Raw genomic sequence first — 72,089 nt, 5'->3', positions numbered from 1 at the left:
GCTTGGCTGGTTTTTCATGACAGGAATCTCACTTGGGAGAATCTCTAGAAGCGCAAATGGTGTGGGCCTGCCATATGCCCCCTTTGTAGGTCAAATTCTAAGAATAATTTGCATATTTTCCTACAGTGTCCTCAATCCCAGTTGATTTGGCAGAACTTAACTGCTCACTTTGGTTTCGCCATCGTCAATGCTCCTTCTATATATGAGGCTTTCAAAGCATGGAGCAACATGTACTGCAAGTGGAGGCCCATTTCTTTGTTAACAATCTGGGCCATATGGAAATGGCGAAATCGAATTATTTTAGATTCCAAAAGGGAACCATTTTATAAAGTTTTCGAATCTATCCTTTGTTTATATGAAGCGCTAGCTCGGCCACGACATCCCAAAGTCGGACAAGGAAGGAATCAATAGCCCAACGATGCCTATGGATATCCCTGTGCTTTTTTTGACGGTGCTGCTCAGCATGACACATGCGCCTGTGGAGTTTATATAATCCCAGAAGAAGGACAAGCTTTTGACATACATTGGAATGGAGGACCTGGAACTAACAACAAAGCAGAAATTATGGCCATGGCTGGTCTCCTTTCTATCTCTGACTTCCTTGGCCTCAAAAACCTTCATATTTTTGGAGACTCGAAAGTCATCATCGACCATGTACTGTCTAAACATATCATAAAAAATATACATCTCTCTGGCTGGTTGAACAGGCTTGAGGCTTTGTGGTGCAACAGGAAAGACTACACAATCTCCCATATTTTCAGGGATAAAAACTGGAGAGCAGATGCTTTATCAAAACAGGGGCTATCATTGCCACAGGGTATATGGAGGATGCAGATTACAGTGGACAACACCTCCCACCAGATCCAAGTCTTTTCCATGCCAAGTACATATTTCTCTATTTTCTGAAGTCAAATCTGGTATGATTTTCTGTTTCCCCAACATTTGAATCATATTTTTGTCTTTTTTCCATATATAATCTTGGCTCAAGGGACTGATTTTCTGAATTCTATATGAACATATGTGCATTATGCAATATATTTCCTTAATACCTTTATGTAACAGATCTGATAGGGCTACATATATCCTTTCTCTCCGTGTGGTTTGAACCACATTACATTTTTCATATCAGATGGTTTCCATATCAACATTGTTGTACATATCTGCTGGATGAATATAATACAACCATATAGCTTGTTTTTCGTGCTAAAAAAGTTGCTAAGTTGCTGAGTAGCTTTATTGATATATCTATTTTGTAGCTTTACTTTAAAATAATGAACAAAAACATGTTCACATAAACAAAAACAACTACATGGATAATGGATAACCTCTACATGACATTACTATTATTTACAAAATGGCCATATTCGAATGGACATAACTAATTATTTCAAGTATAACTCATTATGATCCACCATAGCTTTCAACAATGTCCATTCACATGTTTCTATTTTTCTACACACTACTATTATTTACAAAATATCCATATTCAAAATACACATAACTAATACTTTCAACTGTAACTCATTATCATCCACCCTTTCTTTCAACAATGTCCATTCACATGTCGCTATTCTTCCACAAACTATTATTATTTACAAAATATCCATTTTCAGAATACACATAACTAACTATTGCAATTGTAACTCATTATCATCCACCCTTGCTTTCAACAATGTCCATTCACATGTCCCTATTCTTCCCCACTCTATGCCTTACGGCGTTTCCTTTGCAACATAAGATGCAAATGCTAGTATTAAAATATCTCCACCCAAAATCGAAATCAGCGTCTTCGTATTCTCATGTGTTATTATTTTCAACACGTTCACTTTGGTATTTGTTGTTTATTTTTTAAAACATACACTTTATGCATGATGATTCTTAAAATCTTGACTTTAGACTCTAGAATTTGATGTTTATTTTTAAAACCCCGTTCATTATGTGTTATTATTTTCGAGACCTTGACTGTGGGATTTGATGTTTAATTCTAAAAACATACCCTTTATAGATGATAATACTTAAAACCTTGAATTTAGATTTTAGAATTTGATGTTTATTTTCATTTTGTTAAAAATAAATTTAATAATAGTGATTTTAACTATAGTTATAGTTAATAAGTAATTTATTAAAGTAATTTGGGTAAGGCTTGAAATTAGACTGAGAGGTTATTATGAATTTATGAGTTCGTAAAATCAAACATTTCATGAAGATTAGGGAACCGATTCCTTGAACTTTATAATAGATGGGTAAATATATCTCCCTATTAAATTTGAAAAATAGTGTACCATTACTTAATAACAGCAGAAGAAACACATTTAAAAAAATATTAACATAAAATGTTACAAAATGTTATATATATTAAAAAAAACAATGTTATATTATTTTCATTTTATAAAGTATACTCATTGTAGATTTAAATATCGGAGGCTTGAAACAAGCTAGCATGGAGCAACTCCATGTCCATTGATAGCTCCATGTCCATTGGATGCGTAAATCTGTAATTCTTATAAGCTGAAATAATGTTGGTATCAGACGTCTTGTCAATAGGCTTAGCTCCCCTCCTAGTTCTGGATATATATTTCATATCTTCCCTTTTTATCAGTGCACTTTTTTTACTATTTCTTCACAGTTTTCTCTATTTAACAAATTTTTCAGACCTAATCAATGCCAATTCGCCAATATTTAATCTTTATATCCGTGTCAATTTTTAATTTTTATATCTGTTTATGCCACCCTCAAGGCAACTAATATTTGTGGAACTATAGCTCCATTAATGCACTGGAGGAGTGATTGGATTTAAATACAAAATCCAATGGGTGGCATACACTGCCCTAGTACATTAATGGAGACATAATCTTTTCTCAAATTTACAAATAATATCCATAATCATCCATTGTGAGTAGAATTCATTTGGGTGAAGTCACCAACACTAATTGTGTGCTGCATTCGGTCAATCCTGCATTTTTGTCCATTCAACTCTTAGGTACTCCTCTCCACAATGGTCATTCCACGCCAAATGGATCATGGATATTATGTTGGAGATTTGCGGGAAGATTGACAGTGACATGAGCGTATTTAAGCACGAAGTAATGACAGAATGCGTAGGGCATATGACATTATTGGATTCGGCGAAAGAGATGGCCGTATTTAAGGATGAACGATGGGCTGAATGCAGCAGTCAACTGGCATTGGTGGATCTAACCAAACGAACTTCAACTATAATGGATCATGGATATTATCAAGTTATTAAGATTTATTATTGATTTTAGAATTTAATATATATATATATATATATTACGATTTTATTATAATTTTTTTTAATTTAAACTAAAAAATTTCTGACACTCCAAAAAAAATCACATTTAAACACAATTCTTATTATTAATTTCATCTCTTTAAAAGAATCTAACAATACTATTTAATTTAATAATATCATTTACTTAATATTAATAATATCATTTTTATATAAATTATAATGTAAAAAATATTTTTTATATTATTTAATTTAATTTTTAAGTTATATATATAAATTCAACACCCTACAAAATAAAACAATTCAATTATATAAAATTCCACATAACTCACCGCTAAACATTGTATAACTTAACCTAATCTATATACGGGTGTCACTTTTTCATTAGCGGAGTATAGGAATAATTGAACGTGCCTACAAAAGCAATGTCAGAAAAAGAAGAAAGAAAAAACTTATTGACGTGACACCGTTGGTTGAACCACTTTACATTTGGAAGAATATGATAATATTCAGATGCGGTTTATGCGAGGAAAAAGTTGATTTTGAAATACAAATGTGGACATGAAGGCAAAAAGTAAGTAGTGTTGCAATAAGAAACCAACATATCAATGGGAGCACAAGTCACAAGAATGTAAAAGAATGAGTGATAATTCAAAAGGAGATTTTAATTGTTCTAATTGTAGATATAAATTTTTTAGGAGTTGTTTATAATATGATTTTTTGGAGATTTTGATGACGGAATTCGGCGGAAGAAATTGAGGTTAAATCTTGATTTGTTGCAGTTAAAATGGTTTTTTAATTGTATATTTGGATTCAGTACCCTGAAAAACCCTTGGGACACTTTGATTGTGTAGAAACTAGCTATCAAACTTGCGATTCCAATAAATTGTTCCCGGATTTTGACCGGAAAAACCCACCAGAAAAGCTTCTAAAAAGTCTCATTATAGACAACTGTAACTTTTTAAGATCGTTATTTTCTTTTTAACTTTTATAATTATTATTTTTTATTATTCAAATGCATTCTGATGTATAAACATAATAGTTTTAGTATGGCATAAAATAAGAAAAAATATAAAAATATTTAATTTATAAAAATTAAAAACAAAATGTATTATTTTAATAATTTATTTTTGTTAAATTTTAAATATAAAAAATGAAATATATATATATATATATATATATATTATTTTATTTTATTTTATTTAGATAAATAGATTTACAAAATTTACTATATTATTTCATTAATGTTTTTGTGAACTCTCATCATCTTACTTTTTTCACACCCTCTTGTAGGAATACAAATGCACATACAAGGATACACATTTCATGAGCATTGTCTTGACGGAGTTGCACTTTTGTGCAGGGAACTTGTGATAATCTTCTGGAGTTAAAATAAAGGGTTGAATGGCACAATGTTGTTTTTACTGTATAGTATACAATTGTTGTAAAAAAAAAACTAATTTCATTTATTTTAAAATATTTTTGAAAAAATTACTCATGATATTACGGCCAGTACTTTTCCAATTAATTATTTGAATTATTTGTGTATTTAAAACGTTTCTAGATTAATTATTTATATATATAAATAATAATAATTATTATAATTAATTCAACTTTTCCAATTAATTATTTGAATTATTTGTGTATTTAAAACGTTTCTAGATTAATTATTTATATATATAAATAATAATTATTATTATAATTAATTCAATGTAATTTGGAAATAAATTATTAATATTTCTAAACTAAAGTAAATCTTAAGCCTTTATTTTATTTTAGTAAAATTAAAAATAAAAATTAGAATATGCACAATTTCATACATGATCTCTCACGGAGATACGTTATCTAGACTAATCAATTTTGTATTAATACTATGTGGATAGTTACTACAAGAGTGTCACATGCACAAGATGAGCTAAGTGGTCCCCTTTAGTTACAACTCGTTTGAATAGCTCACCAAACCAACTTCAGTCACACATGTTCAAGGTGACCTAAATGGTCCCTTGTATATTTAACTGGTTTGAATAGGTCACCCAACCAAAAACTTGACTTCTTAGAATCATTTTATTAGGTGGTTTTTTTCATCGGGCATTCAATTTAGATATTATTATAAAGAAAATGTACTCTCATATGTTGTTATATATATATATATATATATATATTAAAATTTAAGATACTTGTGAAAGATAATGATGATTTACTAAAATTTATATAGTTTATTGAATTTTAACAAAGTAAGAAATTAATTAGAATTTTTTTAATATTTTATTCTTATACTTAAAAAGAAGTGCAAAAAGCATTCTTATTCTCATATCAACAGAGTTAAAAGGTTAAGAAGATTGGTAGTGTGACAATTATTTTGAAAATTAGATCAAATGTAAGTATTAGATGGACAATCTAGGATAAAGTGTTTTTCATCAAAATTGTATTGGATAAAGACCATGTGTTCAAACTCAGGGGTCAACAAAGGATCTATTGTAGTCTAGCATAATATCGACATTTTCACCTTACCCGGAAGAAGTACAGCACCTCACTTGAGGCGTGTCAAGACTTAAACAGGAAAGGGACTACAACCACACATCAAGGAGTTTTACGGCAAGCGATTCAGCATCCACATCTACACTAGGAAATCATATCAGCATACATGCAACAAGCGCAAAGTAGAGCTTGTGACACAACTAAAGAGACATAACATTCATAATATTCATGCAAAAGAAAAGTTAAAAGGGCCCATATAAACCAACACATTCAGAGGTATAGAAAGGTCCTCCAACTCCTTTTCATTAAAACATATTACATTATTGCGTCCTGGTACTAAGGCCCCTTAGGAATAATCAGACTTACCATTATACAATTTAGCTCAGAAAGAGACAAACCAAGAATAGATATAATCTCAATAAACACAACAACAACATTTCGACATATGATCTTCGCCTCCTCCCTTCTGTTGTCTTGTCCTTTTGCTTTTATAGACATTCTTCGCGATCTCGCTCGCCTGAACTGCTAGTCATTCCCTTGGATACCACACTCTTTCCTCTTTGATGACTTCTATGACTTAGCTGCAACTACCCCTTCTCTGCCCGACGATCTCTGTGAACTCTGTTGTGCTTACATTTTTCCGCATTTTCCTCTTCCCAAATTCAGTGTCTCACAGATCTTGACGAATTTTCTTTCTTTTCCTCGACGGTCTCCTGTGCAACTGCCTTACAGTTAGGCTCAATTAAAAAGTGTCAAATTTTGTCCCAAAACGAAGGACCCAATAGGCCTTGACCACAATTCATTGACTCATCCCTGAGTTAATCCTTGGTTGATGTCATTGATTCTCCTTACTGCTGCAGGGATCCTACTTGTGGTGCTTCTTCATGTATTATTTCTTCTCATGTTGTAGGTTCTCCTTCAAATGAAGAACCCAACTATGGGACAAATTGGATGGATTCGGTTTTGAATTGGATGTATTCATCGATCGTTGACCACCAGGAATCCAACAGAGTAACAACTTCCTCAAGAGATGGTGTGGTAAGTTCAGTTGTCGGTTGGGCTGGCTAGGTAGTCATGAGAGCATTCCATTGGTTCACCATTTCAGTGTTCAGCTGCAACAACTTCTGAAAATGGATCTATGTTAGTGGCTTGAGGTCGCGTAGTAGAGCCTTAGTGGCTTGAGAGTCATCCTCAAGCTACTGGATTTGCTTCTCTAGCAAACAAGTATGGGAAAATAAATCCTTTTACTGGTCAAGCTCAGCCATGAGCAAAGCTTAATTGAACAATTGATGAGCATGTTGATGCAAAGCATAGATTGGATGATTCTTTTTAGCGAGGAAACCAAACGAGTTATGAACTTGTTTGAAGATTTCTTGCGCTTCTCTTGTAGCGTGATGAAGGGAGGCCTTAAGAGAACCCGCGTTGGTAATTTATGCTTAATTTCGTCGTCATATTCAGTGGTTGGATCAGGGACTACTTTCTGGCTGGTTGCAATAATGTTCTTAAGCTTTGAGTTCAAAGAAACAAGGTCGATGCATGGAGTTCTAATGAGGTCACAACAATTAGAAAGGGTGCAGGCTGAGAAATTTGTTGGTGCATTTGGTACTACCTTAGCAGTAGTAGGCCAAAGCGTCTGAAATTTGGCACTAATATCATTGACTTGTTGTTGCAGCGCTTGCTTTTCTTGCAGGAGCTTATCCCGCTAGGCTTTCAAGGAAAGATTTTGTTGTTGCTACTGCTCATGATCGAATGCCAATGTATTATGCAGTGCTTCGTCTTGGCAAGCAACCAGTTGGATGAAAGTAAATAATTGAGAGGATGACCAATTTTGGAGATCATCGGTCGACATGGTACGAGGGAGAGGAAGTTGGGCTTGCTGAGGTTGTCCACCAGCGACTGACCTTTCAATTTGGCCCTGTGGTGAAGTTTCTCGTTGTAGTTCCTCTGCAGTGTGGGTGTCAGCATGGAACTTTGAATGGTTGGAGATGGTGAGGGGGGGTAGGGTTAGCGGGATGAGTGAGGATGCTTATAACTTCTTGGCATTTGTTACGTTGGGGACTAGGAGGGGTGGGCTGGACATTCGTTAATTCAGGGCTCGATGGCATCATAACTGTATCTAGAGGGTTAGTATTTGCAACGATGGCACCATAGGTGGTCTTAGTAATTGCTTGAACAACGGAGTCGACCTCCATTTAAGTCTTAGTAGTAAAGATATTCCCAATATTAGGTGGATCTGAAATGGTTGCGGAGGGGGAGGTAATGTAGGGTGAGGGGTTGTGGGGTATTAGATAAGTAGTTGAGGTGGAGGGTGGAAGTTCTTCAATTATTTGGGTAACAACGATGGAGTGAGGCTCCTCGTCTATGAGGTTGACGATTTGGGGTGAAGTAACAAGGGTGGCTACAGGCAAATTAGGGGAAACTGGCTAGCAAACTAAAGGGTGTCCCACACTGTGGGCTTGGTAATGGAAGTGGGGCCCATCGAGGGAAGGGAGAAGGCTAACGATTCAACGAGGAAGCAATGATTGAAATAACACTAGGAAATTCAGAAACGAGAGGTAGAGAACATACTAATGACCCCAATGTTGCCAGAGTGCTCCAAATCGAGAACACCACTGTTTCGAACCTCTTCAAGACAGGAGAGAGTGTTTCTTCCGCTGCCTGTTTTGGAGAGGCGGAGGGGCTCTCACCAGGAAGTGGATGTGGCATCATTCCTTCAAAATGGTATATCTGTATGTTGTCCCAAATCTCGTAAACAATACCTGGCCAAGATAGAACTTCATTATGGAATGCCTGCTTTGAGAGATTGAAAGGCAGGGCCTGCATTTGGAACGTCTTTAGGTTGAAAAATTTGGGTCGAATCGACGTGGTGCCATGGAAAACACCAAATCATATGACCTCCAAATATTCATCAAGAAGTGATTTTGGGATTAAGGGGACAACCACTGTAACAATGACCATTTTGGTAGATTAGCCAATGAAGGATGCTTCGTTGATTTCTTTGTTGCTTGGGTTCCTTGATGTTTTCCATGGGGTGTACACGAGTGTCAAGGGTTGATCATCAAAGATTGGGGCTAATTTCCTCCCTTCAAGAGGACACCACTTCATCATTGCAAGAGAGATGAATAGATACCTGTAGATGAAGTGAGTTGCTCATTTGTACACATCTTCGCAAGCTTCAAACAATTCCTTTAACAAGTAGTTGCACCAATTCAATTGTTCCCCTTTATCGCATGCTTCATCGACCAAGATGGTATCCAAAGTGCATTCTCCCTTTGTCTAATGGTGCACGATCTTCCCTACTATTATGTGACAGGCAACCTTAATGGAAGGCATGTTGATCAGATCAATGATGGCCCCTTTTCTACTGTGCTGAGTAGTATACTTGGTAAAAATTACTCTCCCTAGTCTTCTGTTAGGGTCCCACCCTAACCCCTTTATTTATGTAATGGGATCACGTCATAGTCAAGAGTCAATAAAGCCCATATTAATAATTGTAAGTGGTTAATCCGCAATTAATGACGGAACCACAGTTAGTTGCAAATGGGTCGTAGTATTAGATAGATGGTATTAATAAAACCCACTGTATTGGCCCGTGGTATTGCATGTATGAGTCATATATAAAGGATAGAGACTCCTTGCGAGGAGCATCGTGTCTTATTTTGTAATCGAGCTCTGCTCTATTGGAGGTTGCCCCCTCGAAGAGGCAAGTGAACATTACTCTCTGAATAATAAAATCATTGATGTTCTGTGTTTTGGGTATCTTTTCTTCACATATTCTGTATTTGGGTATCATTTTGCAGGTTAAGAGCATAACAAGTGGTATCAGAGCACTTTCCAGGGCCGGTGGGATCTCCATTTCTTAGCAATTTTTTTTTTGGCTAGAGACGTGTTCCGACGTCTTTAAACCACGGGATCTGTCGTTGAGCGCATAAACCTGCGGATTTGGGGAGGCATGCACGCAGGAAATACAAGAGGTGGTCACGTCTGTTGGACTCCCTTGTAACCCCTGTGGGTACCCCTTCGAGTAGTAGCGCATTAGACAGAACCGCGCACGAACTGTCTTCCACGTACCCTATGGGTATATTAGAAGCCCCCTAGGCTCCCTTGAAACCTCGCCATAGATAAACCGTCAGCCGTCTTGCGGCTATAGTACATCGAGAACAGCACTCGGAGAGATTACTCGCCCGTACGATAGGGTAGTCGGGTTGTACGGCTAAGGTTACGATCGATCCTCCTTAGTTAGAGCCCTGAAACATTGGGCCGAGTACTACTGCCAGACCCTTATGTATATTGCGATTTGTAGCACCTGACACTCCTCAAGACCATAGTTCCCTTTTCTATCGGGGGATCACACATCATCTCTTCTAGATCCGCTTGTGCAAAGGGGTGCAGCAGCAGCAGACATCAGTCCCGCAGTCTCGAGTTCGCAGATCAACCATTCCGATCTATTAGATCCATCAGATCCGCAGAAGCAGTCTGTTCCACCGCCCAGAACTATCAGATCCACCAGATCGGAGTCGTTGTGAAGGGTTCCTATACCGGGGTATAATTTTCGCAGGAATTTTGGCCGCATTGACATTTTGAGGATTTGGCCACTGCAGTATTGATAAGGAAGGAGTAAAACTCCGTTAGGAGTTTTCAGGGGCGCTTATTGGTGATCTAGCCCATCAGAATTAGGACGACGAGCTGAGCACGGTGGTACCATTCACTTCTTAGTGAAAAATTTTTTTAGGCGGTCCCAATTTTCAAAAAAATCAGGTTGGTGTATGGTAGAAACTAGAGCCCAAGCAATGGCCAATGAAAGGATGGACAAACTTGAAGAATCAGTGCAATCCCTCCACATTCAGCTTAGCGGACTATGTAGCATGGTCGAGAAAATAGTCCCGAAGGGCAAGGAGCAAGCCCACGAGGAGGTGTATAATGGCAATGAACACAATGAGGGTGAGTCTAGCCACTCTCCTCACGTCTGGCACACCCACCAACAACCCAGTCAGCGACCTCCCAAGTTGGATATGCATAAATTTGACGGTTCTCACCCGTCGGCATGGATAGCACAAATGGAGCAGTATTTCAAATTGAATCACATCTTCGATGATGAGACTCAGCTTATGTTGGGGAGCATGTACTTGGACAATGAAAGGTGGCAATGGTGGGAATGGCATCAACGTTGCACTGGACCTTTTAGGACTTGGACCAAATTCACCAAAGCTCTTCAAGACCGCTTTGACCAGGAATCATCTTTTTTGGGTCGTCTTACTAAGCTCCAACAGACTGGTACAGTGGATGAATATATTACAGCTTTTGAAGCCTTAGCCTTCCGCACTTGGGGTCTCTCAGATGTGTTCTACACGGAATGTTTTATCAGTGGTCTTAAAGAAGCTATCCAAGCCCAAGTCCTACCGCACCACCCTCCCACATGGACGGAGGCTTGCAAGGTAGCTCATAACGTGGAACGTGCATTAGCATCCCAATACAGTCGCCCAAATTTCTCCGCTAAAGGTCGCCCCCCACAGGCTCACAACACGACTCAAACACTTAAGGTCCAAAAGGTGTCACCTGCAGAAATGGCCGAAAGAAGAAAGCAAGGCCTATGTTACTACTGTGATGAAAAATACTCCCTAGGTCATAAATGCAAGGAGCCCAATTTTTTTCAAATTGATGCCACTGACTACAGCTCAACAGAGGAAGACCCACCACTGGAGGAACATGAGCCGCTAGAAGAAGACAACCAAAAGGACAATGTCTCTAACGAACTAGTTATTTCGTTGCATGCTTTGGCAGGAATTTCTTCCCCTCAAACTCTCAAAATCAGAGGTTTTATTAAACATCGCCCAGTAGTAGTCTTGATTGATAGTGGAAGTACACATAATTTCATCCATCAAAAAGTCGCAGAAGCAGTGCATTGTTTTTTACGAGCAGTTTCTAACTTCCAAGTTCAAATTGCGGATGGAGGCAAAATGAAATGTGAAGGCTGCTGTGAAAATGTCAAACTTCAAATGGGGGATTATCAGTTGAAAACCCACATGTTTGCCATACACATGGGGGGTTGCGACATTGTCCTCGGCGCTGAATGGCTCCGCACTCTTGGGCCAATCACAATGGATTTCCAGGAGTTATATATGAGTTTTAAGCAGAACAACTACACACATACCCTCCGTGGACTCCAGGCGGGAGCCCCCTCTATCATCAGCTCGCATAGGATGGAAAAATTGTTTAAAAAAGGGCAATCATGGAGTTGTAGCTCAATTTAATGCCATCCAGGCAGTCGAAACCAAGCCTCTGCCAATTCATCCTGAGATGCAACAGATTTTAAATAACCATTTGCCGGTCTTTGAAAAGCCTCATGAGCTTCCACCCTCGCGAGGGGAACATGATCATAACATCACCTTGGTTCCAGGGGCCCAACCCCCAAATGTGCGCCCATACAGATATCCGTTCACCCAAAAGAATGAAATAGAAAAAATCATCAAGGAACTTTTGTAAGCAGGTGTCATTCGTCCCAGCGTTAGTCCTTATTCATCCCCAGTGGTCATGGTGCTCAAGAAAGATGGGGAGTGGCGGATGTGTCCCGACTTCAGGGCCCTCAATAAGTTGATAGTCAAAGATAAATTTCCCATCCCGGTGGTTGATGATTTGTTGGATGAACTCAATGGGGTTCAATTCTTCACTAAGCTGGATCTTCGCTCAGGCTACCACCAAATTTGCATGAAGGAAGTCGACATTCCCAAGACTGCTTTCAGAACTCATGAAGGCCATTATGAATTCCTAGTCATGCCATTTGGTCTTTGTAATGCCCCCTCTACTTTTTAGAGCCTTATGAACCACATTCTCAAACCATATCTCAGGAAATTTGTCCTTGTCTTCTTCGATGACATCCGCATCTATAGTTGCACTTGGGCCGCACATCTTTAGCATGTAGATCTACTCTTGCAACTGCTTCGCAAGCATAAATTATTTGTCAAGATGTCCAAGTGTTCGTTTGGCATGGTAGAAGTAGAGTATTTGGGCCACATTGTGGGGCGTGAAGGTGTCAAGGTGGACCCCAAAAAGATCCAGGCAATGCAGGAATGGCCTCAACCTAAGACCTTGAAGAGCTTGAGAGGATTTTTGGGTCTCACAGGCTATTATCGTAAATTTGTCCGCAACTATGGTTGCATAGTGAAGCCCCTCACCCAACTCTTAAAGAAAAATTCATTCTTTTGGAATGAGGAAGCACAACAGGCCTTTACAGCTCTAAAAAATGCCATGTGTTCCACTCCAGTCTTAGCACTACCTGACTTCACCAAATCTTTTGTCATTGAATGTGATGCTTCGGGTACAGGTATTGGGGCGGTCTTAATGCAGGAAGGGCGATCGTTGGATTTCACAAGCCAACAACTCAGTGGGAGGAATTTGGGCCAATCTACCTACGAGAAGGAAATGATGGCCATCTTACATGTCGTCGAGACCTGGCGACCTTACTTATTGGGGCGACGTTTCCAAATCCGCACAGATCATCGCAGTCTTAAATATTTTTTGGAGCAATGCCTATCCTCCCCACAACAAAATAAATGGCTCGCCAAAATGTTGGGATATGATTATGAGATCATTTACAAGAAAGGGAAAGACAATAGTGTAGCAGATGCATTATCTCGCCAATTTGAGGAGGAAAGTACTCTGCTAGCAATTTCCCTCCCCATTCCAGAATGGATTGAAGAGGCTCGCAGGGAATGGTTTTCACACCCCGGGCTCTCCCAACTCATTTCTCAATTGCAGGTAGATCAAAATTCCACCAAGGGCTACTCGTGTCAGGATGATATTCTTCGCTACAAGGACAGAGTCGTAATATCACCAACATCCACCCTCAAAAGTCGCATTTTGGCAGAATTGCACTCATCTCCCATTGCAGGACATTCGGGCTTTCAAAAGACGTATGCTCGCACTAGAAGATCATTTTTTTGGACAGGCATGAAAAAGGACATCCTTATTTTCGTAGCAGAATGCGATGTCTGTCAACGCCACAAAGGGCAAACCGTCAACACACCAGGCACTAGGGGTGATTTTAGGGGCGAATGTTCACCCTTTCGCGAAATTAAGGGGTTTTAAATTTTTAGTGGGCGATTATTTTGTATCATAGTACATTTTTACAAATCACCTCAAATAGCCCACCTTCTTTTAAGGGAGAGGGTAAAAAAGGTAAATTTAGCCCTTGAAATTAGGAGTTACAACTTTCCATTCACCCATTTTCAAGAATAGGTTTTGTTTAAGTGAATCCATTCGCCCATTTTCAAGAATAGGTTTTATTTAAGTGAATCCTATGGGCCAAAGGCCCAAATACCATATTTATAAAAGAGGTATGGTAAATTAATAAAAATATAAATAAATGAGAAGTATGGTAAATAAATAAAACATTTTTTATATTTACTCCATAAGTCACTTTATATACATCAAAGGGTGTAAACAAATAAAAATATAAGTGGAGGTATGGTAAATAAATAAAACGTTTTTTTATATTTACTCAAAAGGTATGGTAAATAAATAAAAATATAAATAAACTAGACGCATGGTAAATAAATATAACCTCTTTTTATATTTAGTCCATAACCCTCGTTCTATTTATGAAGGCTCAAGAAAGAGGTTTTATTTAAGTGAATCCTATGGGCCAAATACCATATTTGTAAAAGAGGTATGGTAAATTAATAAAAATATAAATAAACGAGAGGCAAACAAATAAAACATTTTTTTATATTTACTCCATAAGTCACCTTATATTTACGAACACTCAAAAAATGCGTTATATTTAGGTGAAACCTATGGGCAAAATACTATGGGACAAATACCATGGACTAGATTGTTATTAATACCATGCAAAAAAACATTATTAACCCTAATATTAGTATTAATAAAAATAAAAATGGCACATGGTATTGACCCATGGTATTCACCAAAATGGCACATGGTATTGACCCATGGTATTCACATGGAATGTAGCCTATTTAAATGGGGGAATTAAACCAGCATAGATCCATCTTTACTATGGATCTACTAACCCCCGAGAGGTATCAAATATCGTTATATGCAAACTAGCATAGAGTGAAAAAATATTTGATCCGATTAAGAGTAAAAATGGATGTTGTAATTTAATGTATATTAAACATTTTAGCTTGGTTAAAATAAAAATCAACTATTAGTTTTATTAATTTTTATAAATTACTAATAGTAATTTTTAAGCTCCAGGTTTATGATAACCCATGGTAATTCCATGGTATTCATGTGAGCATAGACTATTTAAAGGGGAAATTTTATCATCTTAGATCCATCTTAATTCTGGGTCTACCAAGTGCTCAGAGGGATAAATAGATTTCATCCCCCTAAGAGTGGTAGATGTGGAGTTAAGATGGATATAGGTTGGTTTTTATGATAATGAAGATATTAAATAGACTTAGGAAATTATATTGTAAAAACATCTTAAGGTGAATGGTTAAAGCATAGACATTGGACAAGTATATTTGTATACTTCTGTTTTAAACTGAAACAAATCCAGAGCTAAAAGGAATGGATTGATTACACTAGTCATCATTCTATAACTTTCCAACATATGCTGGAGTAAACATATTGTAATTTGGGTAATTTTTCTAATTGCAAATAGGAACATACTTGTGTATTGGCAGGGTGGTTACGAGTTCCCTAGAAGTGATGAATTTGAATTTTTCTTGGTTTTATATATAGTATTAGGTTTTTTCTCATGTTTTCTGTGAATGGCACGAGTGAATTTTATCCTACACCTACTAGGTTATCAATATGTAATTTCGGTAATTTTGATTTCAAAAGATATTTTAAAGAAATGCAATGATTTCATTTGTGTATTCAATAAACACGAGATTTTATAATTGAGTAAAATATTTGCCATGCCTGGTGAGAGATTCGCCAAAAAATTATATATACATATCATATTATTGATCAAATCGCCTTCCATTTTTCCTATATACCATGGAGATTCGCCCATTTATTATACATGTAAATTTGGGGGGGTTCTTAAAATTTTCCCTGCCAGGCACATTACAACCATTGCCCATTCCGGCATCAATTTGGACGGGGGTTTCTATGGATTTCATTACAGGTCTTCCAAAGTCAGGGAATAAGTCAGTCATCATGGTGGTTGTGGACCGACTATCGAAGTATGCTCATTTCTGCACCCTACCCCACCCGTTTACACCAACTTTGGTTGCTCAATCTTTCATGGATCAGATCTTCAAATTGCATGGCATGCCCACTTCTATTGTGTCCGACCGCGACCCGATCTTCACCAGTAATTTTTGGCAGGAACTCTTCAGAATACAAGGCACTCAACTAAAACTCAGTACTTCTTATCATCCGCAAACAGATGGTCAAACCGAAGCCGTCAACAAATGTCTAGAAACCTACCTTAGGTGTTTCACTTCAGAAAAGCAACACCTTTAGGTACAGTGGTTACCTCTAGCTGAATGGTGGTATAACACCAACTATCATGCCACCACCAAAATGACTCCCTATGAAGCAGTATATGGTCAACTCCCGCCTTCACCTACTTCGTATCTCAAGGGATGCTCAAAAGTATAAGCAGTGGATCAACTCCTACAATACCGCGCAACCATGCTCGCCCATCTTCGAGAGAATCTTCATCAAGCTCAGAACCGCATGAAGCAATAGGTAGACCAGCATCGCTCAAGCGCCAATTTCAAGAAGGGGATCAGGTCTTTTTATGGCTACAACCATATAAGCAAACATCACTCAAAGACAAGGGGTGTCAGAAACTCTCTCCCAAATTCTACGGACCATATCAAGTACTTCAGCGCATTGGAGAAGTGGCCTACAAGTTGGCCTTGCCACCTACTGCAAAAATCCATCCAGTTTTCCATGTCTCATGCCTCAAGAATGTGATTGGGAACAATTGCAGAATTCAGACCAGTCTACCTAAATTGGACGAAGAAGGGTCCATCTGGCTTCAACCCGAAAAGGTCCTAGACACACGAGACAAGCAACTGCGCAGCCACATGATTAAGGAAGTCCTCGTCAAATGGAAAGACACCTCTCCGGAAGATGCAACTTGGGAACCAGCCACTATTCTTCAGCAGTTTCCGCAGCTTCAGCCTTGAGGACAAGGCTAGTCTTAAGGGGGAGGGCATGTTAGGGTCCCACCCTAACCCCCTTATTTATGTAATGGGATCATGTCATAGTCAAGAGTCAATAAAGCCCATATTAATAATTGTAAGTGGTTAATCCGCAATTAATGACGGAACCACAGTTAGTTGCAAATGGGTCGTAGTATTAGATATATGGTATTAATAAAACCCACGGTATTGGCCCGTGGTATTGCATGTATGATTCATATATAAAGGATAGAGACTCCCTGCGAGGAGCATCGTGTCTTATTTTGTAATCGAGCTCTGCTCTATTGGAGGTTGCCCCCTCGAAGAGGCAAGTGAACATTACTCTCTGAATAATAAAATCATTGTTGTTCTGTGTTCTGGGTATCTTTTCTTTGCATATTCTGTATTTGGGTATCATTTTGCAGGTTAAGAGCATAACATCTTCTTACCGTGCTTGGAGGGGGTTTGAAATGCAGAGAAAATAATGCCCCCCATAACGAATAACCCTACCAATCTTTGGATGTCGTTGGTATGTATTGGGTATTCTCGATCAAGCCATTAGGAGCCCCCATGTATTCGACTGATAAGAAAGTTTGTGCACTACATAACCATGTCTGAGGCATTGAAGATAGGAAAACTCTTTATATTCATCAATGTGGACCTCTGTAATCCTCAAAAGTCCTCCTTCAACTTGGAAGAATGGTTGTCATCCTATCTAGTTGTAAACTCTTTGAAGACTTCACACTTGAGCGTGGGGAAATGAAAGGAGTATTATAAATCGTTATCTACTAGTGAAGCCTTCTCGTACTTGCCAATAATACTTTTAATTTTTGTAATTTTGGGGTCAGACATACTTGCAGAGACAACTACTTTGAACACTCAAGTCATGGATGTAATGTATCGTTTGTACACAATAGACACAAGAAGCCGAAATTTAGACTAACAACCAAGGAAATTCAACACCAGAGCTAGACCACTTAACCTTTTACAATGGAGAGTTTAAGATTCCCATGCAAACTATATAGACATACTCGACATGCCACTTGTGATTAGACCGTTTAACTAATAAATATGGCAACTTACTATACTCGATTCAAATCATTGTATTAACAATGATTATGACCGAGACCTAAGGTGGATGACACAAAAACTCAAAATGTGAAAGATCATTAATAAAATTTGTTCTAATTTGATCCTTTAAATTGCAACTGAGCCTATTTATAAAATAGAATCTATTTAATAAATTTTTCGAATACTTGTTGTCAATGTTATACTTAATTGATTCATACCAACCCAAAGCTTCAGTTCTATAATTGTTAAAGGGAGTTCCTATCTCCAAGCAATTTTTGGAATCGATTTGGCTCAATTGTTTGTCGATTATTTGATCTAAATAATCATCCGCTTTATCAATAATATTGAGTAGGACCCATAAAGATTGATTCTTCCATTTTTCTCTGTGATTGAAGATCCGATCCGATCTCAACGATCCATTCTTGTTGAGTTCATATAATGGATTCATTTTATAATAAATAAAAAATGAAATTTTATCATGAACCTGATTATTACCAATGTAATCATAAAAAGCGAGTTTCTCGGGAATTTTGGACCAAGCTTCTGATAGGCTTAAATTTTCGGCCAGACCGGCACGAACCCGTCGATCTATTTCTTGTTGGAAGTATCCCTGATCCCACTGGTAACGAGTGGGACCGAATAATTCGACCGAAGTAGTTGCGGAGCCATACCACATGGTCCCAGCAACAATGATCATCTCCTTCGTTACCTAATTCTCTAGACAGAGATCACATCACGGTAAGCCCCTATTAGATGGTAGTTCCATGGTTCTAAAGATGCATGAGATGTTCACCAGCGTAGGAAGTTGATAGCCGGAGATCCTACGGTGAAACATTTGAAAGTAAAAAAATGATTGATCAGGAGTGAGTTTTCAGTTTTAATTACAAAATTGAATGTGGAAAGAATCTTTAGATCCAGAGGTCAATTTCTTCTGCGGGTCCAACTGCACTCTTCCATCGAAACCTGATACAGATCTATTGCGTGTATCCAGAGTTAAAATTCTATATGAACGGATGGCCATTTATATTATGGCCAATTATTATGAAACAATGCCAAAACCAAAAAGTGGATAACCATAATGTGTCGACGAAAATACCTTTATTCGCAACTGACATAACTGACTAGACTTTAAACCTATCTAATTGAATCAATCTTAAGCCTAACTACAATCCCTTTTCAGAGTTAGCCAAATGATTAAAAAATTTGTGAGCCATAGAAGGGTTTTAGGCATGTGTCATTTTTTCAACCTGGAAAATGAATCTCGTGCAGTTGCACAACCTTAACAACTCCAGTATAGAGAAACTAATAACTACAACCCAATCATAAATCATAAATATCACTGCGTAAACCGTGACATAATAAATTGATTTATGCTTTGATTTTGGGAAATTGTAATTCCTAATTTTAACCCATCATGTTTATAAGAACACATAAAACAAGCATGCGTGTGGTGACATAATAAATTGATTTATACTTTGATTTTTGAAAATTGTAATGGAGTTGTTTTTAGTGCGACTTTTTGGAAGCTTTTACGGTGTGTTTTTTTGGTCAAATTTCTCTAAAATCTGGCAGGAATTTTGAATCCATATATACAGTAAAAAAGCTAGTTTAAATAACACAAATCAAAATTTCACTTCAAATTTTTCCGGAAAATCCAAAAAATCACACTAAAAACAACTCCAATGGTAATTCCCAATTTTAACCAATCATATTTATAAAAGCACATAAAACAAGCATGTGTTACAATTTCATGTATAACTTATATGAAACAATTATTGAAATGTTATATTTTAGTACATTATGGAGTTCAATGTGTGTCTATATATAAAGTTGAGTTGACATAAACAAGCCACACGTCTTAGATGTCATGGTTTTCGAAACCTCGGCTTTGGAATTTGATGCTTATTTTATTTTGATACACACAAATTCCATGATACTAAGTATAATAGATACAAATTGCATGATAGTGAGCATAACATAATATTCTAAATTAAAAAATTATATAAATATTTGTAATAAACATTATATTAAAACATCTCCACCCAAAATCAAAATCAGCGTCTTTGTACTCATTTTTAAAAACACACTCTCATATGTTATTATATTCAACACGTTGACTTTGGGATTTGTTGTTTATTTTTTAAAACATACACTCTATACGTGATGATTCTTAAAATCTTGACTTTCGACTTTAGAATTTAGGGTTGATTTTTAAAAACCCGTTCATTATCTGTTATTGTTTTCAAGACCTTGATTTTGGGATTTGATGTTTAATTTTCAAAACATACGTGATAATTCTTACAACTTAGACTTTAGAATTTGAGTTTTATTTTTATTTTGTTAAAAATAGATTTAACAAGGGGAGCTGCGACGCAGCGAGTCCCTGCGTGAAGTTGAGCCTGTCTATTACGCACTACAAAGTAGAGGAAAACACATATCAATATATAGTCAATGGCATAAAACAATGAACTGAGTTTGAGCTTGAAATTTTGTAAGCAGAAACTGTGGACCTTCCAAGCAAACCACAGTGAAAACGAGTTGCTTCCATGCTTAAATTATGCTCATGCCTGTTATGAAAAGATGTCAATTAATAAACACGTATGTTATTAAATTTTTAATTAAATATATGAAAATGCACAAATGCATATAAGAGTACATTTTCGGCGGTGTTCAATGGTTACATCAAAGAAAAAGTTTGGTTACACGATAATAATAATTATCGAGGATAATAATTATCATTGTTGAAAAGGCATATATCGTCACAGGCTAAATAGAATTATGTTGGATATGAGAGTTGCATGGTATTCGGTATCCAAAAAATGTTCTTGAAAATCCCACTCGGTCATGATGATTTTGTAACGATCAGCATACAGAATTCCATGCGGAGATAATTATTTCCATCGTGCCTGAATTAACTGTCCTTTTAAACAAAAATACCCACATAGATTTTAATGATGTGTTTGATTTTAATGGATTTTCTTGGGTGTTATAGATCAGAGTAGAATGTTGTTATAGCTTGATGGAAAATAGGAAGTGAATCCCGTGCACCTGGACTAGTGATCCAAACAAGATAAAATTCATGATGTAGCAAAATTGCATTCTTAAATGAATTTTGTTATCAATTTATCGAACTGCATCGATCAATACTATCAATTCTCTGAGGAAACTGTACACAACAAGTTTTCTTCCCAAGAGAATGATCCATGAAAAAACACGAACAGACATTGACTTAGCAAGAGCTTCGACTTGACATGGGCGCGACATTACAAGTGGCATGAAATAACATGCATTGATTATACTTATATGTACTTTGATATCTATGCTTTGAAATTTGAATACTATATAAATATTCATAAGTTAGTAAACTCGTGAGAAATAGCGTACAATAAGCATATTCCTAACTAATACCAACATAATTAAGGCGATGGGTTGGAACTTAGTTCTTCAACTCCGGAGGGTTGCTTCTGAGATTGGTCGATGGGGGCACAACGATATACACGACAACGTCTGAAGCCAGAGGTTTTGATAATATTTGTTTCAGAGCTCTTGTTCCCATTGCTGACAGTAAAACATTGTATTTAGTTCCCAGAAATGAATGTCCATTGTTTGGGTTATATCGTGGTCATGGCACACATATGCTCATGTCTTTAGCCTGACACGTGACATTACTCCCTTTGAAGGCATAAGATACATACATATGCCCCAAGCTATATTATGGTCTCACATATATAAGTATATGGGCGCGCGAGAGAATCTATATTCCAACGCCACGAATTCTAACGCGCAGGTGAACTACATTCATCCCTTTGCATGTATTGTGAACAGTTGTCAATATAGCTTTAAGCTTCGCGAGCAAGTGACATTTGCGTTGTCTTCGTAAGTTCTATGACGGTTGTAAGCACTTTTAGCAAACACTCGATGCGCGTACAGACCTAATCTTCCAATTTCTTGGAGAAGGGGTGGGATCAAAGAAATTTACAAAAACTGATCAACAAACGTTCGATCGAGCTTCGAGTAACTACGCCTCGCACGTTGCGGAACTTTTCCTTCCCGTCAATCTTTTCCGGTCATTTCGAGGTTTTGAACGTTGCAGCGGTATACATAAAGATTTGGATCCATCCGTAACCTCGAAGCCGCGTTGCCGCAGAGACAAGGCTCGCGAGCTTCTTTGGTGCAGATTTTTATCCCAGTAGATCTGAATTTCGCTCAATTTCGTCCAGATTTGGTCTCTTTTTAAGCGCCGGAGCTTCATTGATTTTCACGGTATAGAATTTGGCCCCGAATCGCCTTCTTTCTTGCTCTGAGAAACTCCGATTATTGTATTGCTTTGCATTTGCCGATCAGGGGTTTTGTTTAAATGTTCGCAATTGAATGATATTTGAAGAGTTTCTGCATCGTAAATGGTTAAAGACTACATAGATTTGCTGTGTAACTCGCGATTTTAAGGCGCTCTGCTCTATTTTGTTCATAGATTTTTATGTTTTTGAATTTTTTCCTGCGTGTCGGGAGTCCAATTCAGCTTTCTTTTGATTCAATATTTGCAAATCAATGGCGACATTTGTTTGATTGATTGAAAATGTTGGATTCATAGAAGCGGAGGTTTGATTTACAAGGATTTAGTTTCCAGGTGTTTGCTGACGTTTAGGATGGACGCATCGTTTTAGCTAACAATCTTAGAACAGTGACTAAAAGAGATGAGACATGCGATCCAACCACATTGCGAACCGTCTCTAGAATCTATTCGCGCCCAGTTGATTGAAGGAAATGGAGCAGACACAGGCGGAACCTGGTACTGTGCTTCACTCTGTTCGCTGGTCGAACAGCTTGTGCCACAAGCTTTGAAGAAAAAAAGTGAAAACGAAAACGAGCAATGGCTCTGCCCAGTTCAGCGACTGGCGGTGGCGCACAAATGGTTCCGGCAACCCCTTCTTTTGCCGGAAAGTTTGACATTTTGAGGCGACCCGGCTTTGGTTAGATACTTCCAAAGTGGAGGGATCTTGTCTCGGCGTTGGAGGCGAGAGCTGCTAGTTGAAGAAGCAACCATCGAAGGAAACACACTCTGTTTTTGTTGCGTTTGTGCAATTCGGTGAGTCATTTATCTCCCTTTTATCTCCTTTGTTGCCATTTAGCCCCAATTTCCTGTCCTTTAGAAATTTCTGAAAATGGGTTAGAAATTTCTGGAATTTGTATTCGAGATAAAGATAATTATTATCATGTATCAGATATTTTTAGAATCTGTAATCAAGAAGATATTTCTAGATAAGGAAAACTTACAGTTTGTCATGGATTCGATCTTTCTAGAATCTGCAATCAAAAATTCTGCAATCACAGTGTGAGATTATATATTTCTAAAATCTAGCATCAAAATAAAGATATAAATTTACTGTTAATTCATAAATTTACTGCTGATTCATGTGCAGCTTGTCATCTGATACAAAAGCATTCCATAGACAGAAGGAAGCACACTGTTGGTACTAACTGACCTATGGTGGAGCTATGCCGCCTGAGAACTGTACGTCAAAGCTTCCCTGCGCAGGCGATAGGTTGTCACGAAGGAAGAACGCTTACATTAATAGCCAGCCCCAGGTTGATCGGAGGGAACGAGTCTTACCCTTTCATTTATTTATGCCTGGAGCGCAGGGCCGATGAGCTTAGGTACTATAGAAGCCACAATGAGCAAAATACCGTGGCAGGCGTACATGTAACGATGGCGCATGAGCTTGCAGGTGTACGGCGGTGCTAGATGAGGTGGCAAGCATACAGCGTGCTGTAGCAGGGTACATACAATAGCAGTGGTATTAATCTCTAACATTAAACGCTAGAGGATTAATGCTAGCATTACTTCATGCACGAGTGAACAGCAGCTTGTTGTAATTACCTGTACTCCTCCTATAACCTATGCTTTTTGCCTCACATCAGCTTTGGTTTTCAGCATGTAGCTTGGGTTTTTTGGAAAGAGGCTAAATAAGATCAAAAAGCAGGCTTGGGAATAAAACTTTGGGTAATTGCTGATGACCAGGGACAAATAGCAGGTCAACTAATGCTATATCAGCGGCGAACGATTACTATAGTCCATGCCTGAGGGCAGGGACTAATAAGAGGCCATATAAAGTGTATATATATATATATATATATATATATATAATATTCTATTATATTATATTATAAAGTACTAATTATATATATAATATAATATTATATTATATTATAAGTTGAATAGGTAATTTATAAAAATAATTTGGACAGGGTTCTCTATTAAATGGAGAGGTTATTAAAAATTTATGATTTTGTAAAAATTTATATTATATGGGATTGGGGAGGGACTCCTTAAATAGTTAAAGATATCTCTTTATTAAATTTGAAAAATAGTATACCATCAATCAATAGTCTTAGAAGAAATACATTTAAAAAATATTAACTTAAAATGTTATATATATCAAAAGACAATATTATATTATTTTCATTTTATAAGTTATACATATTGCAAATTTAAATATCCAATTGGCTTGAAACAAGCTTGCATGGAGCATGACTACTCCATGCCCACTAGATTGGATGTCTAAATCTGTAATAGTTATAAGCTCAAATAATGTGGGTTATTAGACATCTTGTCAATAGGCTTAACCCCACCCCCCCTCCCACTTTTGGATATATATTTCATATCTTCCCTCTTCGTAAGTTCACCTCTTTTTCTATTTCTTCATGGTTATCTCTATTCAACAAAATTTTCAGACCTAATCAATTTACTTCATTCATTCGTGCATTCTGCCAATCTTTATATATGTGCCAATTTTTAATCTTTATATTGGTTCATACCACGATCAAGACAACTAATATTTGTGGAGCTATAGCTCCATTAATGCACTCCGGCTAGTCATTGGATTTAAGTACAAAATCCAATGGATGGCATATACTGCCCTAGTGCATTAATGGAGATGTAGTCTTTCCTCAAATCTACAAATAATATTCATAGTCATCCATTGTGAGTGAAATTCATTTGGGTGAAGTCACCAACACTAATTGGGTGTTGCATTCGGCTAATCCTTCATTTTTGTCCGTTCAACTCTTAGGTACTCCTCTCAACAACTTACAATGCATATAATGCTCACAATATACTTTGTATCGAATCATTTTATTCCAATTAAAATTGGAATTTCAAAACAAATTCATTGGATTAAATTTAAATAGTCTTTCTAATTAAATTTAAATTTGACATTTTTTATATTCTTTAATGCAAGTTCACAATTTCAACCATTTTTTTTTGACAATTTTATAAAAAAATTAATTATATTTAATGTACATATCACTCAATGACTTCATTAAATTTAAATTTGAAAGTTTTCCTATTTCCTTAACCAATAGGGGAGGGATTCCTATTCTTGTGCAGGGACCAGTAGTTGATATAATACTGGTCCCACCAAACCACCAGTGATTAAGACTTGTGAAACCAAATTTTAAACAGAAATAAATAACATTATGTATAAATAAGTTTTAAATTATGTCCAAAAATCACCCATACATTGACTGGGCCCACAACTGTCCATAAATAGTATTTTACTACTTAATATTGCAAAACATATTGACCCAAGTAGAAAACAGCTAGAGCCATAAAGGCTTCCAAACTGGTCTATTCCAGAAGTACAAAACAGCAGTCACTTCAACCCCCACTCATGAGAACTCCAACTTTGCATCCCAAATAAATATGCCTACCTGCACATAACAAAAGGAATGTATGTTAGCCATAACTGCTGTGTTGTTCAACAACTAAGCACCCTATGTTCAATAAATGACACCCAACCCAATAACAATTAAATCCAATTTGTTCAATAAATGACACCCAACCCAATAACAATTAAATCCACTTTGTTCAATAAATGACACCCAGACCCAATAACTGCAATAAATGACACCCAACTCATTCTATTTCTCATTAAAACAAATCAAAGCACATGGATCAACAAATAAACAATTCCCAACCATTAGATCACAGCAAATTAAATCCATACCACACATTCAAAATGAAGCCATTGCAATCCATGTGCATCCATGTCCACCAATTAAAATCAAGTCCCCAAAACTATAAAACAAGTCCACCCACTGTTGAAGTTGCATCTTATGCTTTCAAACTATTCAGCAAACTTGAAGACAACATCACAAAACAGTGGCCAATATATTCAAGTTAGTTATATGAATTACAACTCATTCTTCTTACAGTTCTGTTTTCATTTATCAGATTTTTCTTACATTACAGTTCTGTTTTCATTGTTTTCATTTATCAGATTTCTTACATTACAGTTCTGTCCATTCATTTATCAGATTTCTTACATTACAGTTCTGTCCATAGGGTGGTGACAGTTAACCTATACAGTTACAATTAACCTTTTTTATACAGAGTTTATGTATGTGTTCTAGCTTATACAGTTAACCTATTGAATACAATGGGAAACTTCTAAACATCTAAACATCGTTTCTCCTAGTTTCTTCAATGGGAAACTTCTAAACATCGTTTCTCGTCCTGTTGTCGTTCCCGATAACCCTTTATACACGGTAGGGTCTCCGCAACGAAAGCCCCGCTGTGTCCATGTTGATTGGACCAACTTAACAAAAGCAATATGAAACAATACACTGTACAGTAAGCTCCATGTTGATTGGACCAACTTAACAAAAGCAATATGAAACAATACACTGTACAGTAAGCTCAACTTTCAGACTTCTAAAATAGATCTTTTTTTCTAGGATTACAAACAAATTAGTGCAGTAAGCTATCAAACATCTTGCTCAGAAAGACAGCAAATCAAATAAGAGGACAAGATGCTATTAGATTTTAAGTCTGCTTAATAAAACAGGTGTTTTTAAGTTTAAAAATACTTGGGCTACATTAGTAATCCAGCTCGCTATTAAGCCATAGCTGCAAAACTCAAAACTTTAAAGGTGCCAATTTCAGAAATACTAGTTTAAGTTCTCCTGGCGTAAGAATTATTATTTCACACTTGGTCATGCTATGAATATATATTAGAATTGCAAAGATTTTGGAACTGCAACAAAAGTGGTATACCAAAAAAAAACAAATACTGAAGAAACCCCGTGAACTTACATAATTATGAGAGAAAATTTCACAAATATATCAAAATATAATGAAAAGTGAGACCTCTCAGCCGAATTTTAAGTTCAGTTACATTTTACAATGGTCGCGCTTAAGTGGTATACCAGGAAAAACAGATACTGAAGAAACCCGTGAACTTACATGATTATGAGAGAAAATTTCACAAATATATCAAAATATAATGAAAAGTGAGACCTCTCAGCCGAATTTTAAGTTCAGTCACATTTTACAAAGGTCGCGCTTATTTTTGCTCATGCAACAAGCACATGGAACAAACTAAATAGGATTTTAGTGAACTATCGGTGAAGTAATATGAGGAGATGCAAGCCATTTGTTTCAAAAAGCCTAAGGACAAATTAATTGAAAGAAGAGACAGAGTAACTGTAAAGGAAACAATCAAAACAGGGCACTGAATCCAAATTTCCAGTAAGCATGGTAAACACCAATAAAATACTAAGCACTGAAGCAATAATTTCAACTCTTTTGAAATTATGTAAAGATAGAGAAAAAGACTCATTTAGACATTACATGAAAAACTAAAATCAAACTCACAAATTCCATATCAGTCAAGTGGGAAGCATTTCTAAGTTTTTGTAACCAGATATGCGAAGCAAAGGAAGACATGTCCCAATAATGTAAATAAAAGCACAAGTTTACCTCCATCGTAAAAATCTTGTTTTGACACCACAGATGAGAAAACATCTTATCTACCTAAATTTTTGTAGTCAGATATGCTAAGCAGAGAAAGAAAGTCCCAATAATGTAAATAAAAGCACAAGTTCACCACCATGGTAAAAACTTGTTCTGACATCACAGATGAGAAAAAATCTTAATCTCAAGATCTACCTAGTGTTGTAAGTTACAAATGGTATGAATTCTTTCAAAATGGTATTCATGTGGGTAAGTCTTTTGTTAGCCTTGAAAATTTAAGAATGCTATCTATTTATGTTTAATTTTATTTTTAAAACTGTAATAATTTGTTGACCTTATTTGTTGCTTACCTTACAGGAATTGAAGGTTAGCTTACAGGAATTATTCGATCATCAACTTCATAGGGATAATTTTTGCAGAAGTAATAAAGCATAATTTAACATATATTCTAATGTCTAAATGCATGCAATAATTTTATAGGTTGTTGCATCTATGGCAAAAGGAAGTTACTCTGCTCGTACAAGGAGAAGTGGCAGGAGAGTGACAAGGGGTGCGCAGCTCCGATGCACATCGTCTGATGATGACAGGCCAGCTGATGTCGATGCCAGCAATGCACCAGGGAACATTGTTGAAGATGACCATGTGACAGCTGCTGATGTTAACACACCATCAGCCACAGAACCACCATCAACAACAGTCCAAGGGGCAAGCTCAACTAAAAAAATCAGTGCTATAAGAGGATGGACAAAAGAACAAATGTTAGTTGCAATTGACGACATAGAGTTTAATGGATACTCAGTTTGGGCATCTGCAAAAAAACATGGTATTCCTCCCTCATCAATACATTATTGGATAAATGGACTGACTCATACAAAACGTAGAGGGCCTCTTACAGTTATGACTGAGGATGAGGAGGCCGAGGTGGTTGAGTGGTGTAAAGAGATGGCCCAACTGGGACATGGGCTAGAGTTGATACAACTCAAATCAACAGTTGCTCAAATCTGTCAAGGGAGGCCAAACCCATTCAAAGATGGGTTTCCTGGTAAATCATGGTGGTTTGGGTTTAAAAAAAGGCATCCAGAACTTGTATTGCGTACTGCTGAGGGCCTTGACAGAGACAAAGCATTAAATTTGCGCCCTGCAGTTGTGCAAAAATTCTATGACACACTTTCTAGTGCTTATGATAAACATTCTTATGGAGCAGACCATATATGGAACTGTGATGAAACAGGTTTACAGGCAGGGAGGAATTGTGGCATGCGGGTAATTGCCAAGAGAGGGAGCCGAAATGTGCCAAAGATTTTGCCCAAGAGCAGGGAGTGGATAACTATTTTATGTTGTGTTAATGCAATTGGTACTTCAATCCCAGGATTTTATCTATTCAAAGGTAAAAATCAACTGAAAAACTATATACAGAACTGCGAACCAGGTGCATGCATGGCTGCACATCCCCATGCATGGATGACTAAAGAACTGTTTCTAAGTTGGCTTTTTCACTTTGCTGCATCGGTACCAGGTGGCGTCTCGCCTAATAACAGACACCTTTTGATATTAGATGGCCATGGGAGCCACATGGCTGTACAAACAATTGAGGAAGCAAACAATTTAGGCATCGACCTATTGACATTGCCAGCTCATACCACTCATAGACTGCAACCCCTTGATGTTAGTGTGTTTGGCCCTTTCAAGAACTATTTCAGGTCGAAGCGTGCTGCATGGATGGCAAAGAATCCAGGGGTTGAGGTGAAAAGGTTTGAGCTAGCAGAGCTTGCAAGTAAAGCTTTTAAAAGGGCTTTGACACCATCAAATATCAAGGCTGGCTTTAGGAGGACAGGAATCTGGCCACTGAACTATGATGCTCTCATGCATGATACTGGTTGTAGCCAAGCGTTTCATGTGGATGGTCAGGAAGAAGGGAATGCCCAAACAGGTGTTGAAGTGCAAGAAGTAGATGACCAAGATGATGTTGTTGCAGCTGGTAATATGATTTCCTTGTCTCAAGGACACTTATATGCTGAAGATGATGAAACTGTATGTGAAACACAATATAACAATGAACAAATTCGCAGTAACATGGAGATTGTTCCACCAACTCAAGAACATGAAATTCCTGTTGTTGATATTGTTAATGTTATTGCTGAACATGCAGTTGACAATGACCAATTGACATTGCCAAGCCAAGTAACCCCACCTTCATGGCTAGCAGAAGCAATGATCAATATGAATGCACATAGTGTCTCAGCAACCAATGAAGAAAGCATGAACATGCCCTCACAACCAGCAAAATTGAACAGTGAAATTGTTCATTTTTTTGTGGACAATATATCAATGGAAGAAGATGAAGGACATAATGAGGCATCAAATGAAGATAATGATATAGTTCGATCAGTTCCAACAGAAACTGGAAGGGAAGTACCAAGCAATGACATGCAGGTGGGAGGGGTGGAGAAGACACTTGGACGATTCCTAAAGCTACCAGTACAGAGAGTATCAATGAAAAAAAAGCAAGGTGCACCAGGTAGTCTTCGTCTGGGCCGAAGCTCACAGTTACTCACCTCAGAGGACTATATAAACCTGTTAGTTGAGTCTGAAAAAAAGAAATTTGAAATGCAAGAATTAAAACAGAAAAAGAAGGATCTAGTCAAGGAGAAGAAGGTAGCAAGGATTGTTGCAGCACAACATCGAGCAGATGAAAAGATTGAAAGAGATAAAGCAAGGCAAATTAAGGACCAACAAAAGCAAATGGCAAGACAGGAAAAGGAAAAACGAAAGGCACAACAAATGCTTGAAAAGGAACAAGGGATGATCAATATGGTTGACAATGATACAAGAATAGCTAATGAAACCAGAATTATTTCAAACTCATTGGACTCCATTGCAGATAATACACCATTATTCCAAGATCTCATAAACATTCAAGTGCCTCACTATACCACTGAGGGTTTACCCACTTGCCTTATTCCTACCAAAGTTGGTGCCAATTCTATGTATGCTCATTACACACCTCCACTTAATGCAGGGACCAGTAGTGCAAATGTGAGGTATGGGTACTCAATACCTCCATGGTTGGAAGCTGCAAATTGGAGTCAATCATATGGCAGCAATCAACCATTTCCTAATCAACCCTTGACAGGTAGGCCAACCTACTTGGCTCAAGAAGGTAACTCGGGGAGTTTTGGCACTCAAGATTCTCAGGGCCATAAAGAATAGGGGTGTCATATGTTTTTGTTTGTAACCACATTATGATGTGGATTTTGGATGGATTGTGTCTTTTTCTTGTCACAAAAACATTCTGGCTTACAACCTAGGTTGTTTTATTGCTTTGAAACACTAACAACATTATGGTGCTATGCATTCACTACATTGAAAAGCCAACAACAGCTTGGTTGGTTGTAAAGCAGTTTTATTTGCGAGTTAAGCACAAATGATATCAGTCCACAAAAGACGCTACAATGATAACTTAGATACTTATTCCCCTTTTGAAATTGTTATGTCAATTCATATTATGTCTTGGGGCATCTTTTTCCACTGCAAAGATGAACTATATTTCACAAAATAAATCACTTAATACTTCACCATTAGCTTCAAAATGATGCTCCCAACACTGATAAGTGATTTCTTATGGATATTAAACCTTAGCAAATTGATTTCTTCTTACTAAAACAAGTACACCAGATCTCGAAAAGCATATTTCAGATATCAGAAAACATATACCAGACCTTAGATAAACACTTGGAAAGTCACCAACAGAAAAACATATGACTTTATTAGTCTCTTATGGTCAATGTGCAGTGGTCTTGGGCTTATTATTATTGTCTTATGGTATTTATGCAGTCACCGTAGCAATATGCTTTAGATCTAATTATTCATTGCAGTCAACAAGTATCATAGAAAGCAGGCCACTGTAAGCAGTTTTTCAACTTTGAAAGAATAACCTAGATCTAAGTAAGCTTACCTACAAGCACATACTTCTGTAAAATATCCTAACTCTCAAACACATCCATCTTCTATTGAATACAGAAAGAAGTTAATACACAACAATAGCTCAAAACCAAAACTGAACTAAACTTAAAGCCTACACAACATATGTACTCCACAAAGATCATAAAGAGTTACAATTGGAACTACTGGACTCTTTGAAGTCATTTTCTTCATTTTTGAAGTAATTATTATTTAAATTTGTTGAAGAAAACCTGAAACACTGAGATAATAAGACACAGAGCTGCAAATAAATTCTCAACCATAAATAAGTAAATAAATCCAACAAATCTGATTTTAATATAATCAAATATGTAGTCATATATAGTTCTAAAATAATTGAGCTAAGTATTGTTCCAAGGAAACGAACAAAATGCATGTGATAGAAAAAATTGAATGGCATAGGCAAACATGGGAGATAGTCTTTAGGAACCTAACCCAAACTACTGCAAGCACTATATCGGTATTCATCAGATTAGTCCCATGGAAGTGAGAAGCTAACACAATGCTTGAATAAGAGTACTCATTGTAATCAATTCAATGGGAATCGGAGCCATATGTGTGAAATAGTTATAGGTATAAATGTATTACAGCTTCTACTAATATGGAGTTTAAGCTTAGTCAATTATATATGGTACATCAATTGATACCGTGTAAGTGATTAGACTATACGCTTCATATTACATATCCTTACATTGAGCTTATATCAGTAATATGTAAGAGTTATGATATCACTGTAATCAAGATATACTAATACAGGAACAAGAGCTTATCGTAATTAAGGCATGTAGATTATGTGAACACTGTCCATAAGGTTATGCATTGTGATTACTAGTAACCAATACAGAGAAACAAGCTATCATAATATATGAATAATACGTAAGCTGCTTACACCATAGGCTCTAGTATCCTTCAAGAAGCAAACCAACATTCCGAAGAAGGACAGAGACAATCTGAAGATGGTCTGAGACATTAGCTTAGAAGGACTGAGGAAGCTAGATCTTTGGAATGAAACACTAGACCTTGAATCCTTACAATACCTGCTTAGGAAGGAATCCGCATACCTTCTTATCTGTATAACTCCCTTCCAACCCTCAGAACAAGACTAGACGCAGTAGAAACCTAGAAACAGCTTAGCCACCTTAAGACAGTCTAACAAACTTCCTACAAGCAAAAAACCTTACATCTCATAGAAGGATTTAGAACACCACCGGCTTAGGAGTCTTACAATTCATGAAGTATGCCTAAATTATATGGAATGGTACAGAAGCTCGAAAGGCAGTTGAAACATTCTCTGTTCATGCTCCAATATTGAAAGGCAGCCTATAATATGGCAGGGACCTGAAGCCTCACAATCTCCTGGTGGATAAGCAAAGAGGTGTAGTAAAAATAGCATATCTTGGCCTCGGAAGAGCATTTACAATTCCTATTAAGAAATATACACATGAGAATCCAAAACCCTAAACCCTTCAACAAAGCAGCTAATAAACATTAGCTTAGAAGGACTGAGGAAGCTAGATCTTTGGAATGAAACACTAGACCTTGAATCCTTACAATACCTGCTTAGGAAGGAATCCGCATACCTTCTTATCTGTATAACTCCCTTCAAACCCTCAGAACAAGACTAGACGCAATAGAACCCTAGAAACAGCTTAGCCACCTTAAGACAGTCTGACAAACTTCCTACAAGCAAACAACCTTACATCTCATAGAAGGATTTAGAACACCACCGGCTTAGGAGTCTTACAATTCATGAAGTATGCCTAAATTATATGGAATGGTACAGAAGCTCGAAAGGCAGTTGAAACATTCTCTATTCATGCTCCAATATTGAAAGGCAGCCTATAATATGGCAGGGACCTGAAGCCTCACAATCTCCTGGTGGATAAGCGAAGAGGTGTAGTAAAAATAGCATATCTTGGCCTCGGAAGAGCATTTACAATTCCTATTAAGAAATATACACATGAGAATCCAAAACCCTAAACCCTTCAACAAAGCAGCTAATAAATTATACCTTCAACAAAACCAGAGGGCTACCATTATATCAGAAAAAAGCACAAGACCTTAACACCGAAAAGCTACAACATCATTTCCGTATGTTCCGAGTCTCACACTAGCTGCAAGCTTTGGAGATGGCAACCAAAACCAAGCTGCCATTAGAATCCAAAACCCTAAACCCTTCAACAAAGCAGCTAATAAATTATACATTCAACAAAACCAGAGGGCTACCATTATATCAGAAAAAAGCACAAGACCTTAACACCGAAAAAAGCACAAGACCTTAACACCGAAAAGCTACAACAAAACTTCCAATAAGCGAGGTGAGGTGTTGAGAAACACACGGTGAGAGGTGTTGAAAAACACTTCAGAAAATGGCTGGTAGGATAAAAATCCTACCGGATAGAAGCCATCAGTCCAGAGCTCGCCACACATTCGGCGGACCTTCTCCAGTGCTCGCCGGACCTGCCACACCTGCAACAATTGGAAAAAATTAACAAATGAGCAAATGCAGAAGAAAAAAACCACACAAATACCACCGAAATTTGCAGTTACCTGTAAATTGGTACTGGCTCCTCCCCAAACAGCAAATAGCACGAATTAAACAACCACCCAGGAAACCCTAAACCACCGGCGGTCCAGACTAAACAGCAATTGGCACAGCAATTGGCGGGCAAATAGCGCGAATTAAACAACCACCCAGGAAACCCTAAACCACCGGCGGTCCAGGCTGAACAGCAATTGGCGGACATGAGCTCAACCATGGCGGACATCATGCACAAGTAATGGAGCCCTCCCGCGCCATCATCGGCGGAGGGCTTCGAACAAACACCGGACCCGAACAGAAAACCCACAGTCGGAGCATACATCGCGCGGTAAAGGCGGAAATGAGCGGATCCATGGTCGTTAAATAAAGTGTAAACCCTTGACACGCATGTTAACAGGTGGCGGATTGGGTTGGCGTGGTGTCGTACGAGGCCACGTGCCTGCAACGTGCTTGTCCGCCAGGTGGAGGGGAGGGCGCACAGGTAATGGCGTCCCTCCCCTATTCACAATTTCAACAACAAAAAATATTTAATAATTCGCAGAAAAATTTAATTATATTTGCTGAACAAATCACCCCGTAATGATGTCCCTGATTCCAATGTAATGTCAGTGTTTGGTGGTACAGGCATCTGCACTGCAATCCACATAATCTCAGGTGTGGCATCTCTGGATTCGACCAAAGAGATAGCCGTATTTAAGGACAGAGGATTGGCCGAACGCGGCACGCAATGCTCATTCCACGCCAATTGGATCATGGATATTATGTTGGAGATTTGAGGGAAGATTGACAGTGACATGAGCGTATTTAAGCACGAAGTAATGACAGAATGCGTAGGGCAGATGACATTATTGGATTCGGCGAAAGAGATGGCCGTATTTAAGGATGGAGGATTGGCTGAATGCAGCAGTCAATTGGCATTGGTGGATCTAACCAAACGAATTCCAACCATAATAGATCATGGAAATTATCAACTTACGTGTCTGAAGAAAGATGTGTATTTAATTTTTTTTTATGTTATTCATATATATAATAATTCAACATAATTTAAAAATAAATTATTAATATTTCTAAACTAAAGTGAATCTTAAACTTTTATTTATTTTAGTAAAATTAAAAATAAAAATTAGAGTATAATAATATATCTCCATGCATATGCACATAAATTTCAAGCTATATTAATCAATTAATATACACAAATGCATGCATCGTCTTTCACTCTGTATATGCATTATTTTTTTCTCAAAACCAAATATTAATAATTATACTATATCTAAACTAATCAATCTGGTATTAATAATTATACAATATTTAAATTAATTTAATTCAAAATTTGATTACAATCAATTTTGTATTAATAATTATACAACATTTAAATTAATCTAATTTAAAATTTGATTATATTAAATTGAAGATTTTTAAAGTAATCTAGAATAAAAAACTAATCAATTTTGTATTAATAATTATACAGTATTTAAATTAATCTAATTCAAAATTTGATTATGTTAAATCCAATTCAAATTTTGATTATATTAAGCCCAAGATGTGTAAAGTAGTTTGGAATAGAGTACCGAGCTGTAAAGTAGTTTCTCAGGGAAGATTTTCGGATATAGTATTATCATTCTCAAAACAACCACCGTCCGGCACAACTTTTCAACTAGCTTTTCTCACTACAAGAATAGTTTGTGAATAGACAAACATGAAAGCTCAACTTGTCACGGTTTTACATGGAACGCTGTGTGGATAGTTACTACAAGAGTGCCACGTGCACAAGGTGAGCTAAGTGGTTCCCTGTGTAGATACAACTCGTTTGAATAGGTCACCAAACCAACTTCAGTCACACATGTTCAAGGTGACCTAAATGGTCCCTTGTATGTTTAACTAGTTTGAATAGGTCACCAAACCAAAAACCTAGCTTTTTGGAATCATTTTATTAGGTGGTTTTTTTCATCGGGGAATTTAATTTAGATATTATTATAAAGCAATTGTACTCTTTATATATATATATATATTAAAATTTAAAATAATTGTGAGAGATAATGATGATTTACTAAAATTTATATAGTTTATTGGATTTTAAGAAAGTAAGAAATTAATTAGAATTCTTTAATATTTATCTCTATGTTTAAAAAGAAGTGTAAAAAACATTCCCATTTTAGCAGAGTTAAAAGGTTAAGAAGATTGGTAATGTGACAATTATTTTGAAAATTAGATCAAATGTGAGTATTAGATGGACAATCTAAGAGAAAGTGTTTTTCATCAAAATTGTAATGGATAAAGGCCCTGTGTTCAAACTCAGGGGTCAATAAAGGATCTGTTGTAGTCTAGCATAACGTAAACATTTTCACCTTACCCAGAAGAAGTAAGGCACCTCACTTGAGGCGTGTCAAGATTTAAACAAGAAAGGGACTACAACCACACATTAAGGAGTTTTACGGAAAGCGATTCAGCATCCACATCTACACTAGGAAATCATATCATGATACATGCAATAGGCGCAAAGTAGCGCTTGCGACACAACTAAAGAGACATAACATTCACATTCATGCAAAAGAAAAGTTAAAAGGGCCCATATAAACCAACACATTCAGAGGTATAGAAATTTCCTCCAACTCCTTTTCATTAAAACATATTACATCATTGCGTCCTGGTACTAAGGCCCCTTAGGAATAATTAGACTTATCATTATACAATTTAGCTCAAAAAGAGACAAGTCAAGAATAGAAACAATCTCAATAAACACAACGAAAATATTTCAGCATATGATCTTCGCCTCCTCCCTTCTATTGTCTTTTCCTTTTGCTTTTATAGACTTTCTCCGTGATATCGCTCACTTGAACTGCTAGTCATTCCCTTGGATACCACACTATTTCCTCTCCGACGACTTCTGTGACTTAGCTGCAACTACTCCTTCTCTGCCTGACGATCTTTGTAAACTCTGTTGTGCTTACATTTTTCCGCATTTTCCTCTTCCCCAATTCAGTGTCTCACAAATCTTGACGAATTCTCTTTCTTTTCCTCGATGGTCTCCTGTGCAACTGCCTTACGGTCAGGCTCAATCAAAATGTGTCAAATTTTTGTCCCAAAACGGAGGACCCAATAGGCCCTGACCACAATTGATTGACTCATCCCTAAGTTAATCCTTAGTTGATGTCGTTGGTTCTCCTTGCTGCTGCAGGGATCCTACTTGTGGTGCTTCTTCATGTACTGTTTCTTCTCATGTTGTAGGTTCTCCTTCAACTGAAGGACCCAACTATGGGACAAATAGGATGGATTCGGTTTTGAATTGGATGTATTCATCAATCGCCGACCACCAAGAATCCAACAGAGTAACAACTTCCTCAAGAGATGGTGTGGTAAGTTCATTTGTCGGTTGGGTTAGCTAGGTAGTCATGAGAGCATTCCATTGGTTCACCATTTCAATGTTCAGCTGCAGCAACTTCTAAAAATGGATCTGTGCTAGTGGCTTGAGGTCGCGTAGCAGAGCCTTAATGGCTCGAGAGTCATCCTCAATCTGCTGGATTTGCTTCCCTAGCAAACAAGTATGGGAAAATAAATCCTTTTACTAGTCAAGGTCTGCTATGAGCAAAGCTTAATTGAACAATTGATGATCATGCTGATGTAAAGCATAGATTGGATGATTCTTTTTAGCGAGGAAACCAAACAAGTCATGAACATGTTTGAAGATTTCTTGCGCTTCTCTTGTAGCATGATGAAGGGAGGCCTTGAGAGAACCCGCGTTGGTAATTTATGCTTAATTTCGGCGCCATATTGAGTGGTTGGATCAGGGAGTGCTTTCTGGTTGGCTGCAATAATGTTCTTAAGCTATGAGTTCAAAGAAACAAGGTCGATGCATGGAGTTCTAATGAGGTCACAACAATTAGAAAGGGTGCAGGCTGAGAAATTTGTTGGTGCATTTGGTACTACCTTAGCAGTAGTAAGCCAAAGTGTCTAAAATTTGGCACTGATATCATTGACTTGTTGTTTCAGCGCTTGATTTTCTTGTAGGAGCTAATCCTGCTAGGCCTTCAAGGAAAGATTTTGTTGTTGCTACTACTCATGATCGACTGCCAACGTATTATGTAGTGCTTCATCTTGGCGAGCAACCAATTGGATGAAAGTAAATAATTGAGAGGATGACCAATTTTGGAGATCATTGGTCGACATGGTACCAGGGAGAGGAAGTTGGGCCTGTTGAGGTTGTCCACTAGCGACTGACCTTTCAATTTGGCCCTGTGGTGACGTTTCTCGTTGTAGTTCCTCTGGGGTGTGGGTGTCATCATGGAACTTTGGATGGTTGAAGATGGTGAGGGGGGGTAGGGTTAGCGGGCTGAGTGAGGATGCTTATAACTTCTTGGCATTTATTGCATTGGGGACTAGGATGGGTGGGCTGGACATTCGCTAATTTAGGGCTTGATGGTGCATTTGGTACTACCTTAGCAGTAGTAGGCCAAAGCGTCTAAAATTTGGCACTGATATCATTGACTTGTTGTTGCAGTGCTTGCTTTTCTTGCAGGAGCTAATCCCGCTAAGCTTTCAAGGAAATATTTTGTTGTTGCTACTGCTCATGATCGACTACCAACGTATTATGCAGTGCTTCATCTTGGCGAGCAACTAGTTGGATGAAATTAAATAATTGAGAGGATGACCAATTTTGGAGATCATCGGTCGACATGGTACCAAGGAGAGGAAGTTGGGCCTGCTGAGGTTGTCCACTAGTGACTGACCTTTCAATTTGGCCCTGTGGTGAAGTTTCTCGTTGTAGTTCCTCTGCGATGTAAGTGTCAGAATGGAACTTTGAATGGTTGGAGATGGTGGGGGGGGGGGGGGGTAGGGTTAGCGGGCTGAGTGAGGATGCTTATAACTTCGTGGCATTTGTTGCATTGGGGACTAGGATGGGTGGGCTGGACATTCACTAATTCAAGGCCTAATGGTGCATTTGGTACTACCTTAGCAGTAGTAGGCCAAAGCGTCTAAAATTTGGCACTGATATCATTGACTTGTTGTTGCAGTGCTTGCTTTTCTTGTAGGAGCTGATCCCGCTAGGCTTTCAAGGAAAGATTTTGTTGTTGCTACTGCTCATGATCGACTGCCAACGTATTATGTAGTGCTTCATCTTGGCGAGCAACCAGTTGGATGAAAGTAAATAATTGAGAGGATGACCAATTTTGGAGATCATCGGTCGACATGGTACCAAGGAGAGGAAGTTGGGCCTACTAAGGTTGTCCACTAGCAACTGACCTTTCAATTTGGTCGTGTGGTGAAGTTTCTCGTTGTAGTTCCTCTGTAGTGTGGGTGTCAGCATGGAACTTTGAATGGTTGGAGATGGTGAGGGGCGGTAGGGTTAGTGGGCTAAGTGAGGATGCTTATAACTTCTTGGCATTTGTTGCATTGGGGACTAGGATGAGTGGGCTGGACATTCGCTAATTCAGGGCCCGATGGCATCGTAACTGTATCTAGAGGGTCAGTATTTTCAATAATGGCACCATAGGTGGTCTTAGTAATTGCTTAAAAAATGGAGTCGACCTCCATTTCGGTCTTGGTAGTCAAGATATTCCCAATATGAGGTGGATCTAAAATGGTTGCAAAGGGTGAGGTCATGTAGGGTGAGGGGTTGTGGGGCATCAGATAAGTAGTTGAGGTGGAGGGTGGAAGTTCTTCAATTATTTGGGTAACAACGATGGAGTGAGGCTCCTCGTTTATGAGGTCAACGATTTGGGGTGAAGTAACAAGGGTGGGTTGCTGGAAAATTAGGGGAAACTAGCTAGCAAACTAAAGGGTGTCCCACACTGTGGGCTTGGTAATGGAAGTGGGGCCTACCGAGGGAAGGGAGAAGGCCAACGATTTCAACGAGGAAGCAATGATTGAAATAACACTAGGAAATTAAAAAACGAGAGGTAGAGAACATACTAATGACCCTAATGTTTCAAGAGTGCTCCAAACCGAGAACACAACCGTTTCAAACCTCTTCAAGACGGGAGAGAGTGTTTCTTCTGCTGCCTGCTTTCGAGAGGCGGAGGGGCTTTTTCTAGGTAGTGGATGTGGCATCATTCCTTCAAAAGGGTATAGCTTTATGTTGTCCCAAATCTCGCAAACAATACCTAGCCAAGATAGAACTTCATTATGGAATACCTGCTTCGAGAGATTGAAAGGCAGGGCACACATTTGGAACGTCTCTAGTTTGAAAAATTTGGGTCGAATCGACGTGGTGCCATGGAAAACACCAAATCATTTGACCTCCAAATATTCATCAAGAAGTGATTTTGGGATTAAGGGGACAACCGCTGTAACAATGACCATTTTGGTATACTAGCCAATGAAGGGTGCTTCGTTGATTTCTTTGTTGCTTGGGTTCCTTGATGTCTTCCATGGGGTGTACACGAGTGTCAAGGGTTGATCATCAAAGATTGGGGCTAATTCCATCCCTTCAAGAGGACACCACTTCATCATTGCAAGAGAGACGAATAGATACCTGTAGATGAAGTGAGTTGCTCATTTGTCCACATCTTCGCAAGCTTCAAACAATTCCTTTAACAAGTAGTTGGACCAATTCAATTGTTCCCCTTTATCGCATGCTTCAGCGACCAAGATGGTATCCAAAGTGCATTCTCCCTTTGTGTAATGGTGCACGATATTCCCCGCTATTATGTGACAGGGAACATTAATGGAAGGCATGTTGATCAAATCAATGGTGGCCCCTTTTCCGCTGCGTTGAGTAGCATACTTGGTAAAAATTACTCTCCCTAGTCTTCCTACCTTGCTTGGAGGTGGTTTGAAATTTAGACAAAATAATGGCCCCCATAACGAATAACCCTGCCAATCTTGGGATGTCGCTGGCATGTATTGGGTATTCTCGATCAAGCCATCAAGAGCCCCCATGTATTCGACTGATAAGAAACTTTGTGCACTACATAGCCATGCCTGAGGCGTTGAAGATAGGAAAACTCTTTATATTCATCAATGTGGACCTCTGTAATCCTGAAAACTCCTCCTTCAACTTGGAAGAATGGTTGTAATCCTATCTAGTTGTAGACTCTGTGAAGGCTTCACACTTGAGTGTGGGGAAATGAAAGGAGTATTATAAATTGTTATCTACTAGTGAAGCCTTCTCGTACTTGCTAATAATACTTTTAATTTTTGTAATTATGGGGTCAGACAGACTTGCAGAGACAACTAATTTGAACACTCAAGTCATGGATGTAATGTATCGTTTGTACACAATAGACACAGGAAGCCAAAATTTGCACTGACAACCAGGGAAATTCAACACTAGAGCTAGAGCTAGAGTGAGCAGCTCGACCACTTAACCTTTTACAATGGAGAGTTCAAGATTCCCATGCAAACTATATAGACATACTCGACATGTCGCTTGTGATTAGAACGCTTAACTAATAAATATGGCAACTTAATATAGTCAATTCAAATCGTTGTATTAACAATGATTATGACCTGGACCTGAGGTGGATGACACAAAAACTCAAAAATGTGAATGATCATTATGGTTAATTATTATGAAACGATGCCAAAACCAAAAAGCGGATAACCATAATGTGTGGACGAAAATGCCTTTATTCGCAACTGAAATCACTGACTAGACTTTAAACCTATCTAATTGAATCAATCTTAATCCTAACTACAATCCCCTTTTGGAGATTAGCCTTGTGGGCCATAGAAAGATTTCAGGCATGTATCATTTTTTCAACCTGGAAATTGAATCTCGTGCAGTTGCCCAAACTTAACAACTCAGACAAACTAATAACTACAACCCAATTATAAATATGACTGCATAAACCGTGACATAATAAATTGATTTATGCTTTGATTCTAGGAAATTGGAATTCCTAATTTTAGCCCATCATGTTTATAAGAGCACATAAAACAAGCATGTGTGCAGTGACATAATAAATTCATTTATACTTTGATTTGGAAAATTGTAATTCCCAATTTTAACCCATCATGTTTATAAGTGCACATAAAACAAGCACGTGTTACAATTTCATGTATAACTTATATGAAACAATCATCGAAATGTTGCACGTGATGTGCATGATGCAGCGGTGTGGGCGACTTGGTTGCACCCCCGCGGATCGCGTTCGATTCCTGCAAGGCTGCGCGTTCTGCAGCGTATATGTTGGTGATTGTTTCGATCGAGTTTCGATATGATGTGTTGACTGTCAGCTTGCTGACATGTATGGGCTTTGGCCGTATTATGACTGGGCTTCGGCTGTATTATGACTGGCTTCGGCCATAATGTAATTATGAGGGCTGCCGCCATATATAGATTTTCACTCTGAAAAAAAAAAAAAAAAACAATCATCGAAATGTTATATTTTAGTACATTATAGAGTTCAATGTGTGTCTATATATAAAGTTAAGTGAACGTAAACAAGCCACACGGCTTAGATGGCATGAAACATTAGATGGCAATTTCTAATAGTCTATGATGAATTGCAGTCCAAAATTTTGTATTTGTATTTATGAAAAATGAATAGATGTAAATACTCTCAAAATAGATGTCATTTTCGGGAATAATGCTCGCCATATTTCTGTATATACAAACATTTTTGAATATAATACTGCTTTTTCTTCTGAAATTAAAAAAAAAAAAAAAACACACGGCTTAGATGGCATGATTTTCAAAACCTCAGCTTTGGAATTTGATGCTTATTTGATTTTGATACCTACAAAAGTTCATGATAGTGAGTATAACAGAATATTCTAAATTAAAAAGTTATATAAATATTTGTAGTAAACATTCTATTGAAACATCTCCTCCCAAAATCGAAATCAGCGTCTTTGTGTTCTCATTTTTAAAAACACACTCTCATATTTTATTATTTTCAACACGTTGACTTTGGAATTTGTTGTTTATTTTTTAAAACATGATGATTCTTAAAATCTTGACTTTCGACTTTAGAATTTGGGGTTTATTTTTAAAAACCCGTTCATTGTCTCTTATTATTTTCAAGACCTTGATTTTGGGATTTGGTGTTTAATTTTCAAAACATAATATTTATAGGCGATTAGAATTTGAGTTTTATTTTCATTTTGTTAGAAATAAATTTAATAATAGCGAATATATATATATATATGTGGGGGAATTTATTAAAATAATTTGGACAAGGTTCTAGATTAAACGAAGAGGTTATTAAAAGCTTTGCATCGAGCATGATTGTTCCATGCCTAGTGATGCTCTATGGCCACTGGATTGGATGTTATAAGCTCAAATAATGTGGGCTATAAGCTTAAATAATGTAGGTTATTGGACATCTTGTCAATAGGTTCATCACCTTTTTTTCTATTTCTTCACGGTTTTCTCTATTCAACAATTTTTTCAGACCTAATCAATTTACTTCATTCATTCGTGCATAAGGCAACTAATATTTGTGGAGCTATAACTCCATTAATGCATTCATTGGATTTAAGTACAAAATCCAATAGGTGGCATATAGTGCCCTAGTGCATTAATGGAAATATAGTCTTTCCTCAAATCTACAAATAATATTCATAATCATCCTTTGTGAGTGAAATTCATTTGGGTGTAGTCACCAACACTAATTGGGTGCTGCATTTGGCCAATCCTCCATTTTTCTCTGTTTAACTCTTAGGTACTCCTTTTCTCAACAACCTGCAATGCATATTCCTATCAAATCATTTTATTCTAATTAAAGTTGGAATTTCAAAACAGAACCATTTTATTCCAGTTAAAGTTATTAAATTGAAATAGTCTCACTAAAATTTAAATTTGACATTTTTTATATTCCTTAATCCAAGTTAACAATTTCAACAATTTTTTTTTACAATTTTACAAAAATATTAATTGTATTTATGGACATATCACTCCTTAAATTTGAAAGTTTTCCTATTTCTTCCGCCCATGTTAACTCTTTCATAATTTTGGAAAAAAATTAATTGTATTTGATGAGCAAATCCCTGGTAACAAATTCAAATTCCATCCCGGATTCCAATGTACTGTTTGGTGGTACGGGCATCTGCACTGCAATCCACATAGTCTCAACATAATCTCAGGTGTGGCATCTCTGGATTCGACCGAACGCGGACGCAATGGTCATTCCACCCAAATGGATCATGGATATTATGTTGGAGATTTGCGGGAAGATTGACAGTGACATGAGCGTATTTAAGCACGAAGTAATGACAGAATGCGTAGGGCATATGACATTATTGGATTCGGCGAAAGAGATGGCCGTATTTAAGGATGAACGATGGGCTGAATGCAGCAGTCAACTGGCATTGGTGGATCTAACCAAACGAACTTCAACTATAATGGATCATGGATATTATCAAGTTATGTGAGGAAAGATCATTAATAACAGTTGGATTTAAATTTATTATTGATCTTAGGAATATTTTAGGATTTAATATATATAAATTTTAAAATATTTTTTAAATTTATAATTTATATAAAAATGATTATCAATAATGTTAAGTAAATAAAATCTTTTGATTTGCATTTTGTCAAAGAGATGAAATTAATAACGGGAGTTGTGTTTGTGTGATTTTTTGGATTGTTTAGTGAATTTTTAGTTTGAATTTGGAGATTTGCATTTTGTCAAAGAGATGAAATTAATAATAGGAGTTGTGTTTAAGTGTGATTTTTTGGATTGTTTAATAAATTTTTAGTTTGAATTTGGAGAAAACAGTGTAGTAAAATCTTGATTTATGTGATTCAAATTGATTTTTGAATCATATATATATATATATATATATATATATATTTATTTATTTTTAAATGGGAGGGGCTAGTTCCCTACAGAAGTATTATGGGCCCTCTTTTTTACATATATTGATACAAATGCGGCTGACAGCCATCACATCATAACATATTCAAAGGCCGTCATCGGGGTTTCCATGATCAGAATACGCTGTAGCAATCTCCGCAGGACTCGATCTCCATGATCAGAATAAGCTGTAGCAATCTCCGATCGAGGCCCGGGGCATGCAAACAAACTGCCCCAACCATTACATCGTGTGAAAAATATAAAATACTTCAATTAAAAAAATATCCTGCATCATATCTTTGTACGACCATGTGACCTTGGCACTGGGCAGATCCCACTGCTGATGAACATTAGATAGCTGAACACAATCTATATACGGCCGTCAACTTTTTTATTGGCGAAGATAGCTGAACACAATCTATATACGGCCGTCAACTTTTTTATTGGCGAAGTATACGAATAATTGAACGTGCCTACAGAAGCCATGTCAGGAAAAAGTTGATTTTGAACTACAAATGTGGACATAAGGCAATAGGGGAGGGTCGCCATTACATGTGCGCCCTCCCCGCCACGTCAGATAACCACGCATAAAAGCACATGGAGCCGGTACGACACCTGTCCACCGTGGAGCTCCATGTGTTGGCTACCTTATCAACCCATAAATCTTTGTGTTCGCGCCATTTCACAGGTTCGTTTGGGGTCATTGCTGCGATGTATGAGTTTCCCTTTGTGTTTCTGCTCGGGGCCGGTTGTTGGGCGAAGCCCCCCGCCGATTATGGCACGAGACGGCCCCGGAACCTGCGCACTTCGTCGTTTATTCGTGTGCTGTTTGAGGCGTTTGTTCGGTTGACAGGGTTTGTGGACCTGCACGCTTCGCCTGGTATGCAGGTGCTGGTGCGAATGTTTGCTGGAGTTTCAGGGTTTGTGGTTGGCACAGCGCTTCTCCTTTTCTTGTGCTTTTCCGCCTGGAGTTCTTGGTCGTTCTGGAATGTCAGTTGTTTAGCATTTCTCTGTTGCTGGTCTTATTCGACGATTTTGTTGTTTGGGGAGGAGTCGGTCGCTGTTTTACTGAGCTCGAGGTCAAATGGTGTTTTGCTGTCAATTTGCTGTTTTGTGGTGGTGTTTTTGTGGTTTTCAGTTCCCTAATATATATTTTTCTTCTCGTTGCAGGTGTGCAGAACGTCGTTGCAGGTGTGGAGAAGGTCTGGCGAGCTCCAGGGAAGGTGGGGGAGGTCGGCGACCATGTACCCGGTAGGATTTTAATCCTACCAGCATTCTCTGTGTTTTTCAACACAACATCTCTATTTTTGGATATTTTGTAAACTTTTATGGCATTTTATGGCATTTTTTGGAGGATTTTTTTCCGAGGGTTTAGGGTTTATGGGATATTTTGAGCTGTTTGTTGTTGAAGGTTTAGGGTTTATGGGATATTTTGAGCTGTTTGTTGTTGAAGGTTTAGGGTTTATCTGAAATTTCGTTGTTTTCGCTGTTATCCTAGGCCGTCCCATGCTATCCTCGGCCGTCCGGTGCCCTCGCTGTTATTTTTGTTGTTTTCGGTGCTATCCTAGGCCGTCCCGTGCTATCCTCGGCCGTCCCGTGCCCTCGCTGTTATTTTTGCTGTTTTCGGTGCTATCCAAGGCCGTCCCGTGCTCCTCGGCCGTCCCGTGCCCTCGGCCCCCGAGCAGAAATACAAAGGGAAACTCCTACATCGCAGCAATGACCCCAAACGAACCCTCTAAACCCTCTGTCGCTGCTCTCAATTGACTTGCATAACTTATCTTCTCCTCGTCCGTGAAAGCTTCTGTCAGGAACTTCACTTTTTGTATTTGAAATGAAGCCTCGAAACCCTCTGTCGCTGCTCTCAATTGACTAATTTGAGTATATTTACAGTTTAAGCAAATTTGGGGTTTGTTTGGTTGCGCTGAAAATAACAAATTCTTTAATGGCCATATGTATGGGGCAGTGTAAGTCTACCATTGCAGTTATTTAACTATGGAGGAAGAGAAGTCCTGTTCGTTTTTGGAATTTGTTGGAATTTGTTACTCCTGGTTATTAATTTTGGTGCTTTTTGCTATGTTTTGCAATATGGATATCCTGTATACACAGTCCTTTTTGTTTCCATGCTGACGTTGCTCTCAATTGACTGATTTGAGTATATTTATAGTTTAAGCAAATATGGGGTTTTTTTTGTTGCGCTGAAAATAACAAATTCTTTAATGGCCATATGTATGGGCTACCATTGCAGTTATTTAACTATGGAGGAAGAGAAGTCCTGTTCGTCTCTGGAATTTGTTACTCCTGCTTATTAATTTTGGTGTTTTTGCTATTTTCCTGAACCTGATGTATATGTTTTGCAATATGGATATCCTGTATACACAGTCCTTTTTGTTTCCATGTTGACGCTGCTCACAATTGACTAATTTGAGTATATTTACAGTTTAAGCAAATTTGGGGTTTTTTTTGGTTGCGCTGAAAATAACAAATTCTTTAATGGCCATATGTATGGGGCAGTATAAGTCTACCATTGCAGTTATTTAACTATGGAGGAAGAGAAGTCTTGTTCGTTTTTGGAATTTGTTACTCCTGGTTATTAATTTTGATGCTTTTTGCTATTTTCCTGAACCTGATGTATATGTTTTCGGACCTCTGACATTTTCCTTTCCTCGAGATGTCTCGGACAGTGGCTGTCATATGCCACCCTTTTGTATCTTATGATGTTTTTTATATTGTCAATATAATCTGTGATGCTTTTTTCTCTGAAAAAAAAAGTTCACACATTTTACAGTCGATTCCAAAACCGGTTACTGATGGTTACAGAGATAAGAGAATAAATATTTTTAGTAATGAATTATGTTCTCATACATAAAATGCATTTCAATAACTAACCCTTCTCGGGCTCCAACGATAAAACCTTACTGTATCAGTGACTTTTCATTTTAATTTAATTAAGGACGTGGATCATGTAAATGAGCAAATATGACTTATTCCTAGGTCCCGCTGATTCAGTTGTTCACTTCAAAGTTCTAATGTAAATTAGTATATGATATAATAGTTTACTCATTGTGTGAATATCTGAAGTAGTCTCTGTTTCCAGCCCGTCTTAGGGTTCACTGACTAGCTATTACAGAATACAATGGGTAGAAATTGCTTTGTAAGCATTATGGTTGAAGCATGAGCTATCAAGTTGAATGATGTTCCTTTTGATAACGGTCCACTTATTGGAGCCATAAGTGAGTTTAGAGCTTTGTACAGTGCTGCAAATTTGATGCCTTCAATGTTGAGATCGAAGGCATAAAAAATACAATGTATAAAATGCTCTTAGAGAAAAGATCATCCAAAGATTAATGGGTTGAGTGTCAAACCCATCTCTCCTAACATCTGATGTCAAAATTTATTGACCACATGAAAAGCCATTGAGCCATTGAGGTGCGAACTGTCTAGCCATTGAGCCATTGAGGTGTGAACTGTCCACTAAGTAGAAGAACCGAGACATATTAATATGGAACCACATATAGAAATCGAAAGAATGTTCAATACGGGATGATCAAGAGTATCTGTCTCAGGGTTTCCATCTGATTGTGAGGGAGTTGAGTGGACAAAGCTATACTTCTCCCTCCTTCACTTCCAGCGAACAAGGTCATCCCTCCAATTGCTCCCAAGAATGGGGCTTGCACATTCAGTGGCCTTACTGTTCATTTTAATTTAATTAAGGATGTGGATCATGTAAATGAGCAAATATGACTTATTCCTAGGTCCCTCTGATTCAGATGTTCACTTCAAAGTTCTAATGTAAATTAGTATATGATATAATAGTTTACTCATTGTGTGAATATCTGAAGTAGTCTCTGTTTCCAGCCCATCTTAGGGTTCACTGACTAGCTATTACAGAATACAATGGGTAGAAATTGCTTTGTAAGCATTATGGTTGAAGCATGAGCTATCAAGTTGAATGATGTTCCTTTTGATAACGGTCCACTTATTGGAGCCATAAGTGAGTTTAGAGCTTTGTACAGTGCTGCAAATTTGATGCCTTCAATGTTGAGATCGAAGGCATAAAAAATACAATGTATAAAATGCTCTTAGAGAAAAGATCATCCAAAGATTAATGGGTTGAGTGTCAAACCCATCTCTCCTAACATCTGATGTCAAAATTTATTGACCACATGAAAAGCCATTGAGCCATTGAGGTGCGAACTGTCTAGCCATTGAGCCATTGAGGTGTGAACTGTCCACTAAGTAGAAGAACCGAGACATATTAATATGGAACCACATATAGAAATCGAAAGAATGTTCAATACGGGATGATCAAGAGTATCTGTCTCAGGGTTTCCATCTGATTGTGAGGGAGTTGAGTGGACAAAGCTATACTTCTCCCTCCTTCACTTCCAGCGAACAAGGTCATCCCTCCAATTGCTCCCAAGAATGGGGCTTGCACATTCAGTGGCCTTACTGTTCATTTTAATTTAATTAAGGATGTGGATCATGTAAATGAGCAAATATGACTTATTCCTAGGTCCCTCTGATTCAGATGTTCACTTCAAAGTTCTAATGTAAATTAGTATATGATATAATAGTTTACTCATTGTGTGAATATCTGAAGTAGTCTCTGTTTCCAACCCGTCTTGGGGTTCACTGACTAGCTATTACAGAATACAATGGGTAGAAATTGCTTTGTAAGCATTATGGTTGAAGCATGAGCTATCAAGTTGAATGATGTTCCTTTAGATAACGGTCCACTTATTTAGCCTTTTTCATGCTCAACTTGATAATGAGAGCAACTTGATAATGAGTGCTCTCAATTTCTCAAGTGTCCCCTCAATGAATAAAATTATTAGTGGCTTTTTCACATTTAATAAAACTTATTATGAGGTACATTGCCTCCTCATTGATTTCTGTATTTAGCCTTTTTCATACTCAACTTGATAATGAGTGCTCTCAATCATAATAAGATTGTCTGGTCATTTGATTTCTATATTTAGCCTTTTTCATATGCAACTTGATAATGAGTGCTCTCAATTTCTCAAGTGTCCCCTCAATCAATAAAATTATTAGTGGCTTTTTCACATTTAATAAAACTTATTATGAGGTAGATTGCCTCCTCATTGATTTATGTATTTAGCCTTTTTCATACTCAACTTGATAATGAGTGCTCTCAATCATAATAAGATTGTCTGGTCATTTGATTTCTATATTTAGCCTTTTTCATATGCAACTTGAAATGTTATTATTGAATCCCCAAACATCGCAGCAATGACCCCAAACAAACCTGTGAAATGGCGCGAACACAAAGTTTTATGCAATGATATGATGGCCAACACATGAGCTCCATGGTGGACAGGTGTTGTACCGGCTCCATGTGCTTTTACGCGTGGTTTTCTGACGTGGCGGGGAGGGTGCACAGAATAACTTATAGAAATAGTTTTATCATAATTAATATTTTACAGAAAGACATATTCCATTGAAAATTTCTTATCAACACACAGTTAGGTTGCCACAAGAAATCACTACTAGGTTGTTAGCCAAAATGTTTCTTAGGACAAGAAAAAGATACAATCTAGTGTTCTAAGCCAAAATATTTTTGTGACAAGAAAAAGATACAATCTAGTGTTGTAAGCCAAAATGTTTCTGTGCCAAGAAAAAGATACAATCTATCCAAAATCCACATCATAATGTGGTTAGAACCAAAAACATATGGCACCCCTATTCTTTATGGCCCTGAGAATCTTGAGTGCCAAAACTCCCCGAGTTACCTTCTTGAGCCAGGTAGGTTGGCCTACCAGTCAAGGGCTGATTAGGAAATGGTTGATTGATGCCATATGATTGATTCCAATTTGCAGCTTCCAACCATGGAGGTACTGAGTACCCATACCTCACATTTTCCCTACTGACCCCTGCATTAAGTGGAGGTGTGTAATGAGCATACAGAGAATTGACACCAGCTCTGGTAGGAACAAGGCAAGTGGGTAAACCCTCAGTTTGATAGTGGGGCACTTGAATGTTTATGAGATCTTGGAATAATGGTGTATTGTCTGCAATGGAGTCCAATGAGTTTGAAATAATCCTGGTTTCATCAGCTATTCTTGTATCGTTGATCATCCCTTGTTCCTTTTCAAGCATTTGTTGTGCCTTTCGTTTTTCCTTTTCCTGTCTTGCCATTTGCTTTTGTTGGTCCTTAACTTGCCTTGCTTTATCTCTTTCAATCCGTTCTTCTGCTCGACGTTGTGCTGCAACAATCCTTGCTGCCTTCTTCTCCTTGACTATATCCTTCTTTTTCTGTTTTAATTCTTGCATTTCAAATTTCTTTTTTTCTGACTCAACTAACAGGTTTATATAGTCCTCTGAGGTGAGTAACTGTGAGCTTCGGCCCAGACGAAGACTACCTGGTGCACCTTGATTTTTTTTCATTGATACTCTCTCTACTGGTAGCTTTAGGAACCGTCCAAGTGTCTTCTCCACCCCTCCCACCTGCATGTCATTGCTTGGTACTTCCCTTTCAGTATCTGTTGGAACTGATTGAACCATATCATTATCTTCATTTGATGCCTCATTATGTCCTTCATCTTCTTCCATTGATCTATTGTCCACAAAAAAATGAACAATTTCACTGTTCAATTCTACTGGTTGTGAGGGCATGTTCATGCTTTCTTCATTGGTTGCTGAGACACTATGTGCATTCATATTGATCATTGCTTCTGCTAGCCATGAAGGTGGGGTTACTTGGCTTGGCAATGTCAATTGGTCATTGTCAACTGCATGTTCAACAATATCATTAGCAATATCAGCAACAGGAATTTCATTTTCTTGAGTTGGTGGAACAATCTCCATGTTACTAGGAATTTGTTCATTGTTATATTGTGTTTCACATACAGTTTCATCATCTTCAGCATATAAGTGTCCTTGAGACAGGGAAATCATATTGCCAGCTGCAACAACATCATCTTGGTCATCTACTTCTTGCACTTCAACACTTGTTTGGACATTCCCTTCTTCCTGACCATCCACATGAAACGCTTGGCTACAACCAGTATCATGCATAAGAGCATCATAGTTCAGTGGCCAGATTCCTGTCCTCCTAAAGCCAGCCTTGATATTTGATGGTGTCAAAGCCCTTTTAAAAGCTTTACTTGCAAGCTCTGCTAGCTCAAACCTTTTCACCTCAACCCCTGGATTCTTTGCCATCCATGCAGCACGCTCCGACCTGAAATAGTTCTTGAAAGGGCCAAACACACTAACATCAAGGGGTTGCAGCCTATGAGTGGTATGAGCGGGCAATGTCAACAGGTCGATGCCTAAATTGTTTGCTTCCTCAATTGTTTGTACAGCCATGTGGCTCCCATGGCCATCTAATATCAAAAGGTGTCTGTTATTAGGCGAGACGCCACCTGGTACCGATGCAGCAAAGTGAAAAAGCCAACTTAGAAACAGTTCTTTAGTCATCCATGCATGGGGATGTGCAGCCATGCATGCACCTGGTTCACAGTTCTGTATATAGTTTTTCAGTTGATTTTTACCTTTGAATAGATAAAATCCTGGGATTGAAGTACCAATTGCATTAACACAACATAAAATAGTTATCCACTCCCTGCTCTTGGGCAAAATCTTTGGCACATTTCGGCTCCCTCTCTTGGCAATTACCCACATGCCACAATTCCTCCCTGCCTGTAAACCTGTTTCATCACAGTTCCATATATGGTCTGCTCCATAAGAATGTTTATCGTAAGCACTAGAAAGTGTGTCATAGAACTTTTGCACAACTGCAGGGCGCAAATTTAATGCTCTGTCTCTGTCAAGGCCCTCAGCAGTACGCAATACAAGTTCTGGATGCCTTTTTTTAAACCCAAACCACCATGATTTACCAGGAAACCCATCTTTGAATGGGTTTGGCCTCCCTTGACAGATTTGAGCAACTGTTGATTTGAGTTGTATCAACTCTAGCCCATGTCCCAGTTGGGCCATCTCTTTACACCACTCAACCACCTCGGCCTCCTCCTCCTCAGTCATAACTGTAAGAGGCCCTCTACGTTTTGTATGAGTCAGTCCATTTATCCAATAATGTATTGATGAGGGAGGAATACCATGTTTTTTTGCAGATGCCCGAACTGAGTATCCATTAAACTCTATGTCGTCAATTGCAACTAACATTTGTTCTTTTGTCCATCCTCTTATAGCACTGATCTTTTTAGTTGAGCTTGCCCCTTGGACTGTTGTTGATGGTGGTTCTGTGGCTGATGTTGTGTTAACATCAGCGGCTGTCACATGGTCATTTTCAACAATGTTCCCTGGTGCATTGCCGGCATTGACATCAGCTGGCCTGTCATCATCGGACGATGTGCATCGCAGCTGCGCACCCCTTGTCACTCTCCTACCATTTCTCCTTGTACGAGCAGAGTAACTTCCTTTTGCCATAGATGCAACAACCTGTAAAATTATTGCATGCATTTAGACATTAGAATATATGTCAAATTATGCTTTATTACTTCTGCAAAAATTACTTTTTCTCTATTACAGGAAATTATCAACATGTATGTTGCATTTAGACATTAGAATATATGTCAAATTATGCTTTATTACTTCTGCAAAAATACTTTTCCTCTATTACAGGAAATTATCAACATGTATGTCACTGTTTTCATATATCATTTTCCATTTACTTTCAACAGCTTTATACAGCTAAACCAATGAGGTATGTAAACATGTATGAATTACGTCATTCTCCTTATATCTGTTAAAGATTAGGGAATACAGGTAATAAGTAGGTCTATTCAATATGTACTTACCTTATAGAGTAGAGTGTAATCATTACTAATGGTTGAATCAGTGCCATAAGTAGAACCATGGAAATCAAAGTAATGAGGAAACAGAGCTTGTTACATTAGGATATGCGTATACAGTGATTACAGTCTATCCATATGTATTACATTAGGATATACATATACAGTGATTACAGTGTATCCATATGTATTGATTATGTATTAGAACACAGTAGTTATGCAATTAGAACACAGTAGTTACATATGACTCTTTCTAACCATGCTTGTTTACCTAATTGTGTTTTCTCATTATCTCAAATCTTACAGTCATCTAATCCAATAAAGAGAAATGGTCATCCGCTCAGGCTTCCATTCTAAGAAACCATTCCTCAGTTCTATGGTCCATTCATCAGTAGTAGAAATTCACTTATTTGCATTCTTTCGACTCAATATCAAAATTTTTGCTTTCTCAATAGCTTCATGCTTCTGAAAATACATGTCTTTCGATTATGTTTCAATGTCTTTCGATTATGTTTCAATGTGATGTTTCAATGATGATTGTCAAGGTCTGAAAATATGTGAAAAATTACTAAGTTTATCAGAGTCATTAAAGTTACAATTCGTTTTTGTTCTATGTTTTAACTCATTCTGCATAGAACCCAAGCCATAATAATCGCTCAATTCCTGTAAGCTAAGCTTCAATTCCTGTAAGCTAAACAAGCTATGACTACAGTACTAACTGCCTTTTTACTACCTACCTTTTTTTGCATTGCATCAATCTTGGGCTGGAAATGGTTCGAATGCTGGCTTTGATTCTGATGCTATTCAAGGTTAGACTCGGTCTCCGATTGGATATGGCTAGGGAGATGAAACTATATAAGGAACAGGAAGGGATGTGGGGATTGCTTGCTTGGAAGGATAGCGAGTCATGTTTCTTCTTCCAGTGATTAGCTATTGGCTATGACTACAGTACTAACACGACATACGTAACCTCTGTGATATGTAAGCTGTAATCACTATTACATTTGATTCTATGGTCTCCTAGGTGTCATAGACAATCGGTTTTACTTCAATTTAATCGAGTTTCATTGCAGTCATTTATTTTTATATTTTTCATATAATTTATTTAGTTATTTTGAATATTGTGAAGAACAATCTCTGCTCCAAGATTTCTCTCCATTATCTGTGACTTAATTTACAGAGCTGAGTTATGTAAATCCCCATTCCTTTGGTCCAACTTTTACAACTTCGTATGGCTCGGGCTCTCCATACCCTAAGGTCTCGAGCTCAACGAGGTGAAAAGATATGAAGGCCAATAAGACGGTCATCTGCTATGTTACTTATAATTGTGTTTTCTCATTATCTAAAATCTTACAGTTCTATGGTCCATTCACCAGTAGTAGAAATTCACTTATTTGCTCTATGTTTTAACTCATTCTGCATAGAACCCAAGCCATAATAATCGCTCGCTCAATTCCTGTAAGCTAAGGTGTAAGCTAAGGTTCAATTCCTGTAAAGTAAACAAGCTATGACTACAGTACTAACACGACATACGTAACCTCTGTGATATGTAAGCTGTAATCACTATGAAGCTGATGATATAATAAGCTAGAACACATACATAAACTCTGTATAAAAAAGGTTAACTGTAACTGTATATGTTAACTGTCACCCTATGGACAGAACTGTAATGTAAGAAATCTGATAAATGAAAACAATGAAAACAGAACTGTAAGAAGAATGAGTTGTAATTCATATAACTAACTTGAATATATTGGCCACTGTTTTGTGATGTTGTCTTCAAGTTTGCTGAATAGTTTGAAAGCATAAGATGAACTTCAACAGTGGGTGGACTTCTTTTATAGTTTTGGGGACTTGATTTTAATTGGTGGACATGGATGCACATGGATTGCAATGGCTTCATTTTGAATGTGTGGTATGGATTTAATTTGATGTGATCTAATGGTTGGGAATTGTTTATTTGTTGATCCATGTGCTTTGATCTGTTTTAATGAGAAATAGAGTGAGATGGGTGTCATTTATTGCAGTTATTGGGTCTGGGTATCATTTATTGAACAAAGTGGATTTAATTGTTATTGGGTTGGGTGTCATTTATTGAACAAAGTGGATTTAATTGTTATTGGGTTGGGTGTCATTTATTGAACATAGGGTGTTTAGCTGTTGAACAACACAGCAGTTATGCTGACATACATTCCTTTTGTTATGTGCAGGTAGGCATATTTATTTGGGATGCAAAGTTGCAGTTCTGATGAGTGGGGGTTGAAGTGACTGCTGTTTTGTACTTCTGGAATAGACCAGTTTGGAAGCCTTTATGGCTCTAGCTGTTTTCTACTTGGGTCAATATGTTTTGCAATATTAAGTAGTAAAATACTATTTATGGACAGTTGTGGGCCCAGTCAATGTATGGGTGATTTTTGGACATAATTTAATACTTATTTATACATAATGTTATTTATTTCTGTCTAAATTTTGGTTTCAAAAGTCTTAATCACTGGTGGTTTGGTGGGACCAGTATTATATCAACTACTGGTCCCTGCACAACATTAGGAATCTCTCCCCTAAGTAAGTAGTGTTGTTGCAATAAGAAACCCCAAAATATCAATCATGGGGCACAAGTCACAAGAATGTAAAAGAATGAGTGAGGGAGAATTTAATTGTTCTATTTGCAGGTTGTTATTTTTTTTTGTTACTTACATGGTTATTATTTTTTATTATTGAAATGCATTGGGATGTATAAATATAATAAGTTTTAGTATGGTTGAAAATGATAAAAAATATAAAATTATAAAAATATTTAATTTATAAAAATATATGAAAAAATTACATTATTTTAATAAATTTTTATTAAATTTTAAACCAATAAAAAAATAAGAATAAACAAATTATAATTATATATAAAAATAATAAATAGATCTATAGAATTTACTATATTATTTTATTAATTCCTTTGCCAACTCTGACTACCCTACTCTTTTCACACCCTCTTGTATGAATACAAATGCACATACAAGAGCATACATTTCAGAGTATTGTTGGGATGTAGTTGCACTTATGGGCAGGGAACTTGTGATAATATTCCAGAGTTAAAGTAAAGTGTTGAATGACACAATGTTGTTTTTACGATGCAGTATGAAATTGTTGTGAAAAGAAAACCAATTTTATTTATTTTAGAATGTTTTTGAAATAGTTAGTCATGATATTAGTGTTTCTCGTTATAGATTATTTATTTATTTAAAAAGTTTTTAGATTAATCATATATAATTATTTGTGTATCTAAAAAGTTTTTAGATTAAATATAAATATATATATATATATATATATATTAAATAATATAATGAATTTTTTTTATTAATATTTCTAAACTAAAATAAATCTTTAACTTTTATTTATTTTAGTAATATATCTCCATACATATACTTGTAAATTTAGTTATATTAATTAATATGCACAACTCCATACATCATCTCTTACTTTACATTAATTTTTTTCTCAAAATTAAATATTAATAATGATATATCTAAATTAATCAATCTTATATTAATAACTATACAATATTTAAACTAATTTAATTCAAAATTGGATTATAATCAATTTTGTATTAATAATTATACAATATTTAAATTAATCTAATTTAAAATTTAATTATTTTAAGTTGAAGATTTCTAAAGTAATCTCGAATAAAAAAACTAATCAATCTTGTATTAATAATTATACAATATTTAAATTAATCTAATTCAAAATTTGATTATATTAAGTCCAAGATGTGTAAAGTAGTTTTTCAAGTAGCTTTTCTAACTACAAGAATAGCTTGTGAATAGACAAACATGAAAGCTCAGGGTATCATCATTTTACATGGAAAGTTATGTGGATAGTTACTACAAGAGTGTCACATGCTCAAGGTGAGCTTAGTGGTCCCATGTATAGTTACAACTAGTTTGAATAGGTCACCAAACCAACTTCAGTCACACATGTTCAAAGTGAGCTAAATGGTCCCTTGTATATTTATAACTCGTTTGAATAGGTAACCAAACCAAAAACCTAATTTCTTATAAATCATTTATTAGGTAGATTTTTTTTCATGGGGCATTTAATTTAGATATTATTATGAAGCAATTATACTCTTATATATATATATTTATTAAAATTTCAAATATGTGTGAGAGATAATGATGATTTACTAAACCTTAAGAAAGTAAGAGATTAATTAAAAAAAATTTACATTTTATTTCTATGCTTAAAAAGAAGTGTAAGAAGCATTCTCATATGAGTAGAGTTAAAAGGTCAAGAAGATTGGTAGTGTGACAACTATTTTTTTTTGTAAGGTTAGGCATCTTCATTCCAAAAAACAGCAAAATACAATTAAACTAGAGTTCAGGTGGCTAGCCTGCCCGAGGGAAACCAAACCGCCACCTTTTGGCTTGAAAGCCTGACCAAAATTTTAAAATGTTTAACTCTTTCTTCCTATCATAACCACTATTCTTCTTATTCAAAGCTAGACTGACTACTGTAGCAGTGGAAGGAACCCAGACATTCAAATTCATCACAAAACTTTATGGAAATAAACACACCATTAATCTTCATCCGACATATTCACCGGGGCAGGCTTGGAGTCACTGTCGCCCGGCTTCAGGAGCTTCTGCTCAATAGCCCATTTGAGCTCCAGTGTCAATTACTCTATGTTTTTGAGCATCAGATGGTTTCTGGAAACTTGAACTTGGACCGCCGCAAGTTCTTTCAGTAGAATGTTTTTTATGGAGGCAGATTCATCCGTCAGTTGGCGTTTGAGGAGTTCTTCTGCTTGCTTGCGTTCTTCATCTTCCTCCTCGCGCACCGCTTGGTTGACCTCCATGGCCCTGCCAACCACATGCTTCATTATCCAGTAGAATTGTAACGTTCTATTGAATAGCGAGTCCCTGCCTCTGGAAGTGCCTGGGTCGGAGATTATAGTCCAGTCCTCACGGGGGATTTCCTGATCCGCACTTATTTCCCTCAGCTCGCGTTCCCATTCATGGATGAGAGCGCGGACCTTAGGAGAGATGCCAGACATGTACCCGTCGATCAGTTGAAGGAGTTTATCTAAGTCAGGCTTTCTGCCTCTTTTTTTTGGTTGGCTGCTGGTGCCGGCTTCCTTCTTCTGTTTAGGGGTGTTCCTTCTAGGGGCCATGTTTCCTCTGGTCTTACCTGCCACATCAGAAAGCCGAGAGTCAGTGCAAGAGATATAGATCCTGGATAGAGTCTGGTCTATGCTGGCAGCGTTCATAGCTTGGGAAGCCATTCTTGACTTTAGAGCAGGGCCAGAATGATCTCGACGGTAGAGGACCCGCCATCTATTGACAGGAGTTCGGAGAACATCCCAGACAACAGAGCAGAGAGACCAGTCTGCTTTGGACAGCGGGATGGAGGACCAGAATTGGAGCCGGCCGCAGAAGTAAACCAGGGAGTAGAGAAGCGTGGCGAGACTCGGCGGAGTCTCCCGAACAGCCTGACTCTTTGAGCAGGACATGACATTATCATAAATCAGGACTTTCCCAACCAGGGACTATAGAAGGAGGAGCCAGAAGGAGCTCGAGGGAGCCATAACTGCTCTGCTACAGGGGGTCTGCTTGCATGGCCATAGCATATTCAACCAAACCAAGAGACCAGAAAAACAAGCTTGCATGCTAGAGGGACAAGGACAGAAGGAAACATACCACCTTTTTTTATTGAGGCCGACGAGGAGGGTTGATCGCAGAGATGTGCAGGCGTCTTTCCGTTCTTTGTCATTATCCTTGCTGCTCGAAATGAGCCTGCCATCTGTTTGCTTGGGTTTATTAACTTGATGTCGTGTCGAGCATGCCACCACTTGGCTTATGGAAATTCCGGTCTCCGTTGGTTCATTTAATTTTCCATCACGCCAACCGGTTGAACCATCTCGAAATATGGTGTGGATTGTCCTTTCCATATCATGCATCATCATACCTTTCTCTGTCCGGTTGCTCTTGCAGTAGCCTGACTTGACTTCTGTTGCCATCTGTCATCCTTCCCCTGTTCATTCTCTCGAGTTCTGGAGCTGGTTCTAGATTTTTCTTTAATGATGCCGCAGCTCGCATGTCCTCTCCGTTTAATTGGTCATTCTGGTCCTGCCCCGTCACCTGCCTGTCATGTGCTTGCCTTACCCTTCTGCCCGTTCCCACGTAGGAGCTGTCCGAGGCTTGCTGATGTGGATGATCTCCGCCTCCGCTACGTGTCGCCTGATCTTGGCCGTTCGTTTTTCCCATGCTTTGCCTTCCTGTATCGTCGTTTAGAAGTTGCTGGAGTTGGTTTTTCTCTTCCTGTTGCAGAAGTGGCAGACCCTCGCTATCAATTTCCTTGCCGCGGTTTCGGCAGCCCCAATTCGCAAGCCAATCTGCCGGCTTGTTACCTGCACGCCTGGTGTGAGTCGGGAGGAGATAGTCAATTTTCGGAATGAGCCTTCCAATTTCGGTTACCAGCCAAGCGGTTCGCCAACTTTTGCTTATTCTCTCCGCTGGGATTTGCTTCTGGAGCTTCCTGACCATGTCGATTACCAGCTTTGAGTCCCCGTCGATTTGGAGTCGTTTAAAGTTTTCCCGGAGAGCTATTTCCAGTCCTCGTTTCAGAGCGTGCAGCTCTGCTTCGTTGTTCGAAGCTTCCCCACAGTCCATCACGAAGGTTCTGAGAGTGTTTCCTTCTGCGTCTCTGAAGACTCCGCCAATGCCGGCCTCACCTGGGTTGTGCTTGGCTGCACCGTCGAAGTTCAATTTTGTGAACCCATGTGGAGGGCATCTGTACTGGTTACTTTCAGTTACCTCTTTGGCCTTATCTGCTCGAGACTCCCTATAGTTTACCATACTCTGTCTGATTTCCAGTTTTATCAGGATGTTTTCTTCCAAATTCGAGACTTTCCAGTCGTCGTCTTTCCAACATTCCGAAAGGATTGTTTCCCAGAGGTTTTTGGTGACCTGCTCCCAGATTACTGCCATAGATCTGGTTTCTGCTTTGAAAATGGCCCCATTTCGGGCTTTCCAGATATTCCAAAGGAGGAATCCAGCGTAGAGGAGCCAGGCGCGGTTGACAACCGGGTTCAGGTAAGGTTTCTTTGGCCAATTGATGATTGTGTTCACAATATTTTGCTGATTGCGGTGTTGTCTCTCAAACAAATTGCGGTGGATGCTCCACAGGGAGGAGCTGACGGAGCAGCAGTTTAACAGGTGCTCCATGGTTTCCTCTTAGGCGAGGCAAAGGGCGCAGCGGGATGGGCCATGGCTACCTTTCTGCAGGATTTGGTCCCAGGTAAGCACTCTACCATGTAGAACTGTCCAAATGAAGAAAGAAATTTTAGGCCAATGTTTAATTTCCCAAAGATTTTTCCATTGGTTATTTGCCGATAGGCTGTTGTTGGAATGAAGGAAGTAGGCTTCAGCTGTAGTGGAATTTCCTTGTATGCGTTTTCCCCACCTGAGAATGTCAGATCCCGATTTCTTGGCTATTTTCTGCGACGCCATCTCTGTATGATAATCCTGCCAACTGTCTGTTTCGGGCGCTCCTGCCCAGTCGTCTTTATATTTCCAATTGCGCCAGGATCCTTCCTCGTCTTGCTTCCAGAAATCGCCAACCGTTGTAGCCCCTGCCTGGGTCGAGAAAGTGAGGATGGCATGGAGGTTGTCCTTTTGAATAAGACGATCTCTTTGTTGCCAGGATTCCTCCCAGAATCTGGCTTTGTCTCCTTCCCAGATTTCCCAGAAACTGTGCTCCCTTATCAGATTCTTGTTGCTTCTAGCTAGATTCCATATCGCTGAACCTCTGGTTTCTGTCATACTTCTCAATTTGTCTTCTATTTCCCCTGTTTTTTCGTATTTTCATTCCCAGAGTGTCTTCCATAGGTCTGGGCCCCCCTGAAGCCACCGCCACCAGAGCTTCGCGCCCATTACTTGATTGAGGGCAAAGGGGTCACGAAGTCCGAGCTCGCCAGCTTTAGGATGTCGACATAGCCACTCCCAAGAGATAAGGGGCCACTTTTTGATTTTTCTAGTCCCTTGCCAGAGAAATTTTTTGAACAGGGAGACTAGCTTTTGGCTCGCAGCCTTAGGAATTGCTTGGAAAGAGAGCTGGTAGTTTGGGATTGTCAGCAGAACCGATTTCAATAGGGTTACCCGACTTGGGCCATTTAGCGAATGGTGGGTCCAGTTCTCCATTCTGTTGCGGATTTTCTTGATTAGTAGGTTCCAGTTGGTCGACCGGAATTGGTGCTCATTTAACATGATTCCCAGGTATTTGGAGGGGAATGATCCTCTGTTGAAGCCTAGAGTACGTGCCAGGAACCTTTGGACTGCCAAGGATGTGTTGAAGAAGAACACTTCGGATTTTCCTTTATTTATTTCCATCCCGGAGGCTCTACTAAATAGAGAAATGGATTTGATAATTCTTTGGGCTTCCTTGAGGGTGGCCTGACCGTAGAGCATTACGTCGTCCACAAACTGTTGGTGGGAGACCGGGATATCATCCCCGCAAATGCGGAGGCATTTTATCTGATCTTTAGAAACCTAAGCCTTAACCAATCTGCCTAGGCCATCTGCAACCAGGATGAAGAGGAAAGAGGACAGGGGGTCGCCCTGCCTTAGCCTACGGGGAAGGAGTGAAGGCTTCGGTGGGGGAGCCATTTAGGAGAATTGACATGACGGGGGAGCTAACCATTGACAGGATCCATTTTATCCAACGTTGATCGAGCCCATAGGCTTTTAGGATTCCTTCCAGATAGACCCAGCTGAGCCTGTCAAACGCCTTGGCCAGATCCAATTTGATAAGCATGCCTGGGGCTAGGGAGCTTTTCAGGGAATGGATCACTTCCTGGGCAACTATAATGCCATCAGTGATCTGCCTTCCTTGGACAAAGCCAGTTTTCTCTGGGGATATGAGGTCCGACAGGATGGGCTTAAGCCGGTTGACCATGATAGTTGCAAGGATTTTATAAACCACATTACAGAGTGAGATGGGCCTAAAACCCTGCGGTTCATCTGAGCATCCAGATTTAGGAATTAACGCCAGGAAGGTGGCGTTCAAGCCTTGGTGCATGCGTTTGGAGCATCTGGATTCTTCCAGTAGATCAAGTAGATCATTTCCTATGAAGCTCCATGTTGCCTGATAGAATTCAATAGTGAATCCATCGAGGCCTGGGGCCTTATTTTTGGCCATTTTGTTAATTGCTTCCTCCAGTTCCTCCTTGGAGATTTTCCGAAGAAGGGACAGGTTTTGATCTCTAGAGACTTTCTTGGGAATATGGTGGTTGATTTTGTCTATGTCCTCAGCTCGGTTAATATTTGGTTCAGAGAGAATACCTTTGAAATGCTCCACCAAAAGATGTTCTATTTCTTCTTGCTGAGTCACTCTGTTTCCTTCCTTGTCCTTTAGGGAGAATATTCTGTTGTGTTGGCAGTGATTTATCATGGCTTTATGGAAGAATTTGGAGTTTCTGTCACCTTCCTTGAGCCATTGGATTCTAGATTTTTGCCTCCACAAGATTTCCTCATGTTTTCTCCTTTCCTCTAATTGTGTGATTACTCTCCCTTCCTCCTCTGCAAGGCCCTGGCTTCAGCCGTCCATAATGATTTGCTGCTGGATTCTTTCCATTTTCGCTTGGAGTTTGCCCTGCTCCTGCTGGATATTACCAAATTCTTCCTTGTTCCACTTTTTAATTTTGCTTTTAATTTCTTTGATCCTTTGCTGAAATGAGCGCATTTTGCTGAGGCCCTCCTTACCACTTTTGATGTCCTGCCACCATCCTTTTACTTTGTCTAGGAAGTCAGGGGCTCGGAGCCAGAAGGACTCGAACCGGAAGGGTCTCCTTTTGCTATGATTATTTAAGGCTATTTCCAACTTTATTGTCCAGTGATCCGACCCTATTGAGGGTAGGATAGAGGCTTCATAGAAGATATCTAGCTCAATTATGGGTTCTGAAATGAGGAATCTGTCCAGTCTGGACAAGGTTCTAGATTAAATGGAGAGGTTATTAAAATCTTTGCATGGAGCATGATTGTTCCATGCCCAGTGATGCTCCATGGCCACTGGATTGGATGTTATAAGCTCAAATACTGTGGGCTATAAGCTCAAATAATGTAGGTTATTGGACATCTTGTCAATAGGTTCATCACCTTTTTTTCTATTTCTTCATGGTTTTCTCTATTCAACAATTTTTTCAGACCTAATCAATTTACTTCATTCATTCGTGCATAAGGCAACTAATATTTGTGGAGCTATAACTCCATTAATGCATTCATTGGATTTAAGTACAAAATCCAATAGGTGGCATATAGTGCCCTAGTGCATTAATGGAAATATAGTCTTTCCTCAAATCTACAAATAATATTCATAATCATCCATTGTGAGTGAAATTCATTTGGGTGTAGTCAACAACACTAATTGGGTGCTGCATTTGGTGAATCCTCCATTTTTCTCTGTTCAACTCTTAGGTACTTCTCTTCTCAACAACCTGCAATGCATATAATGTCCACAACATACTTCCTATCGAATCATTTTATTCCAATTAAGGTTGGAATTTCAAAACAGAATCATTTTATTCCAGTTAAGGTTGGAATTTCAAAACAAATTCATTCTATTAAATTGAAATAGTCTCACTAGTTAAATTTAAATTTGACATTTTTTATATTCCTAAATCCAAGTTCACAATTTCAACAATTTTTTTTGACAATTTTACAAAAATATTAATTGTATTTGATGGACATATCACTCCTCAAATTTGAAGGTTTTCCTATTTCTTCCGCCCATGTTAACAATTTCAACAAAAAAATCTTTAAAAATTTTGAAAAAAAATTAATTATATTTGATGAGCAAATCCCTGGTAACAACTTCAAATTCCATCTAGGATTCCAATGTAGTGTTTGGTGGTACGGGCATCTGCACTGCAATCCACATAATCTCAACATAATCTCAGGTGTGGCATCTCTGGATTCGACCAGAGATAGCCGTATTTAAGGACAGAGTATTTGCCGAACGCGGCAGGCAGCGCCTAACCAACCTGCTATAGGGCATTAAATGCCCGGGGATATGCACGCTGGTTAATGCGATAACACGGGAGCAGAGAGTTTCGGCATTAAATAATATTTAGACTTTCGCGTGTTATCGGGCTAAGCTGCGTGCATATCCCCGGGCATTTAATGCCCTATGGCAGGCTGGTTAGGCGCTGCCAAACGCGGCACGCAATGGTCATTCCACCCAGGGGTTAAATTTGACGGGTGACTCTAGTCGTCAAGGAATTTTTTTATGACGTTTTTATTTTTAAACTGCCCATCATATGACTTTTAAAATTTATTTGTACAAGTTTCATCTAATTTCAAATTGTACTCATAATTGTTCAAATTTTTCATTTTTTGTTGTACAATTCGGCTCAAGTCTCATTGCTACACTTTGTTTTGAGACCTGCTGATCAAATTTTTCTGCAAATTTTCCAGATTGTTCAAATGTTCTGAGTTTTTTTGTTTAAAATGGAAATACTGATAAAATAGATGGGAAATATATATAGAAACAACAAAAAATAATATTATGAAGTGAAAAAATATATATTCATAATTACTTTCACATGAAAATAATGAATGTTAATATTGTTGCAATAAATTTGACAAAAATAATTCACTCACAGCTATCATGTTTTCCATTTGAGTCACTACCAATTTAGAGTGACAGAAGTTCATGTGAGCTTCTGGACACACAGAAATCAATAAACCCTGACCACACGTGTACATGATACTGATAAATTTGCATGCAAAATAAAAATACTGGTGTGTTTTTTTAATCATGGAAGGAATGAGTGGACATTGAGAAGGCCGACAACACCGAATGTAAAGATTGTGGACGGTAAATCCACAATTTCCAGTAGTGGATGTTCAGCGAAATCTCAGAAGCAAACAAATCCATTTATGGCTGTTTACAGGCTTATAGGTGAGCAAATCAAACTGCATTGAAACCATTTTTATCTTATATACAGATTCGGCTCTATAAGGACAGTTTGGCTGAGTAACATGAAAACACTGTTAAAAACTTAAATATGTATTTTAACTTTTGCAAATTCTCGAAATGCTTCATCGGTGAATTTTGAAGAATTTTTTTCATTACTTGATCAATAATTTGTCCAAAATTTTAAAATTGCACCTGTAATTCCTTCAATTTTTTGCTATTTCCGCAATGATTGCACTCTGGAAGTTTAGGGTTTTTTTAAGTGAACGACATGCTTGAAATTACAATTTTAACCATGTATAAATCAGAACATGCAAGTATTTAGTACATAGTGTACACCTAAATTATGGACATACTATAAATGCCGAGATTACAAGGACAGATAATCTGACTTGAAAATTTCAAGGCTTCACTTGGAGAGATTTTAACCTATTCTGGAGGGCACTGGGTGTGGCTCTCTAATCAATGATACACTGACAAAACTAAGAGAAAGAAAGCTAGGTGCAAGGAAATTTGACCGAATCTGTTTGGCTTGCCTGGTAAAAAAAGTTGCAGGTGCAAAGAACTTTGACTGAATCTATTCGTCTTGCCTCCCAAAAAAATCTCGTGGGAAAGTGAAGTGGAATACCTACCTACGTTATGCATTCATTCAAAATCTCGCATGCCTCGTTACCCTTCCTCTCGACCTTTTTCTTTTGTCCTCACCTCTCCCCTCACATTCGATCCTTTATTTTAACATTGCTTCTTCGAGTGTAAATTTTGAATTTACACACCAATTTACACACAGACAAGCAGCGAAGATGACTCTGAGAGTCTGAGTCACAACTTACAGGCTACAGCACGCTGCACATCACAGATTCACAACTTACAAGTGATGGGCATACTGGCGAGTACATTGAGATAAAAGCAATTCGAGGAAACAACGCAACAAAGGACATTTTCAAGGATCAAGAGCAGAAATTGAGCAGTGCGACAACGCAACCCAACAACGGACATTTTCAAGGCTCGACAAGAACAGTGATTAAGCAATTCGGGAAAGCAATGCAACAATGGACATTTTGAAGGCTCAAGAGCAGTAATTGCCTACTCGATAACTGAAAACAATATTTCGATGAGCCTGTGTGCACTGTGCACAATTTGACCATTTCTTCCAATTCATTATTAACGCCGATTGATGAATTTGAATGCGAACATTCTTTGTAAATTTTGAAGTATGCAATTACTTGCTCGGGGGAGGAGAAGAATAAAACAAATGGGCTGTTCAGCTACACAATGGCTTTAACTCCACCAACGATACATACAAAAAAGACTTAAATAATTCTTTAAATCTAGAAGAAACATGTTCCAAAATTATATAACAAAATACAGAAAAGTCTTAAACTGCTGAAAGAACACCTGAGAACATTGGAAAGAACGCTGTGTTACCTGCTCGATGATAACGAGAAGATTATCGACCACTGGGCGTAAGGTTCGATTCCTAGGGATTACACCAAAATGGAATTTCGAAAAGAAACGCCCTACTGCATATTTCGAGAATCGAGAGCTCTGAGCACTAATTGCCGACTCGCCGCGTTAAACATCCCCCTTGAGTGTCTGCCGCATTGGGGATTCGGTGGTAAATTGATAGATTATTTCCCCGCGGACAGTCGGACTCATTAATGGAATCTGATACGTATTAACTTTTACAGGTGGTAAGTTCGTAGCGAATTGAATGTAAAATCTGCACCGCAGATCCGATCACTGTCACTATATTAAAAATGCCATACGGTGAATCGGTGATAGCCATCCGATCATGTCACACGGACCTGCCATAGGTTATAAACTTATATATATATATATATATATATATATATATATAATTTATAATTTTATTTTTTTTAACTTTTAATTTTTAAACATGCCCGTCAATATGACGGTTTTGAAAATGAATGACAAGTTGCGTATGACCGTGGAGGTTTTAAATTAAAACGTATTTTACGGGGAAAATTGCGAAATATAGACATACGGGCGTCAAATTTAACCCCTGATTCCACCCCCAATGGATCATCGATATTATGTTGGAGATTTGCGGGAAGATTGACAGTGACATGAGTGTAGTTAAGGACGAAGTAATGACAGAATGCGTAGGGCAGATGACATTATTGGATTCGGCGAAAGAGATGGCCGTATTTAAGATGACGATTGGCTGAATGCAGCAGTCAACTGGCATTGGTGGATCTAACCAAACGAACTTCAACTATGATGGATCATGGATATTATCAAGTTATGTGAGGAAAGTTCATTAATAACAGTTGGATTTAAAGTTATTATTGATTTTAGGAATATTTTAGAATTTAATATATATAATTTTTAAAATATTTCTTAAATTTATAATTTATATAAAAATGATTATCAATAATGTTAAGTAAATAAAATCGTTGGATTTGAATTTTGTCAAAGAGATGAAATTAATAATAAGAGTTGTGTTTAAGTGTGATTTTTTGAATTATTTAGTGAATTTTTAATTCGAATGTGGAGAAAATAGTGTCGTAAAATCTTGATTTATGTTATTCAAATTAATTTTTAAATCTTATATATAAATTGAACACATTGAAAAATCTGAAAAATATAAAATACTTCCATTAAAAAAAATATCCTCCATCATATCTTTGTACGACGATGTGACCTTGGCACTGGGCAGATCCCACTGCTGATGAACATTAGATAGCTGAACACAATCTATATACGGCTGTCAACTTTTTTATTGGCGAAGTATACGAATAATTGAACTACAGAAGCAATGTGAGGAAAAAGTTAATTTTGAACTACAAATGCGGACATAAGGCAATAAGTAAGTAGTGTTGTTGCAATAAGAAACCCCAAAATATCAATCATGGGGCACAAGTCACAAGAATGTAAAAGAATGAGTGAGGGAGAGTTTGTTCTATTTGCAGGTTGTTATTTTTTTTTGTTACTTACATAGTTATTATTTTTTATTATTGAAATGCATTGGGATGTATAAATATAATAAGTTTTAGTAGGGTTGAAAATGATAAAAAATAAAAAATTATAAAAATATTTAATTTATAAAAATATAAGTAAAAAATACATTATTTTAATAATTTTTTTATTAAATTTTAAACCAATAAAAAAATAAAAATAAACCAATTATAAATATATATATAATAAATAGATCAATAAAATTTACTATATTATTTTATTAATTCCTTTGCCAACTCTGACTACCCTACTCTTTTCACACCCTCTTGTATGAATACAAATGCACATACAAGAGCATACATTTCAGAGTATTGTTTGGATGTAGTTAACTTGTGATAATATTCCAGAGTTAAAGCAAAGTGTTGAATTACACAATGTTGTTTTTACTATGCAGTATGAAATTGTGGTAAAAAAAACCAATTTTATTTAAAAACCAATTTTATTTATTTTAGAATGTTTTTGAAATAGTTAGTCATGATATTAGTGTTTCCAGTTATAGATTATTTATGTATTTAAAAAGTTTTTAGATTAAATATAAATATATATATTATAATTCAATATAATTAAAAAAATTTATTAATATTTCTAAACCAAAATAAATCTTAAACTTTTATTTATTTTAGTAAAATTAAAATTAAAAATAAAAATATAGTAATATATCTCCATACATATACTTATAAATTTCTAATTATATTAATTAATTAATATGCACAACTCCATACATCATCTCTTACTTTACATATGCATTAATTTTTTTCTCAAAAACTAAATATTAATAATGATATATCTAAATTACCCGGATGCGGGTGGCAATATGTTTACCAGCAATGGGCAGCTGGCATGACTTTGAAACCTGGCAGGACGGCCACACCAGGTGGCTCTGCCATACTTTAATGCCATTAAAGGCCGAGGTGAAGATTATGCAGAGAGTAGATGGCTTCGAGCGAGTGAACTTAACGGTTCTGTACGCAAGGTTGTTGGGTTTCGTAATGGAGGCCTCCAGAGAGTTCAGCATAGGGAACTACATAAATGCGCATCTGTGCCAGAATGAGAATGTCTGTGGTATTTTCATGCTCTGCTCTGAGCAAAGAGGAGAGGGTGCGATTTCTGGAGTTGTGAGCGGAGGCAAAGGCCACACCTCTGCTCAAGGGGCGCTCTATCGCTCTAAGCAAGAACTCATAACCGGGTTCAGCTTTCAAATAGTGTGGTTCGGGGAGCTCAAGTTCTGTGTGGGGAAATTCGGTTTCACATCGTCAATCGCCCTCACGTTTCAAGGTTCATGGCGCCGAGACAGCGTGGAGTCCTGCGCAGAGGCGGTGTCTGGGGTATTAGCAGAAGCGAGGAGGTCCAGGCAAGGGAAATTTCACCATTGGCTATGGCTGCGCCTCCGTCTTCTCCGTCAGAGGATTCGGACGAGCAAGATAGTCAAATGCATACCTCTAGTTTCACTTTCAGATGCCGGAAAAAGAGATCGAAGGTGTCTTTGCTAATCACTGTTATTGCGACTGAGGAAGATGATGAAGATTCAGCTAGCCAGGAGGAAGATGCTGGGGAGCTGGCTCAGGCTGGCATTACTCAAGAGAGGGCGGAAATTGGTAATGATAATCCTCCTCCAGGCGTAGTCAACCCTGAGGAGCCTGCTCGTGTTCTGGGGCCGCTTCAACTGCCAGCATTCCCGCCGGGTTCCCGTCAGCCAGTGAACGAAGATGAAAATATACCAGAATTTGACAACAAAGCATAAGGTGAGCCTTCGAAGGCTAAATTTGCTGTTTTTGTTGCTGCACAGTGATTTGGTTTTGGAGTTTTGGAGGGGTCTCTTTCTTTCCGAGATGCCCAGTTTTTGCTTTAAGGGTAGCGGTATGCCCAGATTTCGCAGTGATTCCAGATCTCTAGAATCCCCTGTCATCCTACCCTCTAATGCCACAATGAATTCAGCAGCAAGGTGCGAGAGGCATGCAAAGGCTCTTTGGTTCTACGATTATGCTGCTGTTGTTCGTTTTGGAGGAATTTCTCTTGTAAGTCAGAGGACTAAATGCTGCTGTTTTGTCCATGCTCATTTCTATTGCATCTATCTTTGTAAATCAGGTAGCCTTGTGCACCTATACTGCTCTTCAGATGGAGGGTGAAGTTATTCATCCTCAGAGGCCTGTTCCTCTCTCTGTAAATATTTTCTTTTTCTTAATATATTAGCTCAGTCTTTACATAGAAAAAAAAATGATATATCTAAATTAATCAATCTTATATTAATAACTATACAATATTTGAACTAATTTAATTCAAAATTTGATTACAATCAATTTTGTATTAATAATTATACAATATTTAAATTAATCTAATTCAAAATTTAATTATATTAAGTTGAAGATTTTTAAAGTAATCTGGAATAAAAAAACTAATCAATCTTGTATTAATAATTATACAATATTTAAATTAATCTAATTCAAAATTTGATTATATTAAGTCCAAGACGTGTAAAGTAGTTTTTCAAGTAGCTTTTCTAACTACAAGAATAGTTTGTGAATAGACAAACATGAAACCTCAACGTATCATCGTTTTACATGGAAAGTACATGGAAAGCTAAGTGGATAGTTACTACAAGAGTGTCACATGCTCAAGGTGAGCTTAGTGGTCCCATGTATAGTTACAAGTAGTTTGAATAGGTCACCCACCCATGTATAGTTACAACTAGTTTGAATAGGTCACCCAACCAACTTCAGTCACACATGTTCAAAGTGAGCTAAATAATCCCTTGTATATTTATAACTCGTTTGAATAGGTAACCAAACCAAAAACCTAATTTCTTATAAATCATTTATTAGGTAGCTTTTTTTTTCATGGGGCATTTAATTTAGATATTATTATGAAGCAACTATACTCTTATATATATTTATTAAAATTTCAAATATGTGTGAGAGATAATGATGATTTACTAAATCTTAAGAAAGTAAGAGATTAATTAAAAAAAATTTACATTTTATTTCTATGCTTAAAAAGAAGTGTAAGAAGCATTCTCATATGAGTAGAGTTAAAAGGTCAAGAAGATTGGTAGTGTGACAACTATTTTGTAAATTAGATCAAATGTGATTATTAGATGGATAATCTAAGAAAAATTGATTTTCATCAAAATTGTAATGGATAAAGACCTTGGGTTCAAACTCAGGGGCCAACGAATGATCTGCTATAGTCTAGCATAACGTTGACATTTTCGAGTAAGGCGCCTCACTTGAGGTGTGTCGATACTTAAATAGGAAATGGACTACAACCACACATCAAGGAGTGTTATGGCAAACAATTCAACATTCACATCTACACCAGGAAATCATATCATCAGACATGCAACAGGCGCAAAGTAGAGCTTGCAACACAACTAAAGAGACAGATAACGTTCACATTCATGCAAAAGAAAAGTTAAAAGGGCCCATATAAATCAACACATTCAGAGGTATAGAAAA

At 37.7% G+C, this 72,089-nt stretch overlaps 1 protein-coding gene across 1 annotated transcript; it reads left to right on the top strand.

Moving 5' to 3' along the window:
- Nucleotides 1-44,246: 44,246 nt before the first annotated feature.
- On the top strand, nucleotides 44,247-56,182 carry LOC149139770 (uncharacterized). The gene is made up of 4 exons (XM_089450815.1): nucleotides 44,247-44,494; nucleotides 45,777-46,002; nucleotides 46,094-46,174; nucleotides 55,905-56,182. Exons 1-4 carry the CDS (start codon nucleotides 44,247-44,249, stop codon nucleotides 55,941-55,943), a joined length of 594 nt encoding a protein of 197 aa, XP_089306941.1. The 3' UTR covers nucleotides 55,944-56,182.
- Nucleotides 56,183-72,089: the final 15,907 nt, after the last annotated feature.

This window comes from Pinus tabuliformis, chromosome X, assembly GCF_031772625.1.
Source record: "Pinus tabuliformis cultivar Carrire ecotype Pingquan chromosome X, CPIR1, whole genome shotgun sequence".
In the NCBI taxonomy this organism is placed as follows: domain Eukaryota; kingdom Viridiplantae; phylum Streptophyta; class Pinopsida; order Pinales; family Pinaceae; genus Pinus; species Pinus tabuliformis.
The sequence above is the reverse complement of the archived record's forward strand: the minus strand, read 5'-3'. Positions and strand labels throughout refer to the sequence as shown.

What these genes read in the sequence shown, in the direction of transcription:
- LOC149139770 (XM_089450815.1), top strand. Translation starts at nt 44,247, where the DNA reads ATGGTCATTCCACCCAAATGGATCATGGATATTATGTTGGAGATTTGC. An exon ending in GCTGTTTTACTGAGCTCGAG is followed by an intron (nt 46,003 to 46,093) that starts GTCAAATGGTGT and finishes TTCTCGTTGCAG; the next exon opens with GTGTGCAGAACGTCGTTGCA. An exon ending in GGTCGGCGACCATGTACCCG is followed by an intron (nt 46,175 to 55,904) that starts GTAGGATTTTAA and finishes TGTTATGTGCAG; the next exon opens with GTAGGCATATTTATTTGGGA.